Genomic DNA, 72,089 nt, shown 5'->3' on the forward strand with positions numbered 1-72,089 from the left:
CGCAGGCTGCGTATTCGCCAGGTGGACCCTGTAGGAACACAAGGTTCATAATAGCAACTGCGAAAGCAGCCTGGACAGCCGCCAGGCATAAAAGCACAACAGCTGACAATGCAAGAGCTTAGGTGCCCACCTAAAAGGAATAACTAACCCTATTAATATCAATTATTACGTGAGTAAAGTTTGATCTTAAACTTCAAAATTAATTGATAAATTATGTCACCAATTTGTAAAGAAAGGCTGCTAAGAAAGCTAACCATATACCCCCTTAATAACGGAGTACGCTTTTACACGGGTCGAAATCTAACCTAGAAGGTAAAACACACCAAGGAAAGATTTTAAGTCGAAGAATAAAAGGCACTCATTGTTGGGAAGTAGCCTATGAAGAGTGCCAATAAAAACATACCTCAGTGGCAGTGTAGAATTTTTTGTAGCGATAGCTACATTACGGTAGCATTTCGAGCCTTTAGCGTGGCGCCGCCGTGGCGGTGGTCACATGGTTGATCACGTGGTGCGTGGTTGGTCATGTGGTGCGGAGCAGCTGCCGACGGCGCGGCGCAGTGGCTGACAACATGGTTCGTCACGTGGTTTGTCACGTGTCCAGCCACGTGGTACGCAGCAGCTGCTGCTGCCGGCGGCGCAGCGCTCTGGCGAAACCGAGCTACCACAGCTGTGCGCATGCGCTGTGTAAAGTGAGACGAAGATGAAGGAGGAACGCGCAGAGAAACGGAGCGGCGAAAGACTGACTTTACATGTCAACTGAACAAGTTCCACTCGCCAGCTGTAGCTATCGCGTCACTCCGGGTTTAACCAGTGCTAAACCACCTCCAATTTTTTTTTCTTTACCGCTTGCTCAGTGTAAAACAGAGTGAACTACAGCATACAAGGACAATACAATAACATTGAAAGCGACAACCGAATTGTTGCTGCGCTGTGATTTAAAAAAAGGTTTAGGTTAGCCAGCTCGTTGAATGAAGCCATGCATATATGTTTCTCGCTCTGAGAATTACATACTTTTTTTGGAAACTAAAATTTGGAGGAAGTACCAGTGCAGAGGCTGATCTCCACATTAGCCTGTCTCACAGCCATGCCTGTTTTTTTTTATAAACAGTAGAGGCGGAGCAGCAAAAATAATTTGCATTGCACATCCACTTTATTTCCATCAGACGGAGTGCCAGGCAAGTCATTTTTAAAAAACGCTGCAATATGGCCCAGAGGAATAATACGTCCTAGATGGTAAAAAATGCTGTTCATTATTATAATGGTAATTAACGTATATTAATGCGTTAATATCTTACTGATATAATAATACATTATTAATGCATTAATATATTAGTATATTAATCCTGAATAAGTGATACTGTAAAATTCTAACAATGACGCATTTTCTTGAATGAATCAAACCTGCGCTTGAAACTTGCGCTTCCAGAACTAAAATGTTCTCGAGAAGAAGGCTTTCCTTGGCTTGCCACCACGTAACATTTGGTGTGAGGTGCTGGGTTCTCATCGTCATCCTAGTCCCCGGAGCATCGCCGCCTTCTGCTCGCCTTCGTCGTCGGCCGAGGGGACCTGGGCTCCGCCGCCCGGCTCAACCCCAGCTCGAACTGACCAGAACCGACCAGGCGCTTTCCCGCGCCCCGTCCCCAGCCCCGAACACAAGACACGACGACCAGGACCTGACGTGCGATGACCCGACTACGACCCGAACCAATACGGCACCCCCGCCCAGGCTGTGCGGCGATCCCTCAACCCTTGACCTTCGGCAGTGGGTGAGCGACCGCTGGACCTGAAGCACCGGGGGCAACCGTCCACCAGATCATCTCCTTCATATTTGTGGCAAGCCTTTCATCTTCTTCTATCCTTCCTGATCATCCTCATCGTCACCTCACCATTCGTAATTCAAGCAATCGATCGGGACGATCGCTCTGAGGACCAGGGTCATGTTATGAAGACGAAGAAGAGTGCAGTGGCGCGGGACGGAGTGCTCGCGCTAGGTCTTGAGCCATTAAATCATATCTTCATTCTGTCATCATGTCGTGCTTTCCTTGGCTTGCCACCACGTAACAATATTCTTTAATATTTAACAATGTGATGGTTCGCGATGGTGGGTATGCGTTATGTTCCACAGCGCAGCAAGAACTCAGGGGACAAACACCAGCGCTAAACTTCCACTAAGGCTTTATTTGGTGCACACAGACTTTATACATGAAGAAAAAACGATAAATGTCAAATTGGACAAGATAATTTGTGAACAACAACCTTAAAAAGAAAATGCAACACGTTTCACTGGTTGGCATACCGCCCCGAGTCTAAAAATGCCATATCTTCCTTTGTCAGCAACAATGACGGACTGCTGACGCAGTTTTCATGTCCAGCTCTTTCGATTGCGGCGGCCTCGATAATTTCTCTTGTGAATCTGTCCGCATTTCTGCCAATCAGCTCGCATTCTTTAAAACCAGGCTTGCATTTATGAGCACGACAGTGCCGTGCCAAATTGCTGGAACCGCCATCCCTAACTTCCCTACGGTGCCCGCTCATTAAGGCATCTGCCTGACTGCCCAATGTACGCCTTGCCGCATGAAAGCGAGATCCTGTAGATTATTTCCTCAGGGCACGGCACAAAAGGGTTTCTATGCCAACCGTACAACTATTCTTAACCCTGCTGTCAGGAAAGGTCGCCTTGCAAATGCGGGACAATCTTTCCAGTGCAGAAATACACACCTTCACTCCTACTTTTCGTGCTGCTGTTTTGAGGTAGTGTGACAGCTTGTGGATTTATGGCACCACCACTACTTTGCTGCCCCCTTCTCCATCATTTACGGTCCTCTTGGCCTTTTCCTGCTGATGCAAGCTCTCAGCGACCGAAGCTAATAAGTGTCTCGGAAATCCTGCTGCTCTGAGGCGGTCCACCTGCTTATAAAAACTACTTTTCATCAGACATGCGCAGGACTTGCTAACTGCATTTGAAAGCACGTCTTCACAACTCCTCGCTTGGCCAGCTTCGTATGTGCAGAGTAAAAGGGCAATAGGGGCTTCTCAGCTCTGGGCTCATACATCCAACAAAAATGCTTCACAGAAACCAGCTTTAGGTCAAGAAACCGAATAGTGTCCTCAACCCGAAGCTCATGGGTGATCTTCAGAGGGTGCAGACACTAAGAGAATGTAGAAATAGCGGTTGCGGCTGTTACAGAAACGTCTCAATGGCTCTTACGAAGGATCCCTAGGTAGTCATCAAGAAATCTGAAGGTTCGAATGACTACAGCAACATCCAGTTCATTTTGAAGTCGCCTGTCTAGACTCGCAAGGTAAAGGCCACTGAGCGTAAGAGCAATGCACGAGCCGATGCATACACTCGTTTTGCAACAGCCGCAACCGCAACAGGCTTAATGGGCGGTTAAGCGAGCACCACATGGAAGTTAGGGATGGTGGTTCCAGCAATTTGGCTCGGCACTGTCGTGCTCATAAATGCAAGCCTGGTTTTAAAGAATGCGAGGTGATTGGCATAAATGCGGATAGATTAACGAGAGAAACTACCGAGGCCGCCGCAATCGAAAGAGCTGGACCTGAAAGCTGCGTCAGCAGTCCGTCATTGTCGGTGACAAAGAAAGATATGGCATTTTTATAAGCGGGGCAGTATGCCAACCGGTGAAACGTGTTGCATTTGCTTTTAAGGTTGTTGTTAACAAATTATCTTCTCTAGTCTGACACGTATCGTTTCTCCTTCATGTATAAATTCTGTATGCACTAAATAAAGCCTTTGTGGAAGATAGTGCTTGTGTTTGTCCCCTGAGTTGTTGCTGCGCTATGGAACATCTTTCATATTGGCGGTTTCATTTAAGAATGGCAAGGCAAGGCGGCATTCGACTAAGTACTGAATTAATAGTTGGTGCTTAATTACCGAACAGGGATACAGAGCGCGAGGTTGAAAGGTTGTCAGTATGCAATCAAAGTATATTGTCCACAAAAGCGATTACAAAATCATGTTGGTATGCAGTAGAACCCTACAACTCAGAGTTGTCAAAGGGGTTTAAACCATTATTGCAATTAATAAAAAATAGCAATCAGCAAAAACGCTTGCAAATGTTAAATAATATATAGAAGTACTAAACAAGTGGGTCGCATCGTTTGGGGTACAGTTAGGTTATACAAGTTGTACAGAATATAGGAAGCTTGTGAAAGAGGATAGTAATCTAACAACACTGTATTAGCAAAATGCACCACACCAGAGAAACAAAATCAGCCATTTATTCATGACTCATAGACGCAAGGTGTTCAAGCAATATTTTTATAAAAGAACAATAATATAGTTCACTGGCTACATTTGCAGGTATTGAATCCCAAAGTTTTGCACCTGTGTACAGGAATGATAATGCTCCGTAATTTTTTCTAACTGCCGGTTAATGGCAAATTAAAGAAATCAGACTATTCAGCGGCTGGGGTCCTGAAACACAGTAAAGTTTGGAAAACAATGCTTTCGCAATTCTTTATGGGGCCTATTTATTGCCGGCAAGTGACGTCAGCATTTGAAAGAGGAATATGTAGTGCAACGCACTCGGCAGAGAGAAAATTTACCTGCATGAAAAGAGCGGTTCGCTTAGTGTGGATGAAAATGAGTATTCCGCCGCCTATCTCAATATACTCGGCGACAGCTTTTCCTGGCATCTAAAGGGATACTACAGGGGCTGAACGTCCATAATTGTGCCGTTCCGCCAAATATATCGGCCGCAAGCCGATGCGCCTTCCCGCCTGACGCGTTGCTCTCCCCGTCTTAACTGCATTCTATCGCTAACGCGGCTCACGCAATGTTTTGAAGCTTGTTCTAACTAGAAGTGCCTTACAGATTATTTCTAGAAAAGAAAAATTTTCTTGAAAATCGATAGTCATGATAGAAAAATACCTTGAGAGCCTAATATTGACATACAGCATTTTTTTTCTGTTTATTTTATTTTATTTATTGAATACTGCGGACATGCTGTATGTCCAAGCAGGAGAACTAACTGCAACATGGGGCTACATAGCTGTGCGTAGCAAAAGACTGCGTGTTTCGCCTCCGCAGCTTCCGCTGCAGTGGCAAAAAAATGTCGCAGAGTATAGGTCGGACGAGAGGGAAGGTAAAATAATTGGGAAATGAAAAGAGGGAATGGCGCAAAGATGCTATGTTAGTAAGCACAAGCATATCTACGGTGTTAGTGCTGTTAACCGTGCACCATCAAAACTTTATTGCTGTGTTTACATAAACATTTACGTATGTTTACAGGCATGTTACAAAACTGCTCAAGCTGAGACGAGACCTAGCCCCACATTCAACAATGTAGGCTGAATGGAAGAAAGTAGTGTTCAAGAATTAACCAGTTTATTCAGGTTGGTAGAATCGCTGAATCGAATAATGAAGGAGCCTTCTAATTTTCAAGCGAAATACCTACCCCACTTCACCTAGATAAACGGAATAAGCTAATTTTCATTGCCTATCTGAGCACCTTACCAAAACAATTTCCTGTTCACGGTTGTCATTTTCTCATTGAAGTACACCTTTTGCAGGTGATCGCTTTTTACCAGAGGCCTGATCTCAGCTCGGGGAGACCTGAAATTTTCCGGCACCGCTACAGAAGGAAATTTCCTAAAAAATTTGTTCCCCTCCTTCTTCCTCCGGGAGAAGATGAACTCCTACCAAGTTATGTGCTTTGTTTTTACGGTGAGAGGTACCTATTCGTCACTTTTTAAGAGAGTGGCCTTGTATGTCTGAATTTGCTAGCCTGCTATACCGTTTCGTATTAATGATTTGTTTCGCGAAGATGCCGGAACTCTAATGTGTGCCCACCGCCGTTGTGCTCAGCGCAATAACTTCATTTGTCCCTCTTTAATATCAGTCTGCCGCACGGCACATGATTTTATTTTGCCGTCATATTTTTCGAGAGAAAAGAAATAGAAGACCTTATTTTGCATCGGCTGTTGCAGGGACTGAACTGCTGATTACCGCTTCTTGCTACGACATACAGGGAAATCTACCGACAAAGGAGCAAACAAGCATGCTTCTGTCAATCATGGCTTAAGAAGTAATCTACAGCTACGTCACAGGAAAAAGTAAATTGTGGCTGACAATGGTACTGGCTCTCTTTAGAACGTCCATATGGTCGCCTCTTTAGTACAAGGAACGGAAAACAGGCAGTGGCAACATGCCGTCAAGCACGTATTTCAACATGAACTTTCGAGTTACAGCCCTGAAGTATTCCAGTGAGAAACATATTAAATCTGCCACACGTTTGCGCAGGAACGAGCTCAGCCTTCTGTGTTCGATGCCTGCAGAGGGCACCAAAAAACTTAAGTGTTGGTGTAGTCGAACTTGTACTAGAGTACGTAGAAAATATCACCTTGATCACGTAAGAACGTGAGTCTGTACTGTTTATATTTTACATTTCTCGCAGAAATAAATGACGCTTCCATATGCTCCACTTTTCAGTGAGTGAAAAAAAAATTACCTTTTACTGGTTCTGTTCCAACCAAACTCCAGACGAAAATCTGGAGAACCTTCTGCGTTTTCTGCACGCTAACGCTTGGCATCTGCAGCGATTGAAGTGCATATCACTGTTTCGCAGAAATGAAAAAAAAATGGCGCTGTTCAGCGCGTGAATACTAAAAATGAAGACTCGGAATGTCCTCATCCATTCACTTTCACATTAATTTCTCTACCAATCTTTCGTATCTTTGTATTGTTCAAGCAGTGGTCCGAGTAATTTAGTATATCGTTTTGGACGTGGAGGACGGAAGTTCAAGCTCCCTTCCTGGTGGCACATTCTTCTGTGTGCTCGTGACTAAAGAATTCCCTGCTTGTGTTTTACTTCTTAGGGTAGACTCTAAATATTCAAAACCTTACTACGTCGTTTAGCAAGCTGTCAACTGACCTTTTGGTAAGACTTATGTGGTAATAATACGCGCCTATTTATTGAAGTGTGCTCTCTCTTTTAGGTCAATCCTTGATCCGCGTATTGACCTAATTTATCAGTTGTTGCAATGTTTGGCCTCGTGGCTGCGCAAGCTGCTGTTTGCGAATGCGCACCTTACTTATGGTACAAATATGAAGGTAGCGCGCTACAGGGAAGGTGGATTGTTCAACAAAGCGTGCGCGTAGTGTAGCTTCAGGCATGTTGCTGATAAAGATAAAGATATACAGTTTACGTGCAGCTGTTGTTTACAAGTGAAAAGGGAAGCACATTATTTCATCAAAATCAGACACAGCACAAGGAAGTAGCTCAACCTTGTGATAGGACCTGCTTAGGCTCAGGTTGCAAAAGGCCTTGACACGTGCAAAGCGCTGCAGCGTTCACGAAGCAGAAGCGCGTGACAGAGTTGGCCATGTGTAGCATTTGTGCACAAGGCACACATATAAGCAAGTGTTGCCCACGCAGTTTTCCACACACGTCGAAAGGCTGTTTTGGAGAGCTCAGCAGCTTGCAGGTGAAAACAGATTCAATAATACGGCCTGGAGACAAGCAATAGCGATGGCGCAGTTTGTGATCATGATGGGCATACTTGTGGCATGCTCGCCAGCAGTCTCTGCAGCGTCATCACGTAAGAGTCTCGCCTACCTGCAAATTAGTGCAAGACCTGTTCCATTCGTTTTAGCTTGTGCTGCTAATATAGGCGTTTATACTAAAGAAAGATTTTTAATTGCAATCGTCGATTATGTCCCCCCCCCCCCTCCTAGCGATGGTTAATGTATACCATCTGCGGCTACTCACCTGGTTTTTTTTTTTAGCAAGGAGGAACGGAATGAGCGTGAACTTTGCCTAAGTGTTTTAAGAAACCACCAAATATTCCAGCATTCAATATGAAAGAAATCTGCCCTTCTAATAATGCCAACGTAATGCAGGCTGCCTAATGCCTACAACTGCTGAATGTCCTACCACATATGACTATTTCCACGGAAAAGCTTAGATTGTGTAACGCTAAGCTACATTTGTACATTTTGCATCTCTGTTGTTTGAGTGAAACACACAAAAAATGGGGTAAAAATGTTTGTATATACCCCACAAGTGAATTCTAAGAACTAGGGCACCAGCGGCAAACCATTTTTGAGGAAGATGTTTGTGTCCTGGAGAACAGCAACGCTGCTTCCAGGGCTCCTCGGAGAAAGAGGACCAGAATACGTGGCCGTCTCTCCGTCTCTGGCCTTTCCGGTTCCGTACCGCGGTCGCATCCAGATGCCACATTCGTCGACCGCTACCTCCACGCAAGGAAGCATACATATGAGCGAGTGCCGCGCAGGCGCAGTAAGCCCACTCGTTTGCTGCTGCGTCAGGCTTCAGGCTTGCCGCGCCTTCTCCTATCCACTCGCCCCCCCCCCCCTTCTCTACTGACCGTAGAGCCAGCCTATAGGATCTCCTGACCTAAGGCACTATTACATATGCATTGGCGGTCGCACACATTGCACTATCACGTATGCATATGAAGACGCAGTTAAAGGCTGGTTCACATGCAAGCGACTGAGCGGCGCTTCGCAACGAAAAATTTCCAATATGTTAGAACCTCGCCGCTCACTGCCGCGACGACTCAAAACAGGCTTTCGCGCCGCGAGGGCAGGATTCGCTGGAGTTTTCGCTTGCGTGTGAAACAGGCTTAAGGCGGATTCACACTGGCTTGTCACAGGCGTCGCGCGACCGATTTCGGTGGATTACTTAGGTTCTGAAGCACTAGGAACCTTAGGCTTAGTAGCAGCGCAAAAAAACAAAAAAAGAATAACGAGACACCGAGAGACATGCACAGACGCTGCACTCGCAACTGATTTTGTTCGTCGCATTTTGAAAGCAGTGTGGTCCTAGTCAAAGGTAAAAACCAGACCGCACGGGAGCTATTGGAAGCCTTCCATATAAAGAAGAGGGGCAGTGATTGTATTAGCGAAACGTCGATTCTGTTGTATAGTTCGGAACATGCAATTTTTTCTGCTTTCGTTCTTCTTCTTTGTGTTTTTTTTTTGCGCTGCTACTATGCCTAAGATAAGTAAACAACTCGCCCAAGAGCTCGTTTTACTGGAGCACTAGGAAAGCGCCTAGGGAAGGCAAGGAATTGATTCAAACTTTCCGGGCTACCGCCCCGGCTCCCCAGTGTGAATCCGCCTTTAGAACGTTGCACCATTCTCTCACGAGATACCCTCGATTCAGCGTGAAAAACTCAGCCGGAGACCAGCCGCCAAGACACAGACGGGGGCGGTTGTTTGGTGCCCAGCTTTCGCCGGTCGTAAGCCAAAGAATGTTTTGGAGTGAAAGGTTCGCAAAGAAAAGGCTGTATACAGGGTTTTTCACCTAAGACTTGAGACAATTTTTTTAAATAGGCTCTTTGAGTTAGAAGGTAGATTCTTCGGCACAGCGTTTTTAGCAGTGCAGTACATCAAAATACAGCTCAGACGTGCTAACTAGCAGGCTGGTTAACTAATACGGAATAGTTTAGCTGTAAAGAAAAAGCTGTATGCACGGTGTTTCACCTAAGACTTAACACAATTTTTAAAAATAGGCTTTTTGAGTTAGAAGATTGATTCTTCGGCATGGCGTTGTTAGAAGTGCAGTACATCAGAATACAGCTAAGATGTGCTAACTAGCAGGCTGGCTAGTCAGCATAGAAGAGTTTGAACTATTACTCTTAGCATCTTTAATTATTCAGAGGCATGTAGCCCACTGTAAGCAATATCCATATCAGTTTTTCGAATTTTGAAAAAGCGGTTACCCTCGGCGTCATCGGTCAACAAATTTTAGCTATATCACGCAAAAATACATGCGCTTTCGATAAGCTTGCAGGCAAACAACCTGTCCAGTGCACGTAACTCGTTGAAATCGCCAAAGTTTGTAATGCCATAGCGCCGTGGGTAACTGCTTTTTGAAAATCTAAACATTGATATGGTTAGTGCTTACTGTGGGATGCATGATTCTTAATAATTAATGAGCGTAATAAAAATGGACACTTAACTGTTCGGTATTAGCTCACCAACCTTCTAGTTAGCACGACTTAGCTGTATTGTTATATATTATACCGCTGAACATGCTATAGCGAGAAAAGCGCTCTTCTAACTAAAAAGCCTATTTTTAATAATTGTGTAAAGTCTTAGGTGGAACACCCTTTATAGCAAGGAGACGACAAAGAGGAGTTCCTGATTACTTAAGGGGACACTTACATAGTGATCTGGAAAACAACATAATTCGTGTAAAACAATAACACACTGAGTATAGAACACAGAAAGGAGTCCTGAAAAAAAAAAAGACACAATTTGTTCACCGATCACAGCGACAAACCGAAGACAAGGCGATCATGACGAGGCCGTCCCAAAGTCTGGCATACCCTGCCTCGCAGGTCCGTGGCTGAGCGAGTGGTGTTGACTCGGGAGTGATCTGAGAACGAGCTCGCACTATGGTACCGACTAACTGACGACAATGAATGTATTTCATTTATGGCACACCGTGCCTGTTAGTCACTTTGGGCCAAGGCAGGCGCGCACTCACACACAGCATCAACAGTACAAACGCTATCTTGCCGTCCTACACTGCGCACATCGCCATTGGTCGTGCGAGGAGTCAGGTTCCAGATGTTTGAAATACCTTCTTTGACGACCGGCGCAGGTGCATCAGAGCGACGTGGAGAGGGAAGCACCCACTGTGCACAAGCTACCCGCTCAGTGCGGATGCTGAGTAGGTTAATCTCGATAGACTGTTTCTTTTTCTCGCAGCGTCAGCTTTCTAAATGTGCGCCGTTTTTTATGAGAGGCACGGCACGGACACCTGTCGCCGACGTAGTTATTTATATTACTTTAGTTCATTATCTGACTGATTGCTAGGAATAACCTATTTTCATAGTTCTGCCGTTGCTCACGCTGCAATCTGCAAAGGCTGTTATATATCGAAATCTGAATTTTATAACTGCCGTGAAATCTGTAAACAGGCGTGGTCAAGTGTGGTCGCAGCGTGCAAAACAGGGCATAGACGGAAAGGTTTTTCATAGTGCTCTGAATTATGGCTACGGTGTGTTCATGTATTCTTTCGATCAGTTCGTTGACATTAAAAATATAAACAGCACCCCGGTAATGCGCTAGACTTTGTGGATTCCGAATAAAAAGGTTTCCTATATTTGCAAAACATCGGGCCTACGAGCTCGCATCTTTTTTTGTGTGTGGACTACCCCGCACATTTCCGAGCGTTGGCTCGGTGTACCCAGTTCGTGTAAAGCTGGGCGAGAAAATTGGTCAGGCCAGCGAGCTAACATCTTCCTATTCTCATTGTGGCCAGAACCTTTTTTATTGCAACATTTTGAGTTAGCACCCTGGATACTGAAATAACGTGCAGAAAATTAATGTTTGTAATTGTTAATCGTTACATGAATTGATAACTACTTTCAAACATATTTATTTGCTAAAAATCTCTAATAATTAGATTTATGTCTCCACTAAGTGAAGAATCACAGCGATGTTTGATCGAACACTTGCAGCTTCAGTTCCGGATGCTTTTGTTCTCAGTGGAGCATTTTTATTGGGGGCTTTCCCAGTCTCTTTTCAGCGCATACCGGCACAATACTGCAGCTGCATTCTTATAATATCGCTACACACGAGTGCTTCCCTTTCGTAACAATAGAGCTAATCGAAGCACATTTCTGAGAAAGGAAAAGTTTTCAGGTGTTCTGAGAAATAGGACGGCGAAGGCACTGCTGTCCAATCGGTTGCGTGGAACAAATGCATGCTTTACTCAGCTCCAGCTTCCAACCTAAATGCATGAATGTGAAACCCTGGCTGTCCCAGCAAGTGCCATGTTAGTCAAACCAAAAAAGTGACAATCCAGAACTGCTATGTGCAAAAATACTCTGGAAAGGAGAGCACGTAGTTGTTCCGCTCAAATTCAGCACCACGACCACCCACAATTATTTATTTACGCATACTGCAGTCCATTTGTTTTTCTGGTCTACGGCAGGAGTGGGTCTTTAAGTATAAGGCGAAAGCCACGTACGTGACAACACCAAAAACATGTACAAGCAAGTACCGCACGCCCACAACGCCAAAACACTCACGCAGATATTCCTTTCATACATGAACTACCTTAACTGCAATAAACGATTTTTTTAAGTGGATGTAAACTGGGTCTGCCAGAAAGCAAGTTCCAGTCAGCTGTTGTTCGAGGGAAAACAATTTATTTTAGACAGTCCGCGCGTAGAATGGTGCAGCGTTTGACGGGTTGTAGCTTCTTTATGAGTTTGGTTGGACAAATGTTAGTTAAGAATTCGCGAGAGGCGATAACGAGAATTATCAAAACATAAACATACAGCATTAAACACCCTTTATAACTGACAACTAAAACCAGGCTTGCATACACATGACGCGACATGACGGCAATGCAGGTAGAGCAGGTTAATCCATGGGCACTCGCAGCAAGAGTGTTATGGGCCTCCGAAGGTCCCTCCCACCTATGACCGCAGTGGACGGCCACGCTGCCACCAACAACACGCCACAGTCGTCGGAGGCGCTAAGGAATGCAGAGTACGTGCTACGTAAGAAGTTAGCGCAAAACTTAGACAGACACAGAGAAGAAACACACCAGACAACAGACGAGCACTACTGCCAACTGTTTATTGGGGCGTAACACCCGGAATATATAGCGAGCATGAGACAGTGGAGGCACACACGTCATACACCAGCGTTGTGACAAGGCGAAAGCGTATCCAGAAACGCACATTCAGAAGAATAAATCAGCAAGGAAGGATCACTCGCGCAGCGATCAGATAGCCTTTTGATGTGGAAGGCCTCCAGCACAAGCCGTGCAGTAACACTGGCGCTCCTGCCCTGAATCTTAGTTTTCTCAAAACGTGCCCTACACGTTCGGTCACAGGAAGAAATATGCCGTACAATATTAGCCGTTCTGTCGTTGTTTTCTAAATTTCTATCATGCTCCCGGAGCCGGTCATTAATGCAACGGCCAGTTTGACCTACATAAGAAGACCCACAAGAAAAGGGTGCACTGTACACCAACCCTGTAGCGCATTTGACATAAGAAATGCCATGTTTCTTTTTGCAGCCACCCTCACAAATGCCAGAAATGCGTCGGCAAAGCTTTGAAAGCTTGTTGGGGGCTGAGAAGACTAAGGGCACGTGGTGCCTGCCGGCAACCTTCTTGATGTTGTGTGACACTCGGTGAACATATGAAACAACCACCGGCTTTGATATCGAGAAATCGGGTCTTCTTTTTTGAGCGCCTTTTTGTTTTCGCAGGAGGGTTTCAGCGACGGCAGAAATAACAGGACCAAGGAAGCCTACTGCCAAGAGGCGGGAAACCTGATTATTGACACTCTCCTGCATGCTATCAGGGCGCGACTTAAGAAGGGCAGACTCCAGGCAGAGTGACGCAATAGCTCTTTTCACAACTTTCGAGTGTGAAGAGTCGTATCTCAACAACTCTTTGTTGGCACGGGGGGAGTACATCCAACACACGTGGCTACCACAGAACCTAAGCTTTAAGTTCAGGAACCTTAACTGTTGATTATCAGGCAATTCATGCGTAAAAATCAAACCTCGTCCTAATTGATTAAAGCTTAGGTTCTGTGGTAGCCACGTGTGTTGGATGTACTCCCCCCGTGCCAACAAAGAGTTGTTGAGATACGACTCTTCACACTCGAGAGTAGTGAAAAGAGCTATTGCGTCACTCTGCCTGGAGTCTGCCCTTCTTAAGTCGTGCCCTCATATCATGCAGGAGAGTGTCAATAATCAGGCTTCCCGCCTCTTGGCGGTAGGCTTTCCTGGTCCGGTTATTTCTACCGTCGCTGAAACCCTCCTGCAAAAACAAAAAGGTGCTCAAAAAAGACCTGATTTCTCGACATCAAAGCCGGTGTTTGTTTCTTATGTTCACCGAGTGTCGCACAACATCAAGAAGGTTGCCGGCAGGCACCACGTGCCCTTAGTCTTCTCAGCCCCCAACAAGCTTTAAAAGCTTTGCCGACGCATTTCTGGCGTTTGTGAGGGTGGCTGCAAAAAGAAACATGGCATTTCTTATGTCAAATGCGCTACAGGGTTGGTGTACAGTGTACCCTTTTCTTGTGGGTCTTCTTATGTAGGTCAAACTGGCAGTTGCATTAATGACCGGCTCCGGGAGCATGATAGAAATTTCGAGAACAACGACTGAACGGCTAATATTGTACGGCATATTTCTGCCTGTGACCGCACGTGTAGGGCACGTTTTGAGAAAACTAAGATTCTGGGCAGGAGCGCCAATGTTAGAGCACTGCTTGTGCTGGCGGCCTTCCACATCAAAAGGCAATCTGATCGCTGCGCGAGTGATCCTTCCTTGCAGATTTATTCTTCTGAATGTGCGTTTCTGGATACGCTTTCGGCTTGTCACAACGCTGGTGTATGACGTGTGTGCCTCCAACTGTCAGCATGCTCGGCTATATATTCCGGGTGTTGCGCCCCAATAAATAGTTGGTAGTAGCGCTCGTCTGTTGTCTGGTGTGTTTTTTCTCGGCCTCTGTCTAAGTTTTGCGCTAACTTCTTACATATCATGCAAAGCCAACTTGCCCGACAACACGCTCTTCAGTACGTGCTAGGAGTCGCCAATTGCCTTGAACTCCACCGCCGCGAACACCGCCTGGAACAGCGGCATCATGGAGTAGGGCCATAAAGCTGCGCAAAGGACTTGCGATGCGCAGCCGCTACACCAGTTCCAAAAGGAATTATGTGGGCACGCCGAGGGGCGCGGGAAAGCTGCCGTGAATCCGTGCTACGAAGTCCACGATAGCCCAGTGATGAGAGCAAGAGCTGCCGCGTGCTGGGGCTTGCGCGCGAACGGCTAGGGGCTGCGCGAATAGGTGTGTGCAAGATGGATTCCGTCCAGCGAGGAAGCCGGACGGGCGACGGGAGGCCATTACTGCGCCTCTGCTAGACAGCGGCGCAACGAGGACCGGTGGTAGTTGGAGATGCCTGCAGGGACCGCCGCACCGTGTTGAAGTTGGAAACACTATAGAAGACGGGCACGCTGGTGACCGCAGCTTCCGGCGGCGCGATGAAAAGGCAGACCGCCGTCGCATGCCTGCAGCGTGGAGCCGACGGCCCACGTGCACGAGAAACGCATGCGCCGAGAGAGATGCGCGGTTAACTGCTTTCTTCAGCTCTTCGAGCGAAACTGTATGATCTCTCAAAACGGCGAATGCAAGAGCAAAACCTTCTCACCCCGCAGCTTGTGGCGCGAGGGAGAGAGAGAAGAGAGCGAGGAGTCAATCATTTTTCTAGCTAAAAAACATTGGTCCCAAACATGTTCTCCCCAGTTACCTTCCTGGGATAAAATGCTATGATTCTTTTTTTGTTTCTGCCTAACACTATCGAAAAAACGTTCCTAGACCCTTAGTGGGAGCACTGCCCTTTTGCTTGTGTTTCTGTGTCCTACCTCTACGGTCTGGAAATGTTTGACAAAGCTTGTAGTGGGGCTGGGACATTCCATCGTTTTTGGACGCACATGGGGAGGTACGTTGCTTGCTGGGAAGGGCCCAGCGGCCGAGGCGTCCAGAAGGGTCTTTGAGAGTAACCAACGAGCAGATGGCATGGTGGTCAGTAACGACCTCGATGGGGCGGCTATGAAGGTAAGGACGAACTCTTGTTAGTGCCCACATTATGGCGAGGCACTCCTTTTCCGCTACGATGTAATTAGATTCTGCTTTGGTGTGCGCACGACTGGCATAAGCAACAACGTATTCGGGAAAGCCGGCCTTACGCTTTACAAGGACGGATCCGAGGACTACGCCGATCGCGTCGGTGTGAGTGAGACTCGGTTGACGCACGGGGGTCGTAATGGCGCAGGATCGGTGGTGAAGTCAGAAGATGACGGAGGGTAGCGAAAGCAGCATCGCAGGTTGAGCTCCAAGCAGACAGATCGGCGGGCCCATTCAGGAGCTTCGTAAGTGGTGCGATGATAGAGGTGAAGTTGCACAAAAAGCGGCGAAAATATGAGCAGAGGCTCACGAAGCTTCGGAGCCTCTTAACAGAAGTCGGTTTCGCAAAGTTTGTGACAGCAAGAAGCTTCTCTGGATCGGGCAGGACGCCATCTTTAGAGACGACATGGCCGAGTATGGTCAGTTTGCGGGCACCAAATCGACATTTCTTGAGGTTGAGTTGGAGACCAGCATGGGCAATACAGCGCAGTATCTTGTGAAAGCGTGCGAGATGTGTCGGAAAATCAGGCGAAAAAACGACAGCATGGTCTAAATGGCATAGGCAAACGTATCATGTGCGTCCACGCAGGATGTTGTCCATCATGCGCTCAAACGCTGCGGGAGCGTTACAGAGGCCGAATGGCATCACGTTGAATTCATAGAGGCCGTCACGGGTGACAAAAGCTGTTTTCTGGCGTCAGATTCAGCCATCGGGACTTGCCAATAGCCGGAACGGAGATACAGGGAGGAGAACTCGGCTCCTTGCAAACAGTCGAGGGCGTCATCAGTACGGGGTAGTGGGTAGACGTATTTGCGCGTCATTTTGTTTACGCGACAATAATCAACACAAAACTCAATCGAACCATCCTTGTTTCCATCATAACTATAATAATACGTTGAACAAGGTAGGTGCTTCTCAAGGACACGTTTATTGTCGGCATTTCGATCGGAGTCCGCGGTTCTTTATGCTGGTGTAGCCGCTGGAGCTAGATTATAAAAAAGGAGGCAGAAGAGGGGGAACTCGAAGGAATGTTGCATGTTATTTTTCTTTTTTTTTGTATTTATCTTAAATACAGCTTAAGCGTCTAAGCCAGCGGTGGGTCCAGCACTGCCCATTTCAAGGAAAAAACACCAAGTATTTTTCCCAGCTTCCTTTGATGCTGAGATAGTATTCTTTCCCCACATCCCTACCTGCCAGCAGGAGCGACGACGCCCCGCGTTGCTCCACGAATGTAGCGGCGCGGTCATGCAAGCTGTTAATAAGCAAGCATGCAGTTTTTAACAAAGCATGGCTCGCGCCTGGATATTATATTTCCCTACAGCTCACATGTTCTGCCCAATCTCCCTTTTGCGCGCGTCTTCCGCTTCCCACGCCCTTTCTGCCTTCTTCCTATCAATGTGTATTTTCCCTCTATATCGGTGTTGCGTTCGAAACGTCGACTTTAGTAACAATACTTCCTTCAGCGAAGCGTAAGATTCGCTGTATATTTTGTAGCAGTCAAGCACGTTTTACTGCGCAGCCTCTCTCTCTGTGTGTGTGTGTGTGTGTGTGTGTGTGTGTGTGTGTGTGTGTGTGTGTGTGTGTGTGTGTGTGTGTGTGTGTGTGTGTGTGTGTGTGTGTGTGTGTGTGTGTGTGTGTGTGTGTGTGTGTGTGTGTGTGTGTGTGTGTGTGTGTGTGTGTGTGTGTGTGTGTGTGTGTGTGTGTGTGTGTGTGTGTGTGTGTGTGTGTGTGTGTGTGTGTGTGTGCGCGCGCGCGCGTGCGTGCGTGCGTGCGTGCGTGCGTGCGGGGCAATTTGCCCATAACCTGGTGCGCAGGTATGTGCAGCCTGCCACAAAGCAGGCTTCAGACAAACAAAAACCAAACTGCCAAATGCGGGGATGGCCATTATAAGTGCTAGCGAACTAAAAACTGCCGTATTCGCAAAAACATACTTCCGTTGCTTGGCAAAAACAAACCCCGCCGTGGTTCTACGCACGCCCGTAGCGAAATCTTAATCTTTCTGTGAATCCTCACCTTGCGCGAAAGATTCATTTAGCGTTTTTTGGAGAGTTGTCCCGCCTAACAGCCCAAGCAGTACAGGTAATGTTTTCACTCTTGTGCGTTGCAGGCCCAGCCTTTGCGTATACATTTTCAATATCGGGCTGATTAGCTGTTTTGCTAGGGAGAGTCATGTATCTTGTATGGTGTTAAGCAGCAAGATTTCTCGCAATAGACTAAAATACTTTGGCATTGGTTTTGAGCTCTGCAGGGCTATGAAGGAGGTTTTATAAAAGGATGAGTTAGCATGCGGCATGCTTGCCTTGCCCTTGAGCCATAAAATTACATATTTATCACCATCAGCATACTTGCTCTCTGTGCCGCGGATGTTCTTATTACCGTGCGGTCTGATATTGTCATATTAACTGCTGAGCGAATTTTACCTTCGATAATAGTCTGTTCCAATAATTAACGAAGATTTTTCTCTATCTCTACACAGCAAACTGCATCAACATAACAATAAACAACATATTCGGAATTGGGGACGTAAGTATCTTCTGCTTGTTGCTATATTTAACGCCTCAAGAATTTCTAAGACCCGCACGTGTGGTTGGTTTGTCTAAGTTATGCAAACATGGGCATCCATCAAAGCGTTGCAGTGCCAAAGAGCTTTCCGTTTTCTCTTACTCTTCAGTACAAGTTACGAGAACACACGCAGTAGAATCGAGACCTGCATAGGAATCGAAAAGTGTACTTTGTTCCCAGGAGCTAGTAGCAAGAGCACGAAGTACTGTTATAGCGCACCATATATAGTCACCATATGTATAGCGCAATAAGCACACGTAAGACTCGAAAGGAATGCTTGGTCGACAAAAATATAAATCAAAGCTCTCTGCTGCACTAGAGGCTAGCATCGTCAGCACTGAGGACTGCATGCTCTTGCCAGTATGTGACCTGCAATGAACGCGATGAGGACTTGAGGAGCTGTCTATTTAGTGTACTTAGGTGCTTTCACCGCCAAAAACCGCAGTACCAGGGATGCTGCGTACCGCAGTTCGTGTTCGCGGCACAGATTTGTCGCTTCTTACCGCAAGGCGTTACGTCCACGCTACAGCGGCGCGCTTCCCCGCCAAAAAGAATATTTTTTACAGAAAATGCTGAAAACTTCACTGCGTATTGAAGGCTATGCTTTCTGATCAAATGGGTTTAGGAACGCCAAATTACCCGACAAGCGACGCAGGTTCGATAAGAAAGATGCATTTATTGCAGCAATACTAACAAAATCTAGAACAAACGCGAGTGTGACAAAACAGGTGCCTCAGCAAGGCAACGGCGAGCAGTCCCGGAAGGCATAAAGAAATTGGCCCCGAAGGCCCGAACAAACACTCATATAGGAAGAATCCCAGCCAGCGCTCCCGCTGTGAATCGTCCTTTCATCGCGAGTGCTCCAGTTCCTTCCGTTACGCGCGCTTTTTAAAGCGAGGGTTACGCCCGCTCGATCGCTTCTGCGCATGATCCGGCATATCTGCCCTCCAGGCGCCGCTTGATAAGCGCGCGCTGGCCGGCCGGCCGGCCGGCCTACAGTATGAATAATTTTATTCTCAGGGAGACTCTCGCAGGAAACAGACGCCACAACGGCGCGGTTTTCACTCGAATACCAAAGTGAAGTCAATCGGAAAAAACTGTATAAGGACATTTGTGGTGTGGTTCTCCCCGTGCCTTTATATCGGTCCCTTTACACGGAAGGTATAGGTAACAATGTACTAAAGCGTGTTAAGGCAATGCTAGGCCCGTCTGGTGTTAAGACTTTCGTTTTTAAATTACACACTGGAACTCTGTCAAACCGTGGATGGCTGAAAGAGGTTTTTTCGTTCCCTGGGACACTCACTATATAATATGCAGAAAGGAGGAGACAATTAAGCATGTGTTCTCTCAATGCTGGGATGCTGTGTTCCTTTGGGGTGTGCTCCAGCGCACGATCAAAAAAGAATTTCCTCTCGATGGGTATGGAATTCGCTACTTGCCAATTGAAAGTGATGACGGTACCCCATTTTATTTATTCATCCTAATTGCCCTACACAGCATTTGGAAATGCAGAATGGCAGTAAGGCACGCCGATCTCGGTGCAAGACCGGCACGTCAATATTTCAAAGAAAGCATAAGGAATTTTGTTCAGGGGAAAAAGATGCTGGAATGTATTGCAGAGTGGCTGTCACGTGTTGAATTATTATTGGCGATGAAGGAATTTTAGCATGAACGTGTCCGCACAAGTTGGGCGGCCGTTTTTTTAAACAAAGATGTTGATTGTATTTTAGTGCTTATGTATGAATATGTGTTGTTTTCATGTGGGCCAAAATACTAGCAATAAAGAAAAAAACAGACACTACAGCTTCCTCCATTTGTCACCTCAAAACCAGGTCAAACATAAGAATACGAGGCTGGCATATCGTTCTAATTTCTTACCTCGATAAACCCCCGAGGTTAGACGATATTTTGCATACATTTTTTTCTTCATTTTTGTCTGCCGTGCTCAGTTGCAATTCATGCTCTATTAACCTTTGCATTTCTGTTCTCGCTAGTGCCTTGGCGGGAACGCAGACTTTTGCACCAATCCATCGGTAAGCTACCTCGCACTTAAAAAGTTGCTTTGCTGTTGCATGTTATGAACTAAAACAAGGGTTAAGGAAATTAAATTTTAGTTTGCAGTCTGTTTCAATTACTTTACCAGTGTGTTTTGAATCCTTTTGCGCAGATTCCGGTCACGAAGTTCCTAACACAACTTGTAGGCGTAAGTACCGTATTCGTGAAAATACTTTTGCGATTCGCAAAGTTTCCTCAATGCGAGTATTTTCGATATTATCGTGATTACGTAAGCCTGAATATGGGGAGTTTACAGCGATTACCGTCATTTTTGTCATGCTCGCTCGCTTATAAAGCACATTATTTTACAGAGTCATCTGTCTAATCTTATCTCATGCCCCGCAAAAACTTAATCCATTTTAGCACGTTATCTGACAATATAATGCATGCTCCTTGTATATTTTAGCCAGGCACTAGTACATCATCAATAAGTACGAAATTTTTTTTAGTTATTAAATTTTTTACAGGAGTTTCTAGAGTTACATATTATTAAACAGTTTAGTTTCATTTCCAGTGCACATACTATCGGAAATAAAAGTTTCCAGTTTGTGTGAACTGCAACTGATGCTGATATTTCTTTTGTTAGCCAGTGGCTGGAGACCACAGTTATGGATGTGTAAGTCCAACACATGTGTTGAAAGTGGAATGTTGAGATGAAGTCATCATATTTATAGAGAAGCGGCCTATGCACCGAGATCACTTTTTTGCGGCCTAAAAGCTTCGGTTCCCGGTAGAACCTTAAACCTGTGTTAACATTTTACACAAAATTTCTGTCAGCCGTCGCTTTTTTCTGGAAGATAAATTATAAACAATAGTACATCGGCACACATGTGCTCCGCATTGGTAACTGAACTGCAAACATTTCCAGCCTGGATGACCAGTCATGCTTAATTGCGGATGTTACACTTGCTGTAAATTGCCTGACATACACGAAAGGAGCCGTTACACTTTTCGAACGACCTTTCGCAGAGCATCCGTTCATCTAGCTCTGGCCGACGAGTTTAACGGCGCAACAGGCCTTGATCGCCGTATTAGATTTGCGTTAGGAATGAGGCCGCGTGACGTGTAACGTTCCTTCAGTTAGATAAATGCAGGCTTTGTACGTGCATCTCACACCGCTCAGTAGGAGAATCACAATAGAGGGAAGCTTAGTTAGGCTCACTGGTTGTCATCACTGGTTAGCATATGGACGATGATGATGATGGGCAATATAGCAGTAATACAGCTATTTGTTGTACTAGTGGGTGCATAATATAACTCGTGGGAAACAGCGGAAAAATCGTGGAGGGAAAGAAGGTGACACGGGCACGCACTGACCACAGGCGCACATGTAACAGAACACAGTAAACTGACGAAGACGGATGGCACTTGAAGAGCCGCAGGATTCAGAGTCCGATATAGGAGGAGTATAGAAAAAAAATCATCAGTGGTGGAGGCAGGCGTGTCGATATCTGCGAGAGGGTGCGCCAGGAGACCTCCAACGGCCGGCACGGACCCTCTAACGCTATCGCGTCACACTCTTGAGGTGAACTTAAGTCTCAGCCAACTTTTTTTTTAATATAATATCATGACTTATCGAGCTGGAAGTTCAACACACAAGGAGATTTGCTGTTATTGTAGGCGTACTAATCCTTTCCCGTTATTGTGCTGTCCCGGCGTAAGTAATGAAAACATAACAAGAATGGCTGTCTAGAAATACAGGCTAGGGTATATTTAAGAGCTGCGCCGGCAGCCTCGTCCCCTCGCTTTCTTGACCGCGGTTGAAACGTTAGCTCGTTGATAAACTTTCGTATCATAATATAATTTTGCGCTGCATGCAACAGCATACGTTTGCAATTATTTCTCTACAGCAAAAAAATTAACAATCTCAATGTTCAGTTCGAATGCATGACGCCTTCAAATGTGAAAAAATAGACAAATACTCTCCTCCTTCGCTGCCTCTTAACTACTGTAGTAATAAGTGCACTAAGTGCCTTAAATCTGCAGATTTTTAACATTGAAGGTTCAAGGCAAAAAAAGTTTCTTTTCATTACAGTTTAATGGGTGCCTTTAATCTGCAGATTTTCAGCATTGAAGGTTCAAGGCAAGAAAAGTTTCTTCTCATTACAGTTAATTGGGTGTGCCAGGTTAAACGAAGCTTCCATAGCTGGAGAGCATCAAGAATCGAAGCAACCGCGCAGCGATTGTTCAGGCGGCCATCCCGAGGGCGAAATATCGTCGGGTTATGGATTTTTGAGGAATGGAAACAGCGCAGTAAGCAACATTTCTCAGTCGACACCTCAACCGCATCGTGAGGGAAGGAAGGTGGGAGTGAAAGAATAAAGCGAGAAAGAGGTGCCGTAGTGCAGGGCTCCGGAATAATCTCGGAATCCTGGGCATCTTAAGCGTGCACTGACATCGCAGGGCACACAAGCGCCTTTTGCCTTTCGCCTTTAACGAAATGTGGCCGCCGAGGGTGGGTTTTAGCCTGGCTTGTCCTGGTCAGGAGTGCGAGAGTTACAGTCCCTGCGTCCCTGTACTTCTCTCCTGGTCGCCAAACATTGTTCTGGCCATCTGTAGAAGGTGTCTAGCTCAACGGCAGTTCTGCCGACAATACCTAATGAATGTTGGACCAACGTAAATAGCTCAATTTGTTTCTGCGAAAAGAAACTGACAGGAAGGTGTACCAAAAGTACGTCTTGGTAAATGAGTTTAAAATGAACGCCTGCCTGTTCTTTCAGTCTGCAGCAGACCTTGAATGTGTTTCTGAAATGCATTTTGGCACCGACCTTCAACACACGCGTGCATACAATAACAGAATTCATATCGTGTTTTGTGACCTGTTATTGCTTCTACCTATTTTCCTTCGTCTAGTGCACACTGAAGGGAATTGCCACGGATGGATCACCGCAAGAAGTTTCCAAGGCATTGAGAGGAATCGTGCAAATTCTCCTCAACAGCCTTGGCTTAGGTAAGCGGTAGAAACTTTACGAAGGTACCAGAAATGTACACCTGTGATGTTCTACTTGCATAAAGCAAGGCATTGTCTCTGTCTGTGGCACAGTCAGAAATATTTTTCCGGGCGTGATATACGCCACCTGTAAAAAGTAAAAAGAAGGAGCCTGCACCCAAACAATATCTTAGTCCTTTTTCCGCTTGAATAAAGCTGAAGAGTTAGTTGCATCGTTCACTCTAGTATCTATACTTAGAAATAGGAGTGCACAGAGGACTCCGAGGGCTTGATTAGTAACCACATTTATTTTCTCACAAAAAAAAACACAGGTACGAGCAATCGCGCGCATATACAATATTTTCACATACTACCGAACAACAAAAAAACTTCTGCTCTGCAAAAACGTCAGCAACTGCCAACCAATGGCATTTGTTAAAACTTCTACCCTATGCATGTGAACCTGCGCGCGGCCACAGAGGCTCTTTAAAAGAAAGTGCTTTCCATTTTCGCGGTAGTTGATGATCATTTGACGATAATGCAAAGGATGAAAAAATAGGCTGACGTGAAAAGTTATGTTTAATTGGGTGGTCAATGCCTACAATTAAAAGGTGTTCCATACGTCGTGTGATCGAGAAGAAGACAGACTCTTTTCTGCAATAACTTCCGCTTCCTACTATAAAGCCGCGACAACGTACATCAGTTTTTTTTTCAAGAATAACCGACAGAGAACGGAAAGGGGGGGGAGGGCGGGGGAGGCAGCTCTCAGAAAATTTCCGGGGTGTCCTGAAACCGAGCCCCCCCTCCCCCTCTGAAGCAAGCATAGCCATTAAATAACTGTTCTGTGGCAAAATTTCAGGTTTTAAAAGAGCTACCAAGACTAGCGTTTTTTATGTGGTAACCATGAAAACAGTACGTCTATTTTTTTTCTACGAACTGTGCATACTGCATGGCTGCTTGGATCTATCCTAAAGAATTAAAATTCAGGGATTAAAATGGGCAAGCCACACACACAGTGAACGCTGGCATAACGCTGGTCGCTGTGAGACATTGAGAATGTAGCCTTCAAAGAATCAATAAAGTGGCCTAGAAACGGTACTATTTGTACACGATCAACTGTTTGAACACAATGTTGTTTAAATGGACACCTTGAGTGTTTTGAGTAGTGAAGCAGTGTGGGTTTTACAATAAAAAGAGCGCTTCTTATAAATTCATGTCGCACATTATGATCTGGAATTTCCTCAATTTTTCATGCAAACATTTTTCATTTAAAGCAACGAGGAGTCTTTAGTAAATTTACTGCGGAAATTCCCAAAGGCTGCGTGGAGACCCTAGCGCTTTATTGAGTGAGGGAAAAATACTAATACAAAGAAGACACAATCACTGCATCGGTATTCCTCGAATGTCTAGAAGAAGTATCCAAAGCGTTACAGTGATGTATGTATTATTTAGACATTAGTGAGAAATATATCAGGAACTTTCCACTAGCGCCGAAGATGTCGTCCTGCTTTGCAACCCAGGGGAGAAATTCTTACTAGGAATTCCGGTCGTAGCCTCGCGAAGTTTATTGTTTTGTCCATGAATGAATATGAATAAAACCTAAACAATAATGCACAGTTTGGCACAAAGAATGTAACTGTGGCACGTAACGTACCGTGTGTAGGTAAAGAGGACCTGTACCTAGAACATGTGCTGACGGGAAGTCCACGATTTGGGTGAGAAATTAGCGCATGTCTCAGAAAGCGGTACGCTACGTTTGCATCTCGCTCCAAGCCCACCAACTGGGACTTCCCTTGTCTTTAATACGGATGTAACATAGAGAGAGAGAGAGAGAGAGAGAGAGAAAAACATTTATTATTTCATTGAAGTGTTCTACGAGTCAGGTAGGCGGACTCCTCAGTTCAGGACTCCGGTGGCTTGGGCGGATGCCTGGACCAGTCTGATGATGCGACACTGGTCCTCCACACCATTGCTGGCCAGGGCTGCCTCCCACTGCTCGTATGATGTCTGTAATGTTTTTAGATGAGGTGGTTTTTGGGGACAATTCCAGGAAATGTGAAACAGCGTAGGCTTTTCGCCGCACCATGGACAGAAGGGGCGGTATTTGGAAGGGTGAATGAAGCTGTACAAGTACAGGTTAGGGAAGGTATTCATTTGTATTCGCCTCCAAAATGTGGCTTCTTCTGTGGTGAGTTTAATATGGGGAGGGGGATATATTCTACATAACATAGAATTCTAACATAGAATTTACATGAGGAGGGTGAATCGGGTCAGTTGCAGTCGGTGCAAATTTCCAAACGTGACCTTAGATTTTGCGATTACTCGCATACAACGAACATGGCGGTTACTAAAAGAAAACGGCAATTCAGGATTAGAACACTGCAGCGGACGACAGACAGCCATATGGTACGTGCGTGCATATACCAGGTGTCGTAGCTAACCGAGGCACAATAGGCAAAAAGAAACTTGAACCATCTTGTTTAGTATTGCAGAGTATATTTGGTATTTTGTTCAATTGACAGAAAAAAGATCTTCCTAGCTATTATGTTCCCGGCGAATAGTACAGCGCCAAATTGGAGGGCGTCCCGACAGAAACGTGTGAATCATTTTAATGTTTTTTTATGCGTGCAATAAATAAATTTTATCCCCGTTGTAAGGAAAGCCCGAAAAAGGAAAAAGCCCACGTTACCATGCGCTCGCGCGCCGCGGCAGCATCGCCTTGAAACGCGGAGTTAGTAAACTTTGCAATGTTCGATGGTGTCGCGAATGTGAATGGGCGAAAACAATGAAGCTGGCTCTGCGGCAAAATCGAAAGTAACACTTGCCAGCTGGCCGCGTTCACTGCTGGTTCAGGAACCAGTGCACAGGCCGTAGCACCTTGCTGATTCAAGGCGGCAGATAGTGTTTAACATCTGGCGTCTCGTCTTGTTCTCAAATTCGCAATTTTTCTGCTGCCAGAAAGACGAAATGCCCGACCGGGGACCTGAAACACTACTTAGAGTTTCGGCCCCGCATGGTTACCGAGATCCAACGTGCAAGCTATTTTCCTTTTGAACGTGGCCAGGCTGCTGATGTTACGTTCACTGTTAGAAGTATGGTGTCATACAGATGGGGAACGGCGGTGATGCCAAGTGCCGCAAGGACTGGTTCAGTATGTTCAAATCGGGGAACATTAGTAATACTGCGAGCAATTGTCTTCTGAAGCAGATGCAGCCGTTTTATATTAGTAAAGGACGTGCACCCCACATCAAGCAACAATAATTAAGAACAGAAGAAAACAGTGCGTTGTACTACATCTGCATAATACGCTGCAGTAATAAATATCGCATTCGAGAAAAAACACCAACAAGCTTTGACAATTTGTCCTCGACCATTTCGACGTGCTCATCCCATGACACCTTTTCATTAAAGAGCACCCCTAAACTTTTGACCGCATCAGCTATTTGAATTAGCGTTGAACCAGTGTTTAGGGAAAGGGGTGGATAAGAAATCAGCTTATTGCGAGGCCTAAAAGGTAAACCCTTGTGTGTTCCAATATTTATAATTAAAGAATTGCATTCAGACCACTCATAAAATAGGTGTAGACAATCTTTAGCTTGCTGTTGAAGATCTTGTATGTGCGCGGCTTTGAAGAATAGAGTGGTGTCATCGGCCTAAATTGCAAAGCTTGGGATCATACTTATGCAGACGAGGTCATTGACATAAAGAAGGAAAAGCAACGGCTCCAAAACGCTGCCCTGCGCAACGGTAGAGGAGAGGCGTTTGAAATTTGATAATTCGTTGTTTACTGTCACTTGTTCCACACGGGAACTGAGGTAGGATTTAACCGTTTTAAGAAATTTCCCGCGAAAACCATAGTGTTCGAGTTGGCCAACATTGTTTTGTGATTGATTAGATCGAACGCTTTTGAAAAATCAACGAAAATGCCTAGTGTAAGAAGTTTATGTTCAAAAGACTTTAAAATCCTTTAAAGACTTTAAAGACTTTCTTCCTGAAACCATGCTACAAGGCGTTAATATGTTACATTTATCGCAAAAACTGGGCATTTGCTTAAACAGAATTTTTTCAGAACATTTCGAAAAAATGGGCAGAATAGATATTGGTCGATTATTTCACAGTTAATTTTTTTTTCACCTTTGTAGGGAACGGCTACCTTGGCAATCTTCATTCCTTTGGGAAACACTGCATATTCGAGACACATATTAAAGATGTAGTCTTGGATAGGGCAAATTACAACAACTACATGTTCTACCAGCAGAAATTTAAGGTCGTCTATGTCCCGTGATCCGCTCTTGCGCAGAGCCAACAGGCAAATGTTGATTTCAGTGCCATCCGTTGGCATCAAGTATGCAGTGGAAAGAGCCCAGATGTCAAGGCGTTTTATATTCTGGGGGCCATGATTGTCACCTACCAGAGACAGGAAGAATTCATTAAATTTATCTGCTAGTTTTTTCCCACTCAGTCGTTCCTTCTCCATTAAGATATCCAGCATGTCGCCAGCATGTCGACCTCGATTTAAGGCTTCATATATGGTTTTCCACACAAGGTCACTCCTTTTTTTCTATATTCTTGTCTTGCTTGGCGAAGAAAAGATGTGTCTCGGTTTCGATACGTCTTAAAAGTCACTAGATCATCCACAGATCTGGTTTGGAAAGAACGGTTGTAAAGATTCGTTTTTCGTTTTATCATCTGAAGGCAGTCTGTTGCAATCCAAGGTTTAAGAACCTTGAAAAGTTGTTTCTAAATGGCAGGTGGAAAGCCGCGTTCGTAAGAAGACCTAAATCTGGCAATAATCGCATTGTAAGTATTTTCTCGGTCATCTTCGCTGTGGAAAACATTCCAGTTTACGGCTGCGAGTGATTCCCGAAAGGAGTTTAATGTGTCCTCATGTATACGCTGGTATTGTACCGCAGGAAACGTGCAATGTTTTTAAGGGGCTGAGCAGTCTACAAACATGAATATGGGAAGGCGGTCATTTATCTGGGCATTAATGACTCCAGAATAAAGACAGTCGAATGGTGAGTTACTTATGAAGACATCAGTTGCCGTCGCTACCTGCATCATGTGGGTTTATTTATGACATTAGTTAATCCATTGCTGTGCAATATGTATTCAACCTCAAGGTTTACTAGCACAAGGAGATAAATATATATTATCGTCTCTACTTAGAACTAGGTTAAGCTTGCTTATGGTTATCCATTGCAGGTAGTCATCAAGGAAGACAGTGAAATTCGAAATGTTCCCTTTAGGAGGCCGGTAAATAACAGAGAAGACGTTCCTGGCGCTTTGTAGCGAAAACATTTCGTAATCTTCGTGTGATAATAAATACTGCCAGTACCGTGAGTAAATACTGCCAGAATGCTGCATTTGAAATATTTTTCCATCGCTATCATGACAACGTCGCCTCGTTTATCAGTACGGTTCCGCACTTAAGTGTTCTAATCGGACAGGTACATGCTACAATTTTGATGCCAAATCTTTGTTATCATTATAACATTGAAACGCAAATTAAGTGTACAGATAAACGCTTCCAAGTCATCAACCTTGCTTCGCAAAGATTGCGCGTTAAGTTGAAAGAACGACACAGCTTTCTTTTTCCGAGCAGGTTCAGCAGGTAGGTCTGAAGGCAACAAGAATGTGCACATTTTCCGTAAGCAATTTGCGGTTAAGCGCGGCACTTACGCTGTCTTGTCTAAGTCTTGCATACACGTGATACGCACAATCGTCGATTTTTCAGTTTTTCTAGTCAGAAAATGCCCGTTCTTTGTCCAAACAAATTTCCAACCCTGTTCCTTTTTTCGTGCTATAGCACTGCGCAGCACTTCTTTGAGAGATGGACACAAGTGCTCGTTTACATGCACAGTGTTTGAACCACTACAAGCAAGTTCTGCTCTCAGTTGTGCCTTTTTTTCATTTTCGCTAGTACAGTGTCGCGCTTCGTTCAAGTTTTTAATCGGACAACGACTTTTGGGGTAGTTTTGTTATTCGTCTGAGCGCGGCGGCAAACATCAACATCACGTTTCAGTATTGGTAGATTGATCATTTCTCCCATTGCTTCTAACGTGTTAAGAAGATTTTTCGTTTCTGTGGCATGAAGGCCCTTAAACTGGATGTTCTTATTTCTCGTGTACCGTTCCAGACTTGTTTAGTCGTTGCTAAAGATCAGAAAATCGCTTCCTCAGTTCGTCACATTCGTATGACACTACAGCGTTTTCAGATTTTAGTTGCTTATTTTCTTATTGTAAGAAAAATAACTAGGGAACTGCGCATCGCTCCAATCTCTTTCAGAAATTCTTTTCTTGGCTCATCCCGAAGTTTCTCAATTTCAGAAGGCATAGCAAAATGCACTAGATAACTGGCACGAGCAACAGGGAAAACAACACGGTGTAAACCTGGCAGCAGTGACAGCAACAAGGCGCAGCCTGTCCCGCGTAACAAGAACGCTGTCAACTAACCTAAAAGTAGACAAGGTACTATGTAAGACATTGTTCACAGTGCCGTCACTGCTGCCAAGAAGACGGGCCAAGCAGAGAAGTTTCTTTTATGCAGCCCTGGAGCCAGTCGTGGCGCTGAACGCGGGAGGCCATTGCGCAGGCGCGCAGATAAGACTTAATGGAGATTTCCTGTAAGCCCTCAGGAGAGTCGAGGTAGCTGCACGGGTTTCAGTAGATACGGTCTGCAAGTAGATACGTTACGACGTAAGCCAGTGCCCACAGCGCAGTCACTGCTGCCAAGTTCCTGCGATAAAAAGACGTGCTCATAATCCTCTTTAGTGAACTTTTAAAAAGTTCGTTCTTTAATGCGAAAGCATTACTAGTGCCGTTACGAGAATAACCAGCGGCGTATGTGTGTTAAGTGTCCCTACTCGCCGATTGTACAGAAAATCCCAGCGATGGCAACAAAGGCAGGGTGACCTCATCGACCGTCCGTCTGACGCAAACAGCAAGCTGCGCACGACCATTTCAGCAATCCTATACATATCGTTCGCCTATTTGTATTCCTCACTTACCTACCTCCATGTGGCGCGTGTATTTCCGACAGCATTCGTACCAAAATTGCTGCGCAGCTAGTTGTCGTACAGCGTTCCGGGTGGTGTCATAAGATTTCGCGTTGGATACAGCTTGCATGTGCTAATCAAGCTGGAGGCTAGTTTTCAACAGGGATTCGGGCCGATGAAATATGCACCTTCAATTTCACGCCTTGCCTGACTCTTTACCTCTTCCCTTAAGTTACATTTGAGGTATCCACCGAGATGTAAAACAGTTACTTCATTATTTTCCCTCAAAAACTAATTGTCGTAAAAATTGTGATGCAACCGTTTGGCGTACAGCGTTGAGTGTGGTGATACGCGTGCATGTGTGTGTGTGACCGGTGTGTCTGTGGCTTCGTGTCAGTGCATCCAGGGACAGTAATGCTTTCGAATTCCCGCATGGAAGCAGCCTTAAGTGTCTCAAATTTTTTTATTTTTGTAAATTGTTCATTTAAACAAAATACAAAAATGCTTTTAAATACAACGGTCAACAACATGGTTGATGTTGCCTCCAAATGTTATGGCTTGGTATACTTTTAACTTTTAGCTAGGTTAGCTCGGACACATAGTATACTAGGCTACAAAAATGGCAGTAACCTGAATTTGCTTTTGTCCTCTTTTGTACGGGCTAGTTTCTCATGTGCTCTGGTGGTATTGAGACCAATCCAGACCCTGCTGACGATGCAGATAAACTTTAGAGAGAATTACTCAGCAGAATGAAGGATATTTCCTCGGGTACGATTGACATTAAAAACAGACTTTCAAAAATAGAAGGAACACTACAAGGGCTGATGAAAAAGCGAAGCAGTATCTGGTGTTAACGACTGGCGGATGACACTTTGAAACGAACCTGTCAAAATCGCCATGCACACAGGGAGCTCAAGATTTGCTGGAACTAATTTATGACATGAATAATCTCATCCAACGAAAAAACGTGATATGCAAAGGCTTGCGAGAAAATGCTGATGGAGGCTATGATGCCTCAGAGTTGATTTTCACTGAATTCTGAAAAAAGCAGTTCGGGTTATAGACAACTGATATCGAGCGTGCCCACCATGTCGGGACACAAAAGGACGGCTACCGGCTACCATCGTCCTTTGATTGTAAAATTCCTGAATTACATAAAAAATCGCGTATTATTGGAAACTCTTTCGAACTAAAGAACATGGTGTCCTTGAAAGTATGGGTTGAAGAATTGTCACCCCGAATTCAAATCGCTCGCAAGAATTTTCGTGACTTCGCTCGTGAAAACCGTGGGCCAAATGAGAAGATGCGGCTTACGTTAGATGAACTGCTCGTGGGAAACACGCGTTACCGTTATGATTCTGTCTCCGAAAGAGTTACCGAGTCTGCCTGCAAAAAACAACTGACATAATGAGACTTCACCACGTGCTGATATGTCACCTGTCTTATCGTTTATATCGGCTGGCTTCAGTTTTCTTACTACCAAACGAGACCAACTTGCTGGCTTCATTCATATGTGTTCTTCTGATGCGATGATAGGCAGTAATTTGGGGTCGTCACCGGACATTGAAAGCAGTGATGAAGATGAAGATAAAACTTTATTTTGTCAACGCTCTGCTAATTGTCAGACCCTCGAGTGGTGTCAAGTTTTCTCTCCTTCACCTTAACCTTGAGTATCCCTGAAGTGGAATGCTGCGGCTCCCAAAGCCCGATGCACGGCCCATTTTGTGTTTGAGAGTCCGAGCTGGTTACCGTATCCTCCCACTCTGCTTGTTTAGAGATGCCCGTGGGTGGTGGGTCCTCAGGCCATTCGTATTATGTATGAGCTATATCGGCTTTAGGATGGCCACAGAATCTATATATTGGAGAATACGATCCGGGATAAACGACACAGCACTTATATGAATTACGGTAGAGTATCCGTCCGGAGTTGCTCCATTTTACCTGCTTGAGTTTGGAGAGATATACATATTCTAACATTTCGACACTGAATAATAATTTCGTGGCACGTAACCATGCGTGGTACGTAACCATGGTATTTACTTTCAATACTATTACTATGCGACATTGTCTTATTATTCCGGTTAGTAGATTGGTGCTGGACGTACTGCCAAGAAAAGCTGCCGAGAACGCGCCGCAGGGCAAAGAAACATAAGCGCGCTCCACTCACGGCAGTGCCTACACTGCAGCACGAGCAGCTGTGTGCCACACTAAAAAGTGGGCGTGGAGGAACACAGACACGCCAGCGTGAACGGTTGTTCCTGCGTGCTCGTCATCCCATGACACATCATCATGCGTGTTACTTCCAGTGGCCTCCAGAAAACCAGTTTCAAGTCCAAGTAGAGGGGAGAGATAATAAAACATATACGTGAATATTCCAAGACGAAGTGCTCATTCCCAGATTCTGTAAAAAGGGTTTGTCTGTTCAATACACCCTTATAGACTGCGATCGAATCGCGAACAAAATAAGTTGAAAAATGATTTTACAAATTTGCCTAACTATTCGTATTGCCATGACTCCTTGCTTCCTCTGTTCTCAGATGCCCACATACAAAAATGAAGCTACATTCACCTACCATCCCAATAGACGAAATAGCAATTTTCAAAGCCGTGTTGTGTAACTCCAGCGCGACTTTCTTGCAATGTATTGCCTATTGTTTTCTACCCTTTGTCCCCGTCTTTCGCGCTGTTATTTTTAAAAATTGCCTCCGAGCATGGAATTTTCCTCTTGCGTGTTATATCTTTTTATCTCTGCGTTATCTCTCGAAGGCCTAACGGATAACTATTGAAAACCAACATTTTTAAAGCGCACCTCTTAGGCGCCCATTACTACGTTGAGCGTCGTGGCACCGCCTCGGTGTAGGGGGAGGACGAAAGACAACTATTTCGAAGAGTGCGAGGAGGAAAGCTGTAAAGCAGCGAACAGCGGCAGAGTGAAGTAGAAAGGAGTAGCGCGCGAATGGCGGCAGGATGAAGAGTAGAGAACACTAGCGCGCGAATGGCGGCAGGATGAAGAGTAGAGAACACTAGCGCGCGAATGGCGGTATATAGGTAAAGAGTAGAGAAGAGTAGCGCGCTAATAGCGGCAGTGTGAAGAGTAGAGAAGAGTAGCGCGCTAATAGCGGCAGTGTTAAGAGAAGAGAAGAGTAGCGCACTAATAGCGGCAGTGGGAAGAGTAGAGAACACTAGCGCTCAAATGGCGGCAGGGTGAACAGTAGAGAACACTAGCGCGCGAATGGCTGTAGGGTAAGAGAGTAGAGTAGCGCGCTAATAGCGGCAATGTGAAGAGTAGAGAAGAGTAGCGCGCGAATGGCAGTATATAGATGAAGAGTAGAGAAGAGTAGCCCGCGCCGTCGTCATCTCTAACGTGGCGCCACAGTAGCGCGCTCTGTTAACGGGTTGGCCTTCCGTCCGAGGCCAGACTCGTCATCAGCAGAACGCTGTGCGTGCTGCGAAAGTCGAATTCCAGAGCTGCCTCTGCTCGGCACTGCGCGTTCCTCACGCGGTTGCCTACGGCATGAGTATCGCAGCGGCTGCGCTCAAGAACTGCATTACCGAGAACCGTAATCGTCAGCTCATTTGTTTGTTCTTGAAGAAGGAAACATCATTTTCACTTTTTAATTCTCTCAGTAGAAATATTCCTAACTTTAGTGTTGCTGACATGGTCGCCACATGCGTTTTTTAATGCGAGTGCAACAACGCAGACGATGTGCTGAAGAATGTGGGAGCGTCTGGTAGTTCGTGCGGCTGTAACCTGGTTTGCAAGGATCCGATACACATCAATATCGGTGACACAGGACTCATCGGCAAGGTAGGCTAACAGTTCTCAGTTGCTGTTTTTGGCGTTAGTACTTAACGTGACTAGCAAATGCCTTAGCATTAGGTACTATAAACATAGCTGGAAGATGGTGCTGTGAAGAGTAAATCAGAACCACGAAATGAGTTGGCTGAAAGGCTGCTTGTGATTTGTTCATTTTAATGAGCAATGTTCATTGAAGGAATACAGAATGAAGTAAATGAAAACTATGGAGAGCTCACAGCAGTTCCTTTGCTGTCAAATGACGACCGTGTACAAGAGTACACATCGTTAATTTCGATTGTGACACCAAAATTTACGACCGATTAGTACGTACCACCGCCCGAAATGATAGCACGAATCCTTGGGTTGGCCGCTGGATGTGAGGCCGTCCAGCACTGTGTTTGCGGCGGATGATGATAATCGGAGCCCTGAGCCACCCTCAAACCCAGCCGCCAAAGCTTTGCGAGGCTAAGGGCAGGCCACGCCACGAGATCGTCTATTCTACGGTTCTATATCGAGTTTTCTGCAGTGTATGAGATGTCAGTGGCAACAGTTGTTAGTGCACAGCATGTACCACCATTCAAATTTCGGCTATGGTTGCCTAAGGGGGCTGCAATGTCGACATATTCGGAGATACCCAGGCAACCTATTTTGTAAGTGACCGCCGATTGCGCTCTCTCGGTAGAGGGTGAATTAAGGCATTCTATTCTCATGATATCATCACGTAGCGATGACGCAACTCAAGCAAAGTGAGACAGTGACAAGCTGAAAGGCTGACTTGTTTATTTGGGAATCGACTCTCGAACACTCTCTCACTCCGCCGTTGCTCGCCGGCCACTGAAGGTAAATATTTATGTGCCTCACGCTTGCCGTGCCTACCACGGAAGAATACAAAGCGCAATTTTGGAATGTGCTGGTCTTCTGTAGCCTGCCTTTCTCGAAGGGGCGTCCTTTGCCTACGACTGCACTAGGCACAACCTTCAGGTTACTGATGTCTAACAGTAATGCATCAGCTTGGCACACATATAATAGCAGTATTTTGATGCATTGGCAGCATCAATCCACATGGCGATGCTTGGCGGATGAAGCTTTTAAAGGACTCTTGCGATATGTTTCTAAATAAAGTTGCTGACGAATGTACTGCAAGAACGGATTACATTAGTTGTGAGGCGCGATTGCGCACTTATGTGTGCATGTTTTTAAATTCAGTTTGAACATTTTGTACATAAAAGTGTTCCTTTCTCATAAGTCCACATACAGCATAATGCTTCTTGCAAATTCCAGTGCGTCGATGATGCGGCTGTCTTCTGTCAAGCGGGCTCCATCGCTGAGGTAAGACAGCGGGCGCTCTTGTAAATTCTAATAATGATGACTGCTCTGTTGCTGTCTCGTCGATTTTTTCATTCCACGCGGATAAGCCAATGAGAAGTGACATAGTATGTTACTGATAAATTGTTTTGTATAAAGAGCGGATGAGCTGAAAGTAAAAGACACAGAAAAAGGCGGTGCTACGTTTTATTGTGCGTTCGTTTTACTGTGCGTTAGAAGAGCAAACGTAAACAAACGAAAAAAAGTATATAAATATTTGTCATTCCCTTCCAGTTTACAGAAGACGTAGAAGTTTTTCTACCGTCTTCAAAGGCTGGCGTGCTCATTGCTCACTCTTACTTTTATGCCGGTATAGAATTTCAAATCTTTGACATCTTGTGTTTATGTGGTGCTCTCTTATAATAATATAATAATGGTAATCTAAAGAGAAAGATGACGGGCCGCTGCAGCGGAGGAGCAGACACGCACCTCGAGACTAGAGCGCCAACTGTTGAGCCCGGACCTCTCCTTGCCTGCTCTACGCGGCCTTCGCACAAGATCTTCACCTACGAATAAAGCCCGTTTCATATTGGAAAGAACAGCACCGATACCAGCGCCACTGGCATTTGTGTGGATTTCAGTTGGAGCATCAGAGTCAAAGCGGCGTAATGTGGGCCGGGGAGGTGAGCAGACGGCACATCGGGCTGAACGCATTGTCACAGGCAAGACTACAGCTTGAACGGTCGCTGCTGTCGCAAAGAAGGGCAGCCAGAGGTGCGATAATTGAAGCGAAACTGGATAAAGCGCCAAAAGTAGGAGCACAGGATGATGAAATTGTGAAGCTGTTTCATCGTGGAGTGCTTCGGGAACTCGCCGGCAGCACGGATCTTTGCTGGGTCGGGAAGCACACTGTCCTTAGACACGACGTGGCCCAAAATTTTCAAATGGGGCGCCGCGAAGCGACACTTCAAATTGAGTTGGAGCCCGGCTGCAATGAGACAGCTCAAAATAGTGCCCAAGCGAACAAGGTGCGTCTGGAAATCCAGGGAGGAAAACACGATATCATGCAAGTAACACAAATATCTTTTCTATTTGAGGCCGAGCAATATTGGGTCCGTCATGCGCTCAAAATTGGCAGGGGCTTCAAAAATTCCAAACGGCATGACGTTGAATTCATACAGCCCGTCAGGCGTGACAAAAGCTGTCTTGGCGCGGTCAGAGTTGGCCATCGGGACTTGCCAATACCCAAAGCGTAGGTCTAAGGATGAGAAGAATTCAGATGGTCTAAGGATGAGCGAATTCAGAAGAATGGCACCGTCAATGCGATGCAGGGGGTAGATCTCTTTGCGGTTGAATTTGCTTAGACGCCGGTAGTCAACGCAAAAGCGGATAGAGCTGTCATTCTTGGTGATGAGGACAAGTGGGGAGGCCCAAGGACAATACGATGGTTTATGACGCCATGCTGCAGTTCAAATGTTCGACGATGACCTGACGCTTGGTTGCAGAGAAACGATATGGCCGTTGGCACAACAGCGAATGGGTGCCGGTGTCAATCCGATGTGTGGCAGCTGATGTACGGCCCAAACGGTGGTGGGAAAAGTCAAACCAGGAACAGCACATAGTTAGCAGAGCCAAGAGCTGGGTCTTCTCCGGCTGCGCAAGACCGTTGTCTATCCAGCGGGCGAAGGCGTCCACAGGAGCAGGATCTATAGAAGCAGGGCAAGGAGTAAGTGATGCCATCGAGAGAGGGCAGGACTATTGCAGACGACGACGGAGGCGCAAGGCTTGATGAATCCTAGGCATTAGCCGCGAAGAAGAGAAAAGGAGCACAGGAAGGGTTCGTGACGGGAAAGGCGCTGCAGCCGGCTGCGACGGTAAGCACAGTGAACGGCAGAGGTAGACGGTGGCAAGAAGCGAAGGTGTCGGACGGGATGAAGATGACAGAGCCTTCGGAACCGGAGGTGAAGTTAACAGAGACGAGCACAGCAGAGCACGGCGGGATCGTTACGTCGTCAGCCACAGTCAGTTTGTCGCACGGTGTTGTGGTTGCGCCGAAGAAAAGTTCGACTTCGGCACGAGTGCAGTCCATTACGGCCTGATGTTGGGAGAGAAAGTTCGAGCCGAAGATGATGTCGTGAGAGGGCGAATTCAATGATGCACAAAACATCCTGCAAAACGTACAAAACGCAGTGTTTCCGGCTGCGCACAGGTGTGCCGACTGAAAACGCGCTGTCCACGGAGCTCATCGTAACTTTGGCAGAGGTTGAAGAGATTGGTGACGGAGGTGAGCATCTTGGCCACAAGGATATTAAAATCGTCGTCCTCAATGCCTTTCAGCACAGGTATGATTTATTCGACCTCCGTCATGGCCACATTGACGCGCTTGCAGAGGTTGAGGACATCTTCGATATACCTTGTGAAGCTAGTCTTAAACGCAGACCAGGTGGTGAAATCCGATTCGTGGTTCTTATAGGAGGACAGCCAGTCCTCCACGTCGCGGTCGTCCGTGTCGCTGAAGACGGCAGGGCCATTCTGTTGGGTGCACAGTAGCAGACGACGGGCGCCGGCGAAGAGCTGGCGGGCTGGTTGGCCTCGGATGGCATGGTGGCATCGACGCTACGGTTGCGCAGCTTCATGATGGAATTCTGCAACCTTCACCAAGATGAAGCGGGCTTTTTTCGTAGATGAATATATTGTGTGAAGGCCGCGTAGAGCGAGAAAGGACAGGTCCGGGCTCAACAGTTGGCGCTATAGTCTCGAGGCGTGTGTCAGCACCTCCGTTGTTCTTGTTTGCCTCACAAAATGGATGCAGCTGCCAATCAACTTCCTCTTTGCAGGATAGTTTTCTTAAGCCGTTAAAATGCTCTTTTCACTCGAAACAATATTTTTCTGTCTAAACATTGTACTAAGGCATCAAGAAAAGAAATTTATCACTTCTTCAGTAGAAATTACCCCCGGTAATTTCTTACAACGACGTGCATAATTTCGTATAAAGTAGTGAAAGCGGTTTAAAATTCTTGCATCCAAACGCCACGACCTCACTAACGAACAGTCGAAGGATGGGGGGGATCCATATTCTCTATTTCGAAGACGCAGGTGAAGCTAGATACGCGAAAAAAATCGGAGCCTTCTTAACAACATTCCTGAAGAAGAAAACGCGATAACAATAGGAAGTTACACCTCCCACCCCGAAATGTTCCAAAGGACCCTCTATGTCTGGGAAGTAAGCCCACCCCAAAAAATGGGTTGGCTTCAGATGGATTAGTGATAGGAATAATCTATATTAGTTTGGTATATTAACATCTTTTAGTGAGTGAATTAACGTGGCAGAGTGGGTCGGGTTACTATAATCTCATATTATAATTCAGTGGAAGGAACCCTAACATTCTACTCCACGCATTTTCAAATATGGCGGTGATGGTAACGTCGCGACCTTCTCTGACGATCACGGAATTTTATTACTGAGAAACCCGGTTGTTTCCGCAAGGCTATAATGTGACAACTCCCCACAAAAAAAAAATTATATTACGGGTGATAAAACTGGTCGTCTTAAAAATAGCAGGGAGGAGTGAGGGTGTTACTAGGTTTCCCGTTTTGAGATATGTACATGGGCGATGGAAAGAAACGCGAACATAGCGGCGCCTGGGCGCTCCGCTGTTCGCAGTTGTTTTCATCGCGCTTTTACTTCGGTGGTAGAAAAAAAAAAACGCTGGAGTCGTCCGCAACGCATTCTAGGACGACTCTAACGTATTTTTTCTTAACGCCCATGTAAAAGCGCGATCAATAGGAATTCGATCAGCCGAGTGCGCAGGCACCGCGCTGTTCGCGTTTCTTTCCATGGCAATAGTACTGCGTTTGATAGTTGGTACAAAAGAACGCTGCAATCTGAATAAGGAGAACTCTGAATTCGTCTAAAACAAAGAAGTCCATAGTACCTATTGCACACTCCCAAAAATCACTGAGTTCACAGTGTACACAAGTGTGCACAAAGCGTCTTATTGGCTTGCAACATTCACGTTTTGTTCACTATTTGCCGCCAACATGTTACCGTACAGACTTTTTAACAGCAGCTTGTTAAAACTGAGTGAGTGTTTTCGTGTGTGTTGCCTTCAACTTCTTATTACGCAGGATACCACTTATGAGGAGCTATTTGAAACATTGAAGGTAATTGATAAAATTTTCTCCTTTTCTTTCTGTGATAAGACCGAAGACTAGAACTTACGCGAAGTGGTGTGGTCACCATCACGAACCGTTAAGTATTAGACATTTTTGAGCGCGAACATTTCGATAACAACAAAACTTAACAGCAGCGAAGAAAGCACGACGAGTACATGGAAGTACATTCATAAATTCTGCCTCAGGAATTTAATTCCTTTCGACAGTTCGGTAGGGTAGTTCATCCAGCGTAATTTTCGCAGCTGCGCTCGTGTTTTTAATGTATGTAGAATCTGTCAGCCGCGGAATTAGAAGTAATGAAAAAGCTTCTATTCATCATTAAAAAAAGGTTACGTGCACTGAAATAAAGACGAACACCTTGCCAATACAAACTTTTGGTGCATAAGCCCAGATATGAGTGAGTGCTTCTATCCCTCTGCTTTGAGAGGGGAGCAATTATGAGTAGGATAAGGGCAAATATGTTAATGTGAATTATTTCAGCACACTCAAAAGACAAATGTGTACAAACAATGAAAAGAAGCTTTACGTGAGCGTGAATTTCTGTCTGCGTGGTAATCTGACTGATCATCGTCATCAGCCTGACTACGCCCGCTGCGCTGCAAAGGTTTCTCTCATATATCCCTAATTAACCATCTCTTGTTCCAGCTGCGGCCACCGTACCGTCCTCCCCCAAACTTCCTAATCTCATCCTCCCACCTAACTTTCAGCCGCCCCCTCCTACGCTTGCCTTCTCTTGGAATCCACTCCGTTGCTCTTAACGGCCATCACTTATCTCGCCTTCGCAATACATGCCCTATCCAGGCCCATTTCTTTCTCTTGATTTGTACTAGGATGTCATTAACACGCGTTTGTTCCCTCAACCACTCTTCCTTCTTTTAGTCTCTTAACGTTACACCTATCATTTTCTTTCCATAGTACACTGTGTTGTCCTTAACTTAGGGGCAACTATTTGTAAGCAGCGTCAAAAACTGCGCTTTTTGTTAGTTGATGGTCGCGCCTCTACATGCAAGTTGGCGCTAACAGGAATAGTTGAAAGCATTTGCGATTAGCAGCTGAGCGAAAAGAGGAGCTAACAAGAACATCCCCAATTCTTAAAAAATGGCTGCTGGTGAAAGACGACGCATAATATGGCCGGAGGAACGATACCCTAGGCTGGATGCCAATTATGGACTGTATTACAAATACTCCAACATGGACGCGATAACTGGAGCTAAAGGCAATAGAACGCAGATCTTCGGCCATTTCTTTTGCCTTTTTTTACTGTTTCATTGCAACAGAAGTTCACATAGAGCACTGGGCGAGAAAATCGCAGGTCCAAGGTTCGCATCCCACAGGCGGCATGTGGTTGTTTTTTTCTTCTGCCTTTATTACTTTCGAATTAATGCTACAAAACTACAAACTACAAAAAAGGCATCCCTATGCTGCTTTGTTTTGATGACTGTTGGCTTCCGTCACCTAATGCATTAATAGAAGAATATCTTTTACAAAGTAGGACACCGTCTTGTGGCGCTTTTTTAAGAGCTCCCTTAAAGGCGCTTATATTCTTCAAGGCTATCGGCTGTGCTGGTAACTACATTGGTGCTGCTATGCTATCCAGGCGTGTTTAGATAGGTATTGGTGGGGTGGGCTCCCAATGAAGCCATTGTATTACTCAGGTAGCCGTATGAAGAGTAGGTTCCCCGATTTCCGAGGCTCTGCATCCGCTGCGGTTTACGTGGGCAAATATAAGCACAGGTGAAGAACAATGGAGGGACGACATTTGCGCACGCACTCTCATGCTGATAGGCACCGGAAGATCGGCCACGATGAAGTAAAATGAGGCCGTATAATGTAAACAGTGCAATAATACTTGGTCTTGATACAGGAGCGGCTAGAAGTAATCGGTGCACGCGAGTGGTGACGGAACTTGAGCTCTAAATGTGAGTTGACCACGTTGCATCACCAAGCACTCTAGCATCAGAATTAACAGCGTAAGTGTACGTTCGCAACGAAAGATGGCCACAGCGAGGTTTTGACTCCTTGGCCGCGATGACTTAGAGGCGCTACATTAAGATTACCTTGCCACTAAAAGCAGCGTTTACACCGCATGCCAGCAATTATCAAACTGGCTCTACAGAAGTGTTTCTGGAAAGCCCGTCTTCAACCGACTCGCCATTTTTCGCAGCGTCTGCGTTGCGAGAATTTGGAAGCATGTGCTCATCAAGAAGTAAACAAGAAGTTTTATTTTCTCATCCTGTCCTAAGAAGTACTTAATTTTTATCCGGCGTGGTACGCGTTTTTAGAACGAAACTTCCTCGAGGCGCCTTGCTTGCGTGTGTGTGCTCTCCTGCTGTCCTCGTTACTAGATGGCGCGCCATTTTCCCCTTTAGCATGTCTGACCAACTTGTCAAATCCTATACGCCTTGCTTACTTCCACGTGGACAGACTTCTCTGCGACAGAAAGGCGCAGATTTTGAGCACGGAATCTCTCCTGTGATAGAGGGAAAGACGCTGTTCTCACTCTGAATGGACATCTTAAGGGCGCCGAGAGGGAAAGAGACAGAGGAGAAAGGGAGGGAATGAGGAAAGAAAAGAAAAACAAAAACGAAAAGAACTAGACGTTTACCCCTCAGGTAACGCAGATTTCAGAAGCAGGCCGGGTGGTGCGAAATGCTCATGTCTGTCGAAGAGTTCATTAGGGGGGGAGGGCGGTCAGTTTCAAGCCGCCGTACCCGCATTATTAGCGCCGCAGGTCATCGTCATCATGAGACTGACTACGTTCGCTGCAGGGCAAAGGTGTCCTCAATGTCTTTGATTAACCCTGTCCTGTGCAAGCTGTAATGAACCTATCCCCGCAGACTTCTTAATCTCATGCGCCCACCTCACTTTCTGCCGCCCCCTGCTACGCTGCCCTTCCCTTGGAATCCAGTCTGTTACCCTTCAGGACCACCGGTGATCTTGATCTGGCGTTACATGACCTGCCCAAGGTCATTTCTTCCTCTTGATTTCGACTAGGATGCCACAAACCCGTGTTTTATCCCTGAGCCACTCTACCCTCTTCTGGTAGCTTAACGTCACACCTACCGTTTTTCTTTCCATAGCTCGCTGCGCTGTTCTTAACTTCAGCCCTTTTTGGTAGCCCCAACGTTTCTGCACTATACGTGAGTGCCGGTAAGCCACAGCTTAATCTAAGTTATAGACCCCGAGCGTACAAGGCACGTGGAAGAACGCTAATATAATCTTATTCCATAGAAAGCAGATGCCAAGGACATGAAAAATCGGACACCATTCATCTTATGGTCCGTTGCTTATAACGTGTATACTAAGGTAATAGCTAATAGAGTCAGGGCAGCCTTGGACTTCAATCAACCAAATGATCCGGCCGGCTTTTGTAATGCGTACTCGACAATAAACCATAAACTATCAATCAGGTGATAGAGACATGCACATAGTATAACCAATCCCTATAGTATGTAGCCTTTATGATTACGAGAAAGCGTTTGACTTAGTCGCAACTTCAGCAGTCATGCAGGTATTGCGGAATCAGGGTGTAGACGAGCATTACGTAAAATTACTGAAAGATGTCTATAGCAACTGCCCAGCTACCATTTTCCTCCATAAAGTCGGCATTAAAATGCCGATAAGAACAAGTGTCATGCAGAGAGACACTATCTCCCGAATGGTAGTCACTGCTTAATTACAGGTGGCATTCAGAGGCCCAGATTGTGAGCATTTGGTGAAAAGAGTCAAGGGAGAATGCCTTAGAAATCTGGGATTTGCTGGTGACATTTCCTTGCTATATCGTTCAGGGGATGAACTGCAAAATATAATCAATAAATTAGATAGGGGGAGCAGTACTCTGGGTCTAAAAATAACGAGCAGGAAACCAAAGCAAGGTTCAACAGCCTCGGAAGGAAACAGCAGTTTAAAATCGGTAGCGAGCTGCTGGAAGTGGCAATAGAATACGTCCACTCAGAGCAGGTAGTCGCTGCTGATCTGGATCATCAGAGGGAAATAAGAATGGGGTGGAGTGCATTTGGAAGTTCTCTCAGATCAAGAAAAGCGCCGCACGTAAGATTTAGTAAATGCCTTGTCCCGAGAGCTTTGGAGTAGTCGAGTGCATTGGAAGTGGTAAGGGAATATATCTACTTAGAGCAGGTTGTGACGCCTGTTCCAGTGGCCAACAGTGTGTCACGGATCTCTCCGGAGAACACACGGACCGAAAGAATGGACTAGGCGACGGGTGTACCCACACAAACGCACATTTAATACACCCTACGCGACACACACTAGAACACAAAACTAACAAAACTAACACAACACACAAAGGCTATAAATACACACGACCCGGGAACACTACTACCAGCGTCTACTACTAGCGTTCTACTATTCGTGGTCGGCGTTCGTGCTCACGGTTGGTTCGGTGTGGCTGCGGCGTTGTATGGATCCCGTAGGCGGCGTCGAGGCGGCGTTCGCCGTGCTTGGGCTGGCGTCGCTGGCGGTGTTCGACGTGCTTGGGCTGGCGTCGCTGGCTGCGTCGTACAAGCTCCAGGTCCAAGCGCCCGTGGAGATGATGCCGGTGTTGTTGGCGTGGGTGGCAACAGCGCTGGAGACACCCCTGGCCGTAGCAGGTGTTAGCGTCCTCTATTGACTCCCCGGAATGGGCTCAGACACGGCCGGAAGTCCACGATGCGATGTCGTAGAACGCGAGCTCACCGGAGCAGTAGCCGGCGTCGCTCTCTTCCAGCCGATGTGTCCCTGACCCGCCGGAGCCTCCGCTTTTCTGCTGTTCCCCACAGGCCTCGCTCTCAGTCGCCCTTTTATAGCCTCGGTGTTAGTCCACGTATGCCTTGTCGTCGTCGTCTTCTCTTCTCCACCAATCATCTCTCTCCACCGCACCGAATGCTTCTCCACCAATCATCGCTCTCCACATCAACGAATGCTTCTTCTTCCTCTTTATTCTTCGGTTAATTTGCGTCGTCTTCTTCACACCCTTTTCCTTTAAAATTTAATTTAGGCTCCTTAATATATGTGACAAGGGCCCCCTCTCTCAAGAGTTTTTCCATGAAAAACTGCTCACGTCATCCTCATCTTCAGGCCATCCAGCCAGCCGACTATCTTCTGTGGCGATTCTGGACTCAGCACACACCACACCGAAGATGTCCAACACACACCAAACGCTCACCACTAACACAGCACACCAAATTGCGTTTCCAGAACACTAACACACCACTGCGGCTGTCCGTACAGAGCCCTTAATAAACATGTTCATGTCCACAACACGCTCCCTTGTATGATCACATAACACCAACAATAGCAGCAACAACAACAAAATAAATCCCAGAGACACATTAACACAGCAACAAGATGATATATCCCAGAGACACCCAGAGCTGACCAGTTAGCTCTATCTCTATACAAGTCTAATTTGTGACATATGACCTCAATTTGGCTTGGCCCATCCCAAAACGTCTCCCTCTTGATTTGGAGTAGGGCTGTAATCCTCTGTCTCCATTCAAATTGGGCTTCTTCAGTACCTCATCGCCTCCTGCGTTTTTCTTTCCACTGAACGTGGACACCTCGGCAGCATCACCTGTCTCCTCGGTCATTACCGAACAAGTTGCCATGGGGGCGTACCGCCGTACGGGACATCGCTCTTCATATTTCTTCAACATATTAACATGGAAAACCCTCTTAGTGCCATCTATCACTACCTCGTAATCCATGTCCTTTTTCTTCCTCGTCACAAGGTACGGGCCCTTCCACTGCATCGGTAACTTATGATCCATGGGTAGCAACACAAGAACCGTGTCGTCCGGATTCAGATTTCTGTGAATGGCTTTCTTTTCATAACATCCCTTGTGGCGTTCATGCGCCTTTTCCAGGCTTTGATGTGCAAGCTTGCATGTTTCCTTCAATCTATCCCGCAACTCAAACACGTATGTGTAAGTTGTCTTGAGATCTGACGCAATCTCTTTAATAGCCCAAAGCTCCTTGAGTATTGCAAGTGGACTTCTAACGGTTCTCCCATACAATATCTCGAAGGGCGAGAAACCAATACTCGTTTGTGGTACTTCGCGGTAAGCGAACAAAAGAGCTGGGAGATATCTATCCCAATCAGTAGGTCTCTCCTGGCACATTTTCTTGATTATATTTTTGAGGGTGCCGTTGAAACGCTCTACAAGCCCATTACACATGGGATGGTAAGGCGTCGTCAGTAACTGCCTTACTGACAAAAGGCGGTTAATCTCCTTCATTAGTTCCGACGTGCAGTTCGAGCCCCGGTAACTCAAAATTTCCCTCGGGAACCCATAACGTGAAAACATTTCCACAAGACCCTCCGCCACTTGGATACAGTCAATAGTTCTCAGTGGAATAGCGTCAGGATAACGAGTGGGCACGTCAACTAGAGTAAGCACATATCTATTGCCTTTGGCGGATACTGGAGATATTGGCCCCACAATGTCAATTGCAACTCGCTGAAACGGTAGGTCGATGGCTGGCATCTTTCCCAGAGGTACGGGACCAACTCTTCCCTTTGGAACTGTGCGCTGGCACACATCACATGAGCGAACAAAGCGCTTAACGTCACTCTGAACACCCGGCCAAAAGAACTCCTCGGTGATCCTAGACACCGTTTTTTGAACACCTTGGTCTCCGGCCATAATGGCGTCATGTCCTAAGCACAACACGGTCTCTCGCATATCTCTCGGTAACACCAGCTGTTGGACCCACCTTCCTGAATTAAATATGCATTCCCTGTGCAGAAGACCATTTACCAATTGATACTCGAATGACGTGCGACTCTTCTTTCTTTTCACTCTTTCCCCGACTCTTTCGAAGCAAGCCTTCAAGCTCGGGTCTTCCTTTTGCCTAATTGCAATTACGCCCGGTGTTACGCTCAGGCACATCGTAACAGGAGCAGAGAGCGGACGCTGCGTTGCTCGGGATGTCGCTTGAGCTCTTGTCTCCACTGCCGACGAAAAACTTACTGCACCCGTCTGTGCTGTCACGGGCCTTTCCTCCTTTGGATGTTCCTCAACGCCGAGCATCCTCCCCTCGGGATCGGGGGTCTTCGACACCTCTTGCACCCGTAATGTTCCCCAGTATGAGATCGTAGATGGTCCGGAGTTTCCGGGTTCGAACCCGACCGCGGCGGCTGCCTTTTTATGGAGGAAAAACGCTAAGGCGCCCGTGTGCTGTGCGATTTCAGTGCACGTTAAAGATCCCCAGGTGGTCGAAATTATTCCGGAGCCCTCCACTACGGCACCTATCTCTTCCTTTCTTCTTTCACTCCCTCCTTTATCCCCTCCCTTACGGCGCGGTTCAGGTGTCCAACGATATATGAGACATACTGCGCCATTTCCCTTCCCCCCAAAAAAACAATTATAATTATTATCGTAGATGGGTTGGTCTACGCATTTTGCCACTACCTGCCCAGTATAATATGGCGTGGACACTAGAATCCTAGCTTCAGGAAGGTACCTTACTGTGCTGTCTACCAGAGTGACGGCCGACGCTTCCCCTGTAAGATCCTCGTCCTTCACCAGGCTTCTACGAACCAAGACTGTGTTAGCTCCGCTGTCTCTAAGCACCAATATAGGACGGTCCCCTATTTGCCCAACCACCACTGGCATTGCTGCTTTCGACTTGGGTGTTCCACTCACTTCCTCATTTTCCAGCGGCGTTTGCTCTCCTTTCAGCTGTGGAACTTCGGGTGGCGTGACAAGTTCTACCTTTGAGTCGACAACGCATGCAGCTCGGTCCTGCGTTCTGTATCGGCACTCATCCAGAGTATGAACCCTCCTCTTACAACCTTGACACACAACCTGTGTTTTCTGGGCAGCGCTACTAGTCCGACAGTCAGCTGAACGGTGTCCCACCTTGCCGCAGAGAAAACACCTTACTGGCGCCTTAGACGCACCGCCATAAGCTCTTGGTTTTACCGCATCTGTTTCTAGGACCTTTTGGGTTTCCTCTTTTGCCTTACTCAAATTTCTTAACCCTTGAGCCTAGAGGAATTGGTCTGCAGTGTCGGCGAACACTTCTAATGAACACAACTTTCTTTCCTTCAGGAATAGCGCCAGCTTTGAGCTGCAACACGCTGAAAATTGCTCTGTGACCAGCTTGTCACGCACCCCTTCAAAACTCTTTTCTGTGTTTGACATATCAAGCCACCTAACAAAATAGTTGGATAGCCTGAAGGAAAACTGCTTAACGGTTTCCGAATCCTCAGGTTTCGCGGTGCGAAATCTCTCACGAAAACCCTCTGCCGTAAGCCTGAATCTTTGGAGGAGTGCCTATTTAACTTTCTCGTAGTCCATAGAATCAGCAGCAGGCTTCCTTCCAAAAACATTCAGCGCCTCTCCGACTAAACACATGCTCAATGCCGTGGCCCATTCACAGCGCTCCCAGCCTTGCCCCAAAGCTATCCGCTCGAATCGTTGCAGATATGCATCCAAATCATCTCTCTTGTCATCGAAAGGAGCCATCAGCTTCCTTGGGCAAACTCTGGCTGGTCTAGGAGATTCTGTACCCGCTAAGGAACGCTGATTATTGTCCGTGATCTCCTCATATCCTCCCGCGACATGCGCCTGTTTCCAGAAAATAAACTCCTTCTCCCGTTCTATCCTTCTTTTCTCCTGTTCTTCTGCCTCGCGGGTTCTTCTAGCTTCTCGCTCTTCTGCCTCGCGAGCTCTTTGCGCCTCGCGCTCTTCTGCATCACGAGCTCTGTTCTCTTCTCGCTCTTCCGCCTCGCGCGCGTCTGCGCGTGCTTGCGCCCTTTCCTCTCTCTGCCTCTTTCCCTCCTCCTCATAGAGATGCATCGCCTCTTCCTTGCTTAACCCTAGCTTGAGCGCCAGTTCTAACGTTCTTGCCAAATCCATCCTTTCTGCCGCCGAGAGATTGGATAAATCCGAGACAAAGCAAAAAAAGAAAAAGAAATGTATCCTGGCACACGCTCGCCACTTATCTTAGTCACGGATCTCTCCGGAGAACACTCGAACCGAAACAATGGACTAGGCGACGGGTGTACCCACACAAACGCACATTTAATACACCCTACGTGGCACACACACTAGAACACAAAACTAACAAAACTAACACAACACACAAAGGCTATAAATACACACGACCCGGGCACACTACTGCCAGAGCGTCTACTACTGCGTTCTACTATTCGTGGTCGGCGTTCATGCTCACGGCTGGTTCGGTGTGGCTGCGGCGTTGTATGGATCCCGTAGGCGGCGTCGAAGCGGCGTTCGCCGTGCTTGGGCTGGCGTCGCTGGCGGTGTTCGACGTGCGAGTTAGTAACGTCCTAATCGAAACCAAGACGAGGGCATAGACATGTAATGCTAAGGCAAGACAGCCGATAGTCATCGAAGGTAACGCAGTGGATTCCAGGAGAGGGCAACCGTAGCAGGTAGCGTCTGCGGGTCAAATGGGCGGTTGAGATTTGGAAGTTTTCGGGGCTAAATTGGCCGTAGCTTGCACAGGACGCGGTTAATTGGAGAATTATGGCAAAGGCCTGCAGTGGGCGTAGTTAGATCATGATTTGGGTGCACTAATTAGTTTTGAGATGTAAGGTCGGGATGCTTCACACGTGGGACTGTGCTTCACGTACGGTCGCTCATTCATTCAAACAAGGCGGCTGCCGGGCGTTCTAGGCGCAGTGAGGGAAACAGGCGACGAGAAGGAGGAAGGAAAGCGTAGGCGACGCCGACGACAGCTGAGACATTTATTACAGCGCTTACCTCCCTAGACTGCACGCACCGCACGCAGTAAGTGTGAATGAGCAGAATGCCTCGAGGGCGCCAGATGGCGCCAGGTGCCGAGCAGGTGCGGACACCCCTGCCTTGTTGGGAGTGTTTCAACACGCACAGTGTCGGTACGCAGTAATTGGTAGCGGTACAACTTATACTAAAACTTTGTATTAAATTTGTAGCATGGGGTTTACCGCGCATGCGCCTGCCCAGATTGGAGATGCGCATGCGCAGATTGCCCTGAAGCACAACTTGCGGGCACCGGGCGCCATGTGGCCGTGCGTATTGGGATCAGCGGTGTGCAGTACGCGCTATGCGGTCCCTATTATTTGCCGACCGTGCCACATAAAGCTGGGTGTAGAACTACGTCAAATCATTATAATGAACAATTAAGAGAACTGTTCATGCGTGAATTCTCTCTTTATACAGGCTCGTGTTTTAGATTCCTATATCAGCCCAATGTTTTCCTAACTGTTTGGACAATGCAAAGAAAATCATTGCCGTCCAAAAGAACAATATTATTTACTGACGCCTGATTTATCTGCACTTTGTAACTGCGAAGTCTGAAACCCATCCTTCCTATCATGCAGTGCTTGTTGACAGCGCTTTCAAAGCAAGATCTGGTCACCATCGCTACCGGAGCAATATGCGACATAGTCAAGCTGTTCAAGAAAGCGGACATCGGAGTAGACATATTGACGCTCCCTGTTCGCGCAGGATTTTCTGTGTTGGCAGGCCTCACGTGTAAGTGTTCCACTCCCAAGCTTGCTAGTTCCCTTTCATTTAGCTCTAAAATGCCAGTCATCGTCGCTTTCGCGGTGGGCAAAACAAATCGCTGCAAAACGGTTCCCCATTTATCATACCGCTCTACGTCGTAGTGCTAGGTAAGTTTATACACTAAAATTTTCCTGAAACTTAAGTTTTACCTTCGATGCATGCAGCTCGGTGCGGTTTTGATGCGGTTTCACAACCTTATAGAACAAGAGAACTGGGATGACGTGTTCAAGCAAAGTAGTGTTACATTGGCGTACCCGGTGTTTTTGAATGTATTTAAGCACTGCTATGATGTGGCCTTTCCGCTCAGAGAAAGTGGTAAGAAACCCAAACGGATTCGGAAGCCATGGGTTACGTGTGAGCTCTATACCAGAATAAAAGAAAAAAAACAGGAAATTTCAAGAGTTCATTAAGAAACGAGACCCATGTTTATTGAGGGAATTTAAACAAATAAGAAACAAACTAAATTCTGATCTCAAGATATCCAAGGATAATTATTTCCAAAATAAATTCCAGGATATTCAAAATGACAGCAGAAAGACATGGGATATGTTGAATAATATATTAGCAAGAAACAAACCTGGTTGCAGTGTCAAGGAAATCTGCGTTGACGATGTGGTGCTAAGTGGGAATGATCTAGCAGACACAATGAACCGGCACTTTATCAAAACAGATATTTATTCAGGAAAGTATGACAGTGCAGACGACCACATACGTGTAAACAGATTGCTAGACTCCATTATGCTCACCCCTGCAACACCTCATGAAATTGAAGAAATAATAGGAAATTTAAAAAATCATGTTGCCTGCGGTGATCACGGGTTAAAAGCCTTGCCTATTAAGAATGTCTCGCACTTGATAAGCCCTATATTATCGCATATAATAAACGAGATGCTTATTAGCGGAGAATTCCCAGATGAATTAAAGATTGCAAAAGTTACACCTATCTATAAAGGCGGTAGTGAGACCAATTTAGGTAATTATAGACCAATTTCAGTACTAACAGTTTTCTCGAAGGTATTTGAAAACGTCATCAACTACAGGTTAAGCGATTTTTTCAAGAAACATCGCGTGATAACAGAATCCCAATACGGATTTCAAGCAAACAAATCAGCAGAGCAAGCGCTAATTGACATACAAGGATAAGATGATTGAAAATATAGAAACAAAATTGCTTACTCTTGGCCTATTTCTTGACCTAAGCAAAGCCTTTGATACTGTTCAACATAATATTCTGCTAAGAAAACTAGAAATATATAACATTAGAGGAGTGGCGCTAGAACTGATTCGAAGCTATCTGGAGAAACGTTATCAATATGTGTGCATCCATAACTGGTCCTCAAACAAACTTGAAGTGCAACATGGCGTTCCGCAGGGCTCCATTTTGGGACCCCTCCTTTTCCATATTTATATAAATGATATTACAGTAATACCTGGATCCCCACAAATAATAATGTATGCAGACGATACTAATGTTTTTTTCACCGGAGAGAATGCTCAGGATCTGCAGAACTCTGCTAATGATTATTTAAAACAGTTATCAAAATGGCTTCAAAGTAACCGCTTGAGTCTAAATATAAATAAAACTAAGTTCTTAATATTTAAACCAATAAATAAACCAGACTGCAACTCAGTCAGCATTAGATTTGAAGGACGCTCGCTGGAGCAAGTTACTGAACAAAAATTTCTGGGTGTCTGGTTCAGCCACGACCTCTCATGGAATACCCATGTTAATCATCTTAAATTAACCCTGTCTCGCACCATTGGATGTATATATAGAGTACAACATCTGATACCCAGACGCTTAAAACAAACCTTATACTATTCCCTGTCATACTCCAAAATGAGCTATGGCGTCTTAATTTGGGGTACGACAACAAGTACTAACTACTACAAACTTAACCTATTACAAAAACGAATGTTACGCATACTAGAAAATTACAAAGGTCATAAGCAGTCTTTGAGAACACAACCACTATTTATCAAATATAATATGTTAAAGGCTGACCAAGTGTACCTCTTCAAACTATTTCAATGGATTCATAGACACAAGCTACATAGTTACCCAGTATATAGTTCCAGTTCTTACAACATTCGTAACCCAAAACGGAAAATGCCACAAGTTAGAACTAACTACGGAAGGCAAACATTGGGTTTTCAAATAACTAATGTGTTGAACAGCAAAGATTTACAGTTGAACTTCGATACAGGTCTCCAGGCTTTTAAAAAATACTGCAGGAAGCTTCTTGTGAACAGTGATATTAAATTTTCATTAACGTAAATTATTGCAAAAGTCTGTGCATGCGTTCTCGTATTCTCTCTTGCCATGTCACTGTCATTACCCGCAATTTTCTGTACTGTCTAAAAGACTGCCATAGTGTCTCGGCTGCCCAATCAATATCATGGTTGCGCGTGATTGTGCGGTGACTGTTGGTTTGAAACCAATTTGTTGTGCGTTATGTTCCTGTTGCAGACATGTTGCTATTTACGATTGAATTATTGCATTGTTTTATACTTATTACTGTATTGCTAACAAAAGTGTTTGTGATGACATGCTATTATCGCAGACTAGTCCCTTACAATTGCAACATCGACTGCATGTCCGAACATTATTATCTTTTTTGTTCACATTGTGTAAGGGGGCCGAGGCCTTTGTCAGGTGCGTGGACGCCTTTAGCCTCGACCCCCTCTTAGACTGTGTCTAAGGAAACAATAAAGAAAGAAAGAAAGAAAGAGAGAAAGAAAGAAAGAAAGAAAGGAAGAAAGAAAGAAAGAAAGAAAGAAAGAAAGAAAGAAAGAAAGAAAGAAAGAAAGAAAGAAAGAAAGAAAGAAATTTTACCGCCATATGTCTTGTTACGAATACTTTTATGCCACCTTCCTGCCTTCCAGTTTAAATTGAAAAGTGGGAATACCTATCACCTCTCAATGTCATTGTGAAGTTTATCTAAAAAAGAAACTTTGCTTTCTCCTTTTATGCCGGTAAAGTAACAAATTTATCTTACTGCTGTTTTCGACACATCTCGTCAACAGATGCTTGCAGAGGCGACAAACAAGTTAAAGACGCTTATTGGTGCTGTTTAGTGATAAAAATGTGACCATACGGCGGGCTTGGTCGGCAGTTCACAGTGGATGCAGGCTACCCATGGTTATTTCAGCTTAATTGGCTGTGTAAAGGGCTGAGGCAACGTTTTTTGCTTTGTTTGTTGTAAATTGCACTGCACCAGTTCTGGTACGTGGAATATAATCTCGTAAATAGCCACAGGCAATCTGCCTTGGCTAGTTCTCAACGTTGTTTATGTTTGCATGTGTCATCGCGTCTTAAAAAGCTCTTTTCTTTTAACCGGCTTGAATCAATGGTGTTTAGGTCAGTAACTATGAATGTTCTTTTTACAGGCCTAAAAAACAATCGCTTTACGTGGCAAACTCCTGCTTTCATCAGAGCCTTTATTCGGTCAAAACGTAACTGAAAATAAAATAATACGACCTAATATTCGTACGCATAACATACACAACGTAAAGAATGCATTGAGTTTTGCAAGAAATAGCACCGGAAACTTAAATGACGTCTGCAGATACAACCTCACGCATTAGTGCCTCTTCACAGTTGTCATTTCATACCCGTACTCCTCAGTATGTATAGCGCATCATGTTGCTGCTACTATCTATTTTAACGACATGTATAGTTTGGGTTAAATTTGATAGCATTGCATCTAAGCAAAACAGCTGTATTAATTGTAAGACATGATAAAGCGCTAGAAAAGGCGAGCACAGAACAAGACAGACAAGCGGTGGACTTCGTGTGCGTCTATATGCGCCCACGTATTTTTGACGTCTTTTTCACCACTCAACTTATGACAAAGTAGACTGCACCCTGTCGCTTCTGACCGCTGTAAAGCAGCTGGTTTCATGCAGTGTTGTAAACTGTGGCGTTAGACATCCTGGAGGGACTATTCTTAATGGGGGACGCCGTAGTGGAAGACCCCAGAATAATTTTGAACGTCTTGGTTTCTTTAGCATGTGATCACATCCCTGAGTTTTTGGGTTTCGCCTCCTTCGAAATAATGCCGCCATGGATGGGACAGCACCAGTGAATTTGGGATCACCAACCGAACGCGAGAGCCACTGGGTTACCGTGGCTGTTTTTAAGACAGTCTTATTTGCCTGCTTGATGGCTTAATAATTGACTTATTTACTTACCCGCTACATGAGTGATTGAGTGAGAATTTATTCATGTGCAAGAAATATCGCTTTTAAGTAATAGCCGATATTCTTGAATTAGGTGAGTTCAAGAATATCCCCCTCCCCTCACTGGTAATTTTGGGCCACTTCACACGATCAGCCGCGGCTTTCACGTGGTAGCTATGGGGGAGGGAGGAACGGAACGGCTGGCATTGTCACACCGTTCGTCAACATGCAAGGAATAGAAGAACGTAGGAATTTGAATATTTTTTTCGGAAACATTATCCTGATTTCTGGTCGGAATTCTTCAAACGAACTGAAACCTGGTCTCAGAACGCTGGCAATCATTAGTAAACACTTTGAATTGATATAGGAATATTAGGGGTGTTATAAGGCTCGCGTAGCAACAACGTTCTGATCACAGCCTCTGCGCCCGAGACAGGCCTAGGGTGTAACGGTAAGCACCTTTTTTAGCATAAGAGGTTTTTAGTCTTCCTTCTGCCCGCGTGCAGTAGTTGACTGAGTAAGCCTAATAGTAACATAACCTAAGTAAAAGTTCTCATTCAGCTTGGAGTGTGAAACTACTCAAAGATAATTTTCTCTACTGATGGTTTGCGCTCTTCTTATCGTGGTTTCTTGCATCTCAACTTCAATCTGGGTAGTTTTCTTTGTATTTTCCATTTTTACAAAAGCGCATCTGTTTCCACTGCTTGAAAATTAAAGCATGGGAACTGTAGCATTCATGAATTTCAAACTGAATGGAAGAGAGTGCGCTGGTGTTCAGTGCTAAACGTACCAATGAATTTAATGCGGGCTTTGTTGGTAAGAATAAGAAAATTTTTGCGCAAGGAAGCCTCCTCCTAGTAACGCGTCGTCAGCGTGGAGTGGTTAGCACAGACTGACAGAAAGGTTTGAAGGCTTTAAAAAATTCATATTCTAACCTGGCGACCTTGGCCATGCATCAAATGAAGGTAACTGGTGATTACGGTCGCACTGTAAGGGCACTTCGCGCCAAAAATACTTTAACACGGTTTGACTCGGAGCTTTCCATATTGTCACCGAAAGCCGGCAGAAAGGGCAGAAGGGCACACCAGGACTATTACGGCACACACACTCAAGAGATCGAACACACGAGCCGAGGAAGACAAGGAAGACCAGCCGGTGCTGTCCCACCGCATGGCGGCGCCAGTCAATGGATAACAGTGTGGAAATATAACGCGCCTGTGTGCTGCGGAACAGAATCTAATGTCTCACAATCAGCAGAGCTCAATCACGATCCTTCGGTAAGAATCTTGTCGTATGTAGCAAACCTACGGCCTTTGGTGGGCGTAGCAGCAGGGAACGGCAAGGTCGAATGCGAAGCGCTGAACAAGAGTGCTTATAACAATTATTACAGTGAGGCGGTAAACTTCACCGCTACTGTTTGGCCATTCGGGCCAATGTAAAATAAGTTAATTTGGCACTGGGCTAAATTAAAATTCCAATAAAAGTGGTGGAGCAGTAAAAAATTCGCGTTGTTCAACGCACCGCATTTTCAAACGATGACAGTGGACGAGTCATGACTTATGCCAACATATTCTTCAGCCGGAATATTTTGCACAGGTATCACCTGTTCTTACAAATTATTAAAACGATTGTATTATGGGCCATCGAATGGGACGCAGTGATAGGGGCTCTCTTTACTCCCGTTCCTTCTGTCTTATCAGGTCTATATAGTGGTATTGTGTAGTAGGTGTAGCTGCGGCCGAAGTCTTTGCTCTTTATTGTTCTTTAGTGCACTACAAGAAATTCGCGGGCACTGGTTGGACCCATAGCCGGTGACTAGTGATGGGTCCAATGGAGAAAACTACAGGGAGGACAGTACAAGGAAATTTACAACAAAAGTATGCAAGCTAGTTATCACTCTAAACACTCGTAAAAATGCCAATGAGCATAAACCAAAGCAAATATAGACTAAAAACTTACAAATCAAACAATAACCCGTATAACTTATACAAGGAATAAAACAATGTTAAATGAATGGATAGTATCACATCACAAAGACCACAAATAATATCGCATCGCGTAGATCACAAAGCGTGCATAATATCACTTGACCAGACCACAAATAATGCAAAATATATATCCCAGATACTTCACATCGCATTAAATACGGGCATGTATACGGGGTTACGTGAAAGTAATTATCAAGCGAACGGCATTAAGTTACGGTAGTCAAGTGCAGATGTGAAATCAAAGTGCTGCATTTGTTTGAAGGCAGTGATTTTTTTTTTGTTGCAACTGAAAAGTTGTTGGCACGCTCTACGTCACACGGTAGACTGTTCTATACTTTTGCGCACGTAAACTGTAGCATACGCCCAACATAAGCATTTCTATTTGCGGGTAAGTTAAAATTTCCATAGCTATGGCTCGGCGTTGCGCGCGACGGGATATTAAATATAGATACATCGTAGGGAAGAATGTTACTATTTTCTGGATGCATTCAGCAGCGTTTTTATCACTAAGCAGATCAAAAGGTAGCAAGCATAGTTTACTAACTAGTGGCTTGCTAGGTTGATTGTAGTTAGAAAACGAAGTTACTTTAAGCGCTTGCTTTTGTGGTCGTCTAATGGGCTCAAGGTAACTGTTATATGTCCAACCCCACGACAAGATGCAGTATGACAGGTGAGTATGTACTAATGTGAAGTATAGGAGTGGCAGAACATTGCCATCCAAATATGCACTATGGGATGCTTTTGAGGGCTCATATAGGTTTCATGTAGGCTACTCGCGGCGTTTTACGAGTCGAATTTCAGCTGCTGTGGTTAACCCTTTTCGTGTACTGCAGCGAGGACAGCTGCATCTACGCTTTCTTTCTACCCGCCGCTTTGGTTGAGTGGTTACAGCGCTAGGCCATTCAGCTGGAGGACTAAGGCTCAAAGACAGCCGCTGCGGGCACAATTCGATGGAGGCGAAGCGCAACCGGCTCCTGTGTGCTATGGAATGCCAACGCATGCTGATGATTCCAAGGTGGTCGGAATTGTTCCGCCGACCTCCACTACGGCGTTCTTCGTAGCGAATGTGTCGCTTCGTGACGTTAAACGCAACAACTTAAAATGTTTTTACATTTCCTTCCTCTGATTCTTTCTGCCTTCCAGGTTGAAAATATGGGCGGCATTCTGGACATAAGGATCGCGTGAAAGAAAAGGATGCTTTAATAGCGCGACAATGTTCATCTTGGAATGCGATTTAAAAAACAAAAACTAAGGAGACGACCTCCGCCCTCGTTCCTCAGAGACGTAAGGAGGGTTAAACATTTTGCACTCTAATGGGAGCTATACTTCGCTCCTTTTCTTTTGCACTGCTAGTGTATTCATAAATAAAATGTTTTTGCACGTTTTAAGATCTCAGCATCGTGGAATGTTTTTTTCTGGGCGCTGGCTTTCTTGGTATTACACTGTACAGCATTTTCGTTTTAATTTCCCGCTCCGCATTGGAGCGTGGGTGCATTAACAAGCAGTAAGTTTACATCCTTGCATCACAAATTAGCGAAATATGAAGGCAAGGACCCAGTCAGCGTGGGATGCTGTTCCACTCAACATTGCGAATACGTTTCTTCTGCAGCAACAGCGAGCTTCAGGTTGGACTGCCTGGGGTTGAATTGTGCTCGCTTAATTGGAATCTTAGGAAAGAACCAACATCATCAACCTGACTACGCCTACTGCAGGACAAAGACCTCTCCCATATATCTCCAAGTAACCCTGTCCTGTGCCTTCTGCGGCCACGTTCTTAATCCCATCCTCCCACCTAACGTTCTGCCGCCCTCTCTTAAGCTTAGCTTCGCATAGTATCTCGTCCGTTTTCCTTCACGATCATTGGTTTTCTTGCCTTCACATTACGTAACCTGTCCAAGCCCGTTTCTTCTTGATTTCGACTAAGATGTCGTGAACCCGGGTTTGTTACCTCACCCACTTTGCCCTAATCCTGTCTCTTAACGTCACACGTGTCATTTTTCTTTTCATGGCTCGCTGCGTTGTCCGAAATTTAAGTTTAATCCTTCTCGTCAGCCTCCACGTTTTGCCTCATAGGTGAGTACTGATAAGATAGAGCTGTTTTATGTTTTTCTCTGGAGGCAAACTGCCATTCATGATTCGAGAGGACCTGCCAATGCGCTTCATCATCATTACCATCAGCCTGACTACGCCCACTGCAGGACAAAGGCCTCAACCATATCTCTCGAATTAGCCATGTTCTGTGCCAGATGCGGCCACCCTATCCCCGCAATCTTCTTAATCTCAACCACCCAGCTAACCTTCTGCCCATTCTCCTACACTTGGCTTCTCTTAGAGCCCATTCCGTTCCTCTTAAAGACAACCAGTTATCTTCCCTTCGCATTACATGCCCTGCCCAAGCCGATTTCTTCCTCTTGATTTCGACTAGGATGTCAGTAACCCGCTTTTGATTCCTTACGCACTCAGCCTTTTCCGGATCTGCGATCACTACCTGCCCTAAGTAGAAGTATTTCCTTTCCACTTCTAGCACCCATGGCTGCCATTTGTAAACTGCTGTTCCCTTCCGACACTGTTTAATATTAGTTTCGTTTTCTGCATATCAATTTTTAGACCAACCGTTCTGCTCTCCCTGTCCAAGTCGTTGATCATGCTTTGCAGTTCATCTCCTGAGTGACTTAGCAAGGCAATGTCACCAGCGAACCGCAGGTTACTAAAGTATTGTCTATTAACCCTTCGCTCAACTGTTCCCGGCCTCCGAATACCTCCTGTAAACAGGCGGTGAATAACATTCGCGAGAGCCTGTCTCCCAGCCTGACGCTCTTCCTTATCGGAATTTTAATGTTCACTTTATGGAGGCTTAAGGTGACTGTGCAGCCGTTATATATATCGTCCAGTATTTTTACATAAGGCTTATCTACACTATATTACCTTTTAAAGAAATTAATGTGACGGCCTCCAGCCTAATGCTGTAGTGTTCGACACTGATAATACGATTCCTCGACATTCAAATTCAAATGTATTTTTTTAATAATTTGGTACAATGCTGACGAACTTGTTGGCAAAAAGCTGCAAGAAAAGGCTGGAATCCACATTCTGAGTAGACGACAGCGTATACAAGCACACTGCACTAACTGCACGGCAATTTATATCGTAAATAAAGCATGTGCAAGAGGTGTTTCAAAAAGGCTCATAACAACATGATTTTCGCATGTATGGAAAATTCAGCACGAACCAAGATGACGACGAAAAGAGCACTGACACGAGCCCTGTCGCACGAGTGCGGCACAGTCTGTCTTGCTTCGTGTTGTATTTTTCATCATGCATCCACTCCAACTAGCCCATTTAAGGATCGTCGTACGTGATTGTTAGTCGAGAAGATCAGGTAGAAAGACACTGTGCATTTGGTAAGTGTTAGAGGGCTAAATTCCGGAAGGAGTTTGTGTGGCTTATTTGACATCACATAAACATAGTCTATTGTTGGGTGAAACGTATAAGTTGTTCGAGAACGATGTACCAATAATTTTTAGAAACTATAGTTCCACGAGGATTGCATATCACGATTCATGATGTTAGACACACTAAGCTCGGAAACTTAACACTACGCAACTTCGAGTCACGGCGTACGTTAGGCGTATAGGCACGGACCTTAGAGCTGAAGGAAAACAGAAGAGACTGAAAGCTGCAGCAATCTTTTCAGTCCATCCAAGCAACAAAATCATTGGTTCGAATTGAAGTTGGCAAGAGCCTCGGCCGCTCAACGGTTGAATACATAATACAGAACTCTCGGAAATGATTCCAACTCGCAAATACAGTGTCAGCCAACGTGCGAAACTGCCCACCTCAATTCAAAGAATGGAGATAAGCTATTTTGATGTGACCTGAGGCTACGTGTAAAAAATGCCTCCGGAAGCACATAGAAAATTGAGAGCAGCTGAATTTGCCAGGAAACCTCGCTGATAACTCCGAGAGGTGGAAATGCACATGTTTTCGAGCAGAAAAGCTTGGCACATAGAAGAGATGCTAGATAGAAACTCCTTGGCCCCATATGTCGAGGTACTGCTCCAGGCTCGCAGCAGAAATCGCATCTCTTGCGTCTTCTGAAATCCAAAATGTACATTTTTAATAGTAATTAAACACTAGGCCCCCTAACAAAGAGTAGCGAAAAAAGAGGGAGAACCAAACGCTTAATCAGAAAATAAAATGATATATTTCAATTGTACTGACAAGCGAGCGAACGACGTCAGCTTCAGATTTAATCTATTGGAATCCCAGTTCCCGCTTTTATTACTGTTAAGGCTGTTCTGAAGAAACGAGGATAATATTTGGCACTATAACCTAACCATTGAACCTCCTAGTAAGAAACAGTTTTGCATTGTTATTTCTCGCCATGTGTTATATCACTGACAGCCTCTTTAGAGCTTCTCCAATGGCTCGAAAAGTTCTTTTTCCTAACTTCTATGGCCTTTAACTTATGGAGAAAAAATTAGAGGGGCGATCAATTGGAACTATGCAAAAGAAATGCGATAGTATGCCTATTTTCACTCGCCAACCTATTCCATTTGTTATCCTATTGCAATTCTGAGTTTGCCTCCAACTCCCCAATGTATTCCAATTCTGATTCCATTCCAATTAAAGGGCCACAGAAAGGGGTGTTTGAGCTTGGCTTTAAAATGCTTGAACTATGTAGAGTACAGGCCACCGAGCGTCCATGCCGCGTACGAGACCTCAAAAGCGAGCGGGAAATTTACAATATATATATATATATATATATATATATATATATATATATATATATATATATATATATATATATATATATATTTTAAATTCCCGCTTTCGCACCTCGCCGCGACGCGCGGTGCCGGGCTTCCGCGCGAACCTGGCAGACGACTTCAAGTTTTGCAAATGACGTCAGCAGCCGGGGGTTATCATTGGTTCACAGCGCCAAATTCTTTCAGACGTCACGTGCTACCGCGGCCGCGGCCACTCCGCGCGCGCCGCAGCCGGCGGAAGTAGGGGAGGGGCCGAGTGAGTGGGGCCGGCAGAGGAGCGCCGCCATTTTGGCCTGCAAGAGGAGAGGGAAAGGCGCGAAGACGCGGAAGTTCAAATTTCGTCTGCGTATAACTCAGCTTCCACAAAACGCATTAAAATAATTCTTGCTGGAGTATAATTATGAACCGGTGTCTTTTAACATACCAGACAAATCGCACCTTTATTGAGAATCCCTTTCTGGGTCCCTTTAAAGCTTCGCAACTACGAAAATTGTGGCACGTTGTTAGATCACGGCGAGTCCACATATTACTGCCGGCACAGTGGCGCAGCGGTTAAAGCAATGCGCCACTGAACTGGCAGGTGGCTGTTTCAAACATAGCCACTGGTGGGGCCTCCGAGTTCCAGGTTGCTCTTTCCGAACAATGCTCCCGCGAGCTTCGTTTTTGTGCACATAAATCTTAAAGAGGCTGCATATTTTGCACGTAGGCCTGTTGTTTCACGAGTAATTTTCTTAGTGCTTAAATTTGCTGAGTCATTCTTCGTCCAACGCTTTCCTACAAGAGGAAGGTGGAGAGGGGGATGGTTGACAGGTGGAGAGAGGAAAATCCCCTCAACGCCAACTAGTACGTCGGTGCCCCATACATATGCCGCCAATGTTTTCCCCATCACATTAAAAATACTAACTTAACAATGCGCAACTCTAAGCATGGTCATAAAGAGAGCTAATGCAAACGTACTATGCTGTCCGCCAGGTGAATCACAGTCTCCTGTTGTCGTTATTGTGTGAAGGTACCGTACTTGCTTTTGGTCAAAGATCTCACCGTTCTCTCTAAGGCACAGTGAGCGCTTCTCACAGCTAAACTATTGAGTGCAGGTATATTAGTGCTACTTATTAGGGACGTTCACAAGACAGTTGTCCCGTGTGCGACTGGAAATGTGATTGCGCTGCCTTTTCAATAAACTTATGGGCGGACGCCCTCATGTGGGCTCTTACTATTGTCCTTGAAGGATGGAGGGGGACTTATTTATATAACTTGGGCCGAAAAATGACCAGCCATTCTGCTGTTGCAATACTGCAAAGGTCACTAACCGTGCCCCACCCTGTGGGCTCTTCGGGGAGCAGCTAGGTGTCGACCCCTGTACACATCATGTTTTACGCAAAGAATCGGCTCAACTCTACTTGCTAGCAAGTATGTAGTGAGACATCGGGGATAAGAATACATTGAGGAGCAGAAAATTGGTGTGGCCACTCATCAATTATGTTTGACAACTACATCGGGGGTTAAGAAGCCGCCACGCTTGACGTCTAGTATACTGGAAGATTGAACAATGCTGTGACGAAACCAAACATTGCTGTCCTTCTCAAGGCACTGACTCCTCTAGGTCACGCCGTCTGGTTGTGTTGGAGTCTTTTTGAAGAAACATGTCTCGTATGCGCATGTGTTTGCTACTGATTTAATGAATAACTGTACGTGAGTAATTTCGAAACGTGTATGATTTCCTTTTTAAGATTTGCAGCTAATTCCGTCTTTTTTTAGGAAAACAAACATTCAGCTAGCTGGAACATACGTATTCGAAATAGCATTTTGCCGACATACTCATTGAGATACAATAGATGAGGCAAGGTAAAATTATTCAAGTGTTATACAACTGCTCAGTGTCGAAAAGCACTTCTGAAAAGATATAACCCCATTTCCTTCTAAAAAAGACTTCACCACACAAAAATCGCCATCGTGTCGTATAGACAAGAACATTTTGTATATCAATTCAAAAGGCACACTCAGTTGAAGGTGCACGTCGTAGTAACGGTAAAAAATTGCCTGGCTTCCTTGTAGAAAAGTGGTCTCTAGACACCAAATGTTTTAGGCACTTTTGAAGAAAACCACTTATTTAACGACGTCCGGAGTCCTTTTCACTCATGAACATCAGGGGCTGTTTATGTTGGTGGGTGTAGTATATTAAAGAAGCAGTTCGAATAGACAGGCAAATAGACATAATAAAAATTTTAATAAATTGGTGAACGAAAGGAGGATGCTACAGCAGTTCCTCCGCATCAGTCCAATTTATGGCACATAAATTTAGCCATCCCTTTTTAGTTCTGCTTACCCTGCTGCATGGTTTTCTAGGTGGTGAAGGCCATGTGCAGGGTGCAGGTGGGTTGGGGTTTGTTGAGAAGCGCTTCTGGAAGGTTAAGTGTGGAGGTGGATCGAAAGTGTCGATAGGTGAGCATGCTTTTAGCTAGAAAGGTAGTATCGGAGGTGTGGAGACATTACTAGCAAAGTCTACACACAGTTAATGCCTGCTATGTTTCTAAGTGCCACTGCTCTTGCTATTGTACTGAATAAGTAACTCAATTTGGACGCTGCAGTTAAGTTTGAAATGCTAAGGGGCATACAACGTGGACTCGATACTGCATAGTCGAAGATATTTAAACCTCAGAGGTTTTGGTGTGGCCCTTGCTCAATAAGTTGCTTGAAGCGCGCATTTCGAAATCTTCGATTAATGAGCAGCGCCGCCTTTCTCACAGCTCGCTATCGTCTATCTCGCAGGAATTGCATCCACAGTCTATAGGCAATACAAATCCTATTGACAGTGTATAGACAATCTATAACTTTATAGCCATACACTTTTATTGGAGTTTTGTCTATAGACAATCTATAGACCATGAACAGACAAAACGAAACATCTATAGGAAGGCAATATAGTCTATAACAAGCTTATAGACTATCTATAGACCATTTTTATAAGGGTTGACTTTGAAGACGATATCAACGCACCTCATAATATCGGCTTGCTGTAGACTACAGACAATCTATAGACCATGAATAGACAAAACGAAACATCTATAGGAAGGCAAGATAGTCTATAAGAAGTTTATAGACTGTCTATAGACCATTTTTAAGGGTTGACTTTGAAGACGATATCAACGCACCTCATAAAATATCGGCTTGCTGACGGCTAGCTCATCTCATCCCTTCCAGAGGCTTAATAAAAGCGTGTGCGCAGGCGAAGAGAAAAGTTCATTCCCACAGGCAACTACAGGGCATAAGATATTTCCTTCGCCGCATCTTCTCTTTTCCCACACATACAAAATAGAATGTGACATATGCACATGGGGTAATAAGGGTAGATCGACCAATCCCACAATTGATCGAACTTATTTTACTAAATGAAAATTTGTATAAACGTGTCGAAATAAACTTTTCCGGACCGCCATTGAGCAGGTAACGGACAGCCGGCAGAATTCAAGCCTGTATATTCTCGTACTTAACTGACCGCACTAATTAAGCTGATATTAAACAGTTCCCTACTAGCCGGTCGAATTCCTTATCCGAGGGACTGTATAAAGGGAACAGTTGCATCTGTGATTTCTCTCTGCTGCAAAAAACTATAAGGTCCGCTCATTGGTTCCGTGGGCTGAACGGCAGACAGACGATATAGCGATTCCTATGCGGTAGTTCCTTTAAGCATTACGGGCTCAAAAAAGCGGATCTGACCGAAGAAAAACTGATAGGAAGAAATGCGACATTTTTAAAAGCTACTTTCTGGTGACGACAATCACAGATGGTGGTCGAAAGTCTCTGCGATGGTCTCGAATCGTCCCGATACCATGCTCATACTCCCCGGAGCATTTTCCTAGGGCATACTGTCAGGTGCACAAAAGATCCTCAGAGGATTTGTGAACGCGGTGCGTCGCCAGTGGTGAGTCGGACAGTGGAGCCCTGTGCGTGCCAGCCCAGCATTGCGCGTGTGCGGGTGCGGAGTGTGTGTGCGAGGCGACGGCGAGGAGGAGCATGGAGAGCACGAGGAGCGGAGCGCTGACGTGTGAGAAAACCGAGGTGTGAGGGGAGACAGAGCAGCGGATATCGGGTCATTCAGTCGTGGAGGTGGCAGGCATTGGACGTTGGGTCCGTGCAGCCGTGACCTCCATTGGATCACCGACGTAAGCCTACTGCGTTCTTTGCAACTGTGGAGGTGCCAGCCGATGAACTCAGGGTCCGTGTTGCCTAAAGGCACCCTTGGATGGCCTGCTTTCAGCCTCTGGCGTTTCGTGACGCCGTCCACGGGACCTGACTGCGTTTTTCATGCTGCTGCCAAGTTCTTCGGACTCGTGACGGGAGACCACTGGCGTCTCCCTGTGTTCCTGTCCGCTCCTACTACCACCTGGCTCCCTTCCGCCGCTTCCTCCTACGCATAGCCAGCGACGTCTCGCACTACTTCCATCCACATCAGACCAATCTGCAAGGCATCCCTGCCTCACCTGGGATGCTCAGTACCTGTTGAACTCTTTCCTTTTGTTCTGTATTGTTGTACGCGTGTTGCGCGTGTGTTTTCTTGTATTCGTGTCCGCTTCTTATTGGCCCCGTTTCCTTTAAATTATAAACATGGCTTCGTTTTGTTCTCTTTGATCTCTTCGTTCCCTTGTCCTCTTGTTCGCATCTGCACACGACAGCGTTCCCCTGCAGAAAGTCGGGGACGCGCTACCAATTCGCGAGAATTGGCATCCACGACGGGACGAAGCCGTGTTTTTTTTTCCTTCCTGGGTTCATAAAGAGAAATGATGGCAACGCTAAACGAGTTAACTGAGTTAGGGAAAGTGTTGGGGTTGAAAGATGCCGAGCTGCGCACGTGGGTGGTGGCCGAGCAAGAGAAGGAACCCGCCACATGTGCAGCCGAACGTGAAGCTCAACGCGAGCACGAAAAGGCTCTAGCAAAGGCTGAAGATCCCAAAGCACAAGCCGAACGCGAGCATGCAAACGCGCAAGCAGAGGCTGAAGAGCGTAAAGCACAAGCCGAGTACGAGCATGCAAAATCGCTAGCTGAGGCTGAAGAGCCTAGACTGCAGCTCCAATTAAGGCTCGTGGAAGCTGGCGGGTGTAATCGAGAACCCGCACCAGGGTCCTCAGCAGCGGTTAGCACTCACAAATTGATCCTGCCTTTCGACGATCGCAGGGATGACTTGAATGCATACTTCAAGAGTTTTGATCGTATCGCACAAGGGCACAGCTGGCCTAAGGAAAAATGGGCTACAGCACTCAGTATGTCTTTGGCTGGGGAGGCTCTCCGTGTGTTCGGACGATTGTCTCCAGCAGATTCAATGGATTATGATAAGGCAAAATTAGCCCTGCTCCAACATTTTCGGTTCACAGCAGAGGGTTGTCGCGAAAGATTTCGTGAAGGTAAGCCGCTTGTTAAAGAAACAGGCAAGTAATACGCAGCACGCCTGCTCAGTCTTTTTGATCCATGGGTCGAGATATCGGGAACGGCAACAAAGTACAATTATCTACGTGACTTGGTGGTGGCCGAACAGTTCATGAGCAATTCTCATAGTCGTCTGGCGATTCCTTCGAGAAAGAGAGTGCAAGTCGTTGGACAAAATAGCTCAGGCAGCAGACAACGTTCTAGAGGCCCAGCGGCAAAGAAACTTGTCTTCTTTCAAAGAATCGTTCCAGGTGGGCATTTCGAAAGGGAATGATGTATCATGAAGCAGACAGTCAGGAAGGTGGCTCATTTGTAACCGACCGGGACATAAGGCTGCCGACTGTCGCTCTAAGCCAAAACAGCTTTATTGCTTTTACTGTCGAAAAACAGGGCATGAAGTAAGTTGCTGCTTAAGGAAGTACGAAAATCAGAAGCAATCGTCCTGTTGTGTTCAACCAGACAGTTTTGCTTCTGAAACTGCGTTCACAACAGCAGATAAGCTGGAACCAGCTGAGGAAAAGGTGGTGATCGAGACTTGTCCGGCAAAGCTCGGCAAACATACAACACATGCTCGTCCTTGAGGGAGAGCTCCAAGATCTATCCGTACGTGTTTTACGGGACACGGGGAGCAATACAGTGGCTGTGCGGAGGGCCCTAGTTCCTGACTCAACTCTCACTGGCTCGACATCTACGGTGTTCATTATTGATGGCAGTTGTCTAGAAGTTCCCGAGGCAGAAGTCTATATCGCTTCCCCTTATTTCACTGGCACGGCCCTGGTAAAGTGCATGGAGACACCATTATACGATGTCATAATTGGAAATATACCAGAGGCCCATGAGACGTCAAATCCAAATATTAATTGGAAGAAATTGGAGGGTGTTGCTAAATTATGTCCTGACATAGGCATTGACGAGGTCGCCAGTGAAAATGGTGAGCCCCAGGCCCCAGAAGTGGTGTTGGCTGGAAAGGAAGTTTCTGGACGAAGGAGGGAAAATACTGCTTTAAGCGTTGGTCCCAGGAGGTTCACCAAGGAAATGTGAGAAGCAGAGCAAAGAGACGATGAGTCATTGAAGGCGTGTTGGGTGAAAGTAGGAAAGGTGTTCAATGGCAAGCACGGCACTTCTCACTCGTACTCTGTTGAAAACGGTTTGCCGTACCGCCTCTATCATCTCGCTTCTGGCAGAGAGTTCGACAGGTAGTACTTTCCAAGTCTTGCCGATCACAGGTGTTAAGGCTTGCCCACGATAGCCCGTTGGCGGGGCATCAGGGCATTACGAAGACAACAGATCGAGTTCTGGAAAAATTATACTGTGCAGGAGGAGATTAAGAGGTATGCAGGAGGAGACTAAGAGTGCAGGAGGAGATTAAGAGGTATGTCAGGTCGTGCGACTCCTGTCAAAGGACGTGCCCAAAAGGCAAAGTAGGGAAAGCTCCTTTGGGACGCATGCCTCTTATCGACACTCAATTTGATCGGGTCTCTGTAGACATTGTCGGTCCGCTGTCGCCCATATCGGTGAAAGGGAATAGATATATTTTCACTCTCGTCGATTTTGCCACGCGGTATCTCGACGGCGTGGCTCTGCCAAAGATAGGTTCAGCAACCATGGCTGAAGGTTTGGCGGATATGTTCTCACGTATAGGTTTTCCGACAGAGATCCTTTGTGACCAGGGTTCTAGGTTCACTTCCGAGATGATGAGAAAGCTCAATGATCTCTTAGCGCTGAAACATCTCAGCACAATCCATTACCATGCAATGTGCAATGCGATGGTGGAGAAATTTAACGGCACACTCAAGCAGATGCTGCAGAAGCTTAGTCAGCAGCAGCCCAAAAACATGGGATCGATATATCGCTCCGCTTCTGTTCGCATAGAGAGAGGGGCCGCAGGCGAGTCTGGGTTTTTGCAGTTGAGTTGATATTTGGACGTTCTCAGACAGCTCTGGACCAGGGAAGAGCTGGGAGAAGACACGAAGGCTACCTATGGTTACGTTCTCGATCTAAGAGAACGCGTCGAGCAAACTATGAGAGCGGCACATTAAATTTGCTGCGTGCCCAACAGTCTCACAAGAAATACTATGACAGGAACAGCAAGAAGAGGCGGTTAAGGGTTGGAGATCGTGCCCTCATTCTTTTTCCGAGTAGCCACAATCAACTGCTAGTGCAGTGGAAAGGTACATTTTTGGTTTGTGCAAAAAAGAACGACGTGGATTATTGGATCGACTTGGGCCGCACTAAGAACCTTTTCCGCATCAATATGCTGAAAAGATGCGAAGAGCGTGCGTCCCAAGAGACCATGCAGGCGCCTTCTTTTGTCGGAACAGAGAGAGAGATAAAACATTTATTATTTCATTGAAGTGTTCTACGAGTCAGGTAGGCGGACTCCTCAGTTCAGGACTCCGGTGGCTTGGGCGGATGCCTGGACCAGTCTGATGCGACACTGGTCCTCCACACCACTGCTGGTCAGGGCTGCCTCCCACTGCTCGTATGATGTCTGTAATGTTTTTAGATGAGGTGGTTTTTGGGGACAATTCCAGGAAATGTGAAACAGCGTAGGCTTTTCGCCGCACCATGGACAGAAGGGGCGGTATTTGGAAGAGTGAATGAAGGTATTCGTTTGTAATCGCCTCCAAAATGTGGCTTCTTCTGTGGTGAGTTTAATATGGGGAGGGGGATATATTCTACGATCTAATCTAAGCATCTCCAGCCGTTCCCTATAGTTTGATGGTAGAGGGGTGAGTACGGGAAGAAGTTGACAGGATCAGAAAACGTAGGCGCTGACTGCATGAGTGATTTATAAATATCCGGAGGCTAATGCCCAATGTGCAGTGCTGCTATCCGGTGTCTTTGCAACGGTTACCAGTGCAAATGTAGTCTAGAAGTGTTTAGAAAGTTGTTTATCTTCGTTTTCCCGTTATAAGTTGCTCTGTGTGCACATATTCACCTTCATGGTATACAGACGTGTTTAAAGTTTGCGTGTGATATTTTGTACAGCTTTCTTTTCCCTTTTTTATCACATGTATCAGGCTTGACCCTCTGTGTATAAGGTTTGACATGTTTCCTCTGTGCGTCACTATGTGCCACCATGTGCCACGGTGTAACGTGCCTTCGGCGACTTCAGCGGCGCCTACCTTGTCCGTTTATCACGTGCACATTAGTGTTCATGCATCAACGGCGTTTGTATACTCCCCACATTAACATAAGCGTTGTGTGCATCAACGGCAGTTTTTCTATGTGAAAAAACTTTTTCGAAGGGGGGGGGGGGGGGGCACATGTGAGGTGCACAAAAGATTCCCGGAGGTTTTGTGAACGCGGTGCGTCCACAGTGGTGCGTCGGACAGCGGAGCGCTGCGCGTGCCAGAACAGCGTTGCGCGTGTGCGCGTGCGAAGGGTGTGTGCGAGGAGATGGCGACAAAGAGCTTAGCGAGCACGAGGAGCGGAGAGCTGTCGTGTCAGAAAATCGAGGTGTGAAGGGAGACAGCGCAGCGGAGGTCGTGTCATTCAAGCGTGGAGGTGGCAGCCGTCGGACGTTGGGTCCGTGCTGCCGTGACCTCCCTTGGATCACCGACGCAAGCCTCCTGCGTGCTTTGCAAGTGTGGAGGTGGCAGCCGATTTATTGAGGGTCCCTACTGCCTAAAGGCACCCTTGGATAGCCTGCTTTGAGCCTCTGGCGTTTCGAGACGCCGTCGACTGGATCTGCCTGATTTTCCTGCTACTGCCAAGTTCTTCGGGCTTTTGACGGGAGACCACCGGCGTCTCCCCGTGTTCCTCTCCGCTGCTACTACCACCTGGCTCCATTCCGCCGCTTCCTTCTGCGCTTCGCCAGCGATGCGTCGCACTACATCGACCCGCATTCGCCCTGTCTGCAAGCCATCCCCGCTTCACCTGGGGCGCTCAGTACCTGGTGAACCATTTCGTTTATTCTGTAGTGTTTTACGCGTGTTGAGTGCGTGTTTTTCTTGTTTTTGTGCCCGCTTCTTATTGGCCCCTTTTCCTTTAACTTATAAATACGGCTTCGTTTTCTTTTCATTGATCTCTGTTCTCTTGATAATAATAATAATAATTGGTTTTGGAGGGAAAGGAAATGGCGCAGTATCTGTCGCATATATCGTTGGACACCTGAACCGTGCCGTAAGGGAATGGTAAAGGAGGGAGTGAAAGAAGAAAGGGAGAGAGAGGTGCCGTATTGGAGGGCTCCGGAATAATTTCGACCATCTGGGGATCTTTAACGTGCACTGACATCGCACAGCACACGGGCGCCTTAGCGTTTTTCCTCCATAAAAATGCAGCCGCCGCGGTCGGGTTCGAACCCGGGAACTCCTGTTCTCTTGTCCTCTTGTTCGAATCTGCACGCGATAGCGTTCCGCTGCAGAAAGTCGGGGACGTGCTGCCAATTCGCGACGCATACACAACACGGTTCTGCCTGGGATATGTAAGGCCACGTACGCGGGAAAACCAACGAACGTTTGGCTGGGATTTGACCAACTTTTTTATAACGCAGCGGTGCAGTCTTCGTGTACTACAAAAACGTGAGCAACAAATGAGGTTTCTCGCGGGGAAATCGATACTACAACCAGATGCAAGCAGCCAGAGTCATATTGCGAAGGAACTCAACTATCTTTTCGTTCTTAGCAGATTCGTAATCATAGGCGGAGAAAGAAGCATCAACTCAGTTTTATCTCTGTTGGAGCAAATAGTAAATAAGTAAATTTCTAAAAAAGAAGCTAGAATTCGAGGACCATGGTCATGACATGAAATATAAAAACGCATTAACGATGTAAATGGGTTCGCAACAAGAACAACAATTTCTTCTGAGCATTGGCGAACTGCATTTATTGCTGCCACCGAGCCTCGTAGCTTGTTACGTATGTAGGCTGAGAACATATAGCTAGTCGGTAGAGGGAATACATAAGTATGGTGTTAGTTAAGCTTGAAAAGCAAAAACAACAGTAAGAAATATCACAGCAAACGTCGGGAGACCCATAAGAGTTTCACCTGTATCACCGATGTTAAAGACGAATTTAAACCCGGAATAAAGAGATTTCCTGCATTCGTTGGCAGTGTTTGGAATGCGATTGAAGCAAAACTGTATACACGTACTAAAAGTTCACCTCCGACTGTGTTGTCACTTCACGGAACGTGTTAAAAATTCTCCATAGGTTGATAAAAATTTATATAGCTACAAGGAATTATCTACATAAACACTCCGGACCATTTTGTGTTTTTCGCCGCAAGTTCCTGGAGCTCCAGAGAACTGGCGAAGTGCTCCCCCCTCAGCTTCGGCGCAGCGCTCACGCTATTTCTTTATCACAAAAATTTACCACTTTGACCGCGTCATACCAATAAGCGGAATCAGTATCTACAAGTACAGGGGCACGGGGTCACATCATCGAGTCTAGTCTCTAACGCTTCAATGAACTACAGCGTAGTGAACTGCGTGCGACTGGTTGCACCGATGATTTATGTTCACAATGTGGCAGATGCGGATACAATAAGCATATATTTATGGAAAGCAACAGTATCCACAAGTGTAGGTAGAGACATTGTGAACATTCCAGGGTTCAAAGAGACCACTATAATAAAGTTCTTCTAAACGGACGCACAGTAACGTGGGTAAAAAGGGATTGCATCGTTTCTAACTAAAATAAAACCTGCCTGGTAGCGGAAGAGCGGAGAGGTTTGATCTGCGTTGCCGCCGGGTACTTCCCAGTTTTCGAATGTCGCATGTGCAAAATG

General features: G+C 45.8%; 1 protein-coding gene across 2 annotated transcripts; it reads left to right on the forward strand.

Moving 5' to 3' along the window:
• The first annotated feature begins 7,415 nt into the window (after window positions 1–7,415).
• On the forward strand, window positions 7,416–57,555 carry LOC144134697 (uncharacterized). Of its 2 annotated transcripts, XM_077667547.1 has the most exons (10): window positions 7,416–7,563; window positions 18,132–18,178; window positions 20,212–20,250; window positions 20,385–20,420; window positions 23,126–23,222; window positions 33,900–34,006; window positions 35,279–35,326; window positions 39,431–39,466; window positions 49,809–49,962; window positions 57,309–57,555. In XM_077667547.1, exons 1-10 carry the CDS (start codon window positions 7,494–7,496, stop codon window positions 57,311–57,313), a joined length of 639 nt encoding a protein of 212 aa, XP_077523673.1. In that variant the 5' UTR covers window positions 7,416–7,493; the 3' UTR covers window positions 57,314–57,555. The 2 variants fall into 2 exon arrangements, with proteins under 2 accessions (XP_077523673.1, XP_077523674.1); XM_077667548.1 differs by lacking the exon at window positions 39,431–39,466.
• The last annotated feature ends 14,534 nt before the right edge of the window (window positions 57,556–72,089 follow it).

The sequence above is a fragment of the Amblyomma americanum genome, chromosome 5 (assembly GCF_052857255.1).
Source record: "Amblyomma americanum isolate KBUSLIRL-KWMA chromosome 5, ASM5285725v1, whole genome shotgun sequence".
NCBI classification, from domain to species: domain Eukaryota; kingdom Metazoa; phylum Arthropoda; class Arachnida; order Ixodida; family Ixodidae; genus Amblyomma; species Amblyomma americanum.

Bases quoted from the DNA above. Each gene is read 5' to 3' on its own strand.
- LOC144134697 (XM_077667547.1), top strand. From the start codon at position 7,494: ATGGCGCAGTTTGTGATCATGATGGGCATACTTGTGGCATGCTCGCCA. The intron at 7,564-18,131 runs GTAAGAGTCTCG...ATCTCTACACAG, and splicing joins AGTCTCTGCAGCGTCATCAC to CAAACTGCATCAACATAACA. The intron at 39,467-49,808 runs GTAATTGATAAA...CCTATCATGCAG, and splicing joins AGCTATTTGAAACATTGAAG to TGCTTGTTGACAGCGCTTTC.